The following is a 72,089-nucleotide window of genomic DNA, read 5'->3' as shown; positions in this document are numbered from 1 at the left end:
CATTTTAGACCTCAAGGATCCAATTATCTGGGAATATGAGCATAGACACTAAATTCATCTGAGGGTATGCACTGCAATGATTTGCGAGGTAAAAACAGCATTGAAACAAGTTCTGGGTCCTTAATAATGTCAAGAAGATATGTGCAATCATTTCCAGGCAAAAGCACTGGAAACCTGCCCTTTGAAACAGGCCTACAAAAATCAAGTAGGTATAGAATAAAGTGCTGTAAGCAAAAATGTGACATTTTTGAGTATCAAAAAAATTATTTTCAACATCTGCAAAATTTCTGACCAGTCAGTACTTCTTTAAACTATCAAGGAATGACTGAGAAAGTCATTAGAGGCAACCCAGGAAGCATGATGACTGAATGTAATGTAGGGTCCTGGATTGCAGATCCAGGGATCCTGAGACAGAAAAAGTGATATTATAAAAAGCAGGTGCAATCTGAATAAGGACTAGAATTTCATTAATAGTAATGTACAAATGAAAACTTCTTAGTTTTGATAATTGTACTATTACAACATGAGACACTAGTATTGGGGAAAAGGGGTGAAGGGTACACGGGAACTCCCTGTACCATCTTTGCAATTTTTCTCTAAGTTGACAATTACCTCAAAATCAAATGTTTATTTAAAAAATATTTTCACAAAAAATATTTTCACAATAGGCAAAATATGGAAAGAGCCCACATGTCCATCAACAGAGGAATGAATCAAGATATGGTACATGGATACAAAGGAATACTACTCAGCCATCAAAAAGAACAAAATCTTGCCATTTGCAATGATGTGGATAGAACTAGATGAGCAAAATAAGTCAGAGAAAGACAAATACCATATGATCTCACTCATATGTGGAATTTAAGAAACAAAACAGATGAACATAGGGGAAAGGAAGGAAAAATAAAACAAGATAAAAACAGAAAGGGAGGCAAACCCTACGACCCAGCAATTGCACTGTTGGGGATTTACCCCAAAGATTCAGATGCAATGAAACGCAGGGACACCTGCACCCCGATGTTTCTAGCAGCAATGTCCACAATAGCCAAACTGTGGAAGGAGCCTCGGTGTCCATCGAAAGATGAATGGATAAAGAAGATGTGGTTTATGTATACAATGGAATATTACTCAGCCATTAGAAACGACAAATACCCACCATTTGCTTCGACGTGGATGGAACTGGAGGGTATTATGCTGAGTGAAGTAAGTCAATCGGAGAAGGACAAACAGTGTATGTTCTCATTCATTTGGGGAATATAAATAATAGTGAAAGGGAATATAAGGGAAGGGAGAAGAAATGTTGGGAAATATCAGAAAGGGAGACAGAACATAAAGACTCCTAACTCTGGGAAACGAACTAGGGGTGGTGGAAGGGGAGGAGGGCGGGGGGTGGGGGTGAATGGGTGACGGGCACTGAGGGGGACACTTGACGAGATGAGCACTGGGTGTTATTCTGTATGTTGGTAAATTGAACACCAATAAAAAATTAATTTATTAAAAAAAAAAGGAAGGGAGGCAAACCATAAGAGACTACAGGGATTAAACCGGGGGTCACTGGAGGTGCGGGGGGTGATGGGCATCAAGGCGGGCATGTGATGAGTGCTGGACGTTACATGCAACTGATGAATCACTGAATTCCTCCCCTGAAACTAATAATACACTCTATGTTAACTAAACTGAATTTAAATAAAAAGATTAACAAAATGTTTTTTCAGATCCCTGAGAACCTGGGCACCACAAACAGCTTGGATATGAATATGAGAAGGTTGGATTTGAATCTTGCCTCCACCACCATCTCACAGGGTGACTTGAGGCACGTTGGGTGAATATTTTGAGCCTCATAAAATAGGCAGGAAAATTCCTACTTCACACAGTATTACTGCAAGAGCAAATGAAACCTCATAAACCCATATAAAAGGTGACCACAAATGCAAATATTTCACAAAGCCTCTTTGAATTGCAGCATCAGTCCAACCTTAAAACTATTTAGTGAATCCACACACGCCTTTTTCTTACTTTACTTTTACAAAATGACCCATAAGTGATCCGTGATGCCTTCAGTACAAAAAAAAATATTGAGTCAGATATTAATCTCATTAGAGAGCACATATTTTCACATATTTTTCTTTTCAAAAATGACATTTAGTCTGTTGGATTTGGGGAAAATCTGTTGCAGTGATTCTGGTGTGAGTATCCTTGAATGTGTATAGACTTGGACAAGAAAGAGGTCAATAAAAACCGGTGGATTTGACGTGTGATTTTGTGTTTATCCGATTCTAACTGATGATGAGCTGGAATCAGCTACAAGGAGAGCATCGGTGTGGAAGCTTTGAAGAAGCCCTTGGCAGAGAAAGCAGGCAGCCAGGGGAACCCTGGTGACATCCCCCTGCTTCTCGGGGAGGCCTGGCTGACTCGGGCTGAAGGGTTAAGAGGGAAGGTTTTTCACCCAGACTCCCTGGACTTGGAGTCAGGCTCTGACTCTTACCTTTGAGAACTTGAGCAAGTGATGTGACCTGTCTGTGTCTTATTTGGAGGGGATTAATAAGGACATGATCCTGTTTGTGTTTTGAAAACTCCTCTGGAAGCAGGATAAAGGGTCAAGGAGAGGGGAGCCAGACCCACGGCAGCAGTGGCAAGTCGGGAAACCAGTATGATGGTGAGAGGAGGTGATGAGCACCGGAGCTGCAACCAAGGGGACCAGGAGGCTGGCGGGTGAAACATGAGGGAGGCAGACAGTAGGGGAGCTGGGTACTGGGAAGAGAGAGGACCAGGGAGAGAAAGAAAGGTAGATGCCCTCTTAGGTTTGGTCCACTCACAAAGATTGGGAGCCACACAAGAGGGAGGGATGTAATACAAATCTGGGACACAGAATGGGTTTGCCTTAGGGGACACTCATGAAGACATGCCTAACTGGCACAGGGGCTTGTATTTTTATCTCGTGTACAACTCTGAGTGAACAGGGGCTACAGACAGAGAGCACGGGACGGTGCCTAAGAATGTGACGTCTCCCTCTCACTAGCTGTGTGGCTGAAGCAGTAAATTGCTTTCCTTCTCTCTGCCTCCATTTCTTCATTTTTTTTATACATCCTCTCCCTCTTCCTCCTCCTCTTTCCCCTCCTCCTCCCCCTCCTCCTCCTCACTATCTTACAGAGTTGCTGTAAGAATTAATACCCAGAAAAGAATTAGTCCTGCCCCTGCCCGCTCAGTGTGAATCCTGGTTGTGACCCCACTAGCAGCTCGCCGGCCGTGTAGCTGTAATAGTTTGTCGCTAAAACCGTGATAAGGAACCTCCCTAAAGATGCCTCCCCAAAGTATCACCATAGTGTGAGGCGGTACTTGAACCCCGACCTGCCTGCTTGGGTTTAGCGGGGATTTGCAGGGCGAGCTAGCCGTACCCACCCTGATCTCAGTGGGGCTGCAGTTTCAAAAGCCACACAACGTCAGGCAAGCCACAACCTTCCAGCCCTCCCCACCCCCCAATTCTTGCCATTTGAAACCTCCAGGGTCAATGATGATCTTTCCCCAGAGGGTCTCTCGGGAGGGTCAGAAGCACAGCGCAGACTTTCAAGAGTGCTTGGGAGTTGAGGCAGCTTGGGCAGCAGGTGTAAGCTGCCCAACCAAGGGAAGGAGGCGCGGACATGGGCACAGGTGAGGCCTGGGCCATAAGTCGGGCAAGAGGGGAGTAGGATGCAAGGGAGGAGCGGTCACAGAGGGAGGCCCCAGGCCCACAGGAAGCAGGCAGGGGGGTGACCAGAGTGGAGAAGGGTCACCTCTTCCCCAGAGGGCGGGACAGGAGGAGAGGACAGGCTTTGGCACCAGGAGGCCAGGGCAGGGCTCCAAGAAGGGGACCATCTATGAAGCCCCAGTTTCTCAGCCATGTCCAAGGTGAGGTTAAATGGTTCAGTGGCCGGGTGGAAACTTCGAGTGCGCTGCTCAAGGTCTGAAATAACCACAGGGAGGGACCCAGAGGAGGTTGACGGAACCGGTGCAGGAGGTGAAGACCCGGAGAGCAGGTGTAGAGGCCTAGGGCCCGACGCCCTGCAGTTGCCCCTGCGGCCGAGCGCCTCTGAGAAGTGCGCAGAGACGGCTGCACCCTCATGGCCTTTTGTGATATTTCTAAAACGGATCCGTGATCTAAAAAGCTTTAAGATCCTTAAACTCAAATCTCCGCACTTGATGAGAAGATCCCCCCCACCCGTGCACAGTTTAGAGCCGTCCGCTGACCCGACGGCAGCATCCGCACAAATTCCCTACAGGAGCGAAATCTAGAAGATTCTGTCATGCATCTCTGAGCTCTCACAACCCTCCCTCTTCCTCCAAATTAAAATGCAGCCGAATCCATAATTACAGCCCCCTCCAAAAACATGGGTTCCTTTATTAAGAGAATTAATTGAGTTATCTCAGAAGAGAATATCGATTACATTGAGATTTGACTCATAAAAAGAATTCCTGCCCGAACTTGTGTAGAGTGAAGTCCGGAACTAGGTGAACTAGGTCACTGTCACTCAGGGGAAAGCCCCTCAGGAAGCAAGATAAGAACGAAGGGGGATGGGGGTTCAGCTGGAAGGTCAAGAGGCCTGGCCCAGGGCCTCCTGCAGGGGAAGAGATCAGCCCCTAGAGAAGGTGGCGGGGTGCAGGGCTCAGAGTATTGGGTAGACTAGGGGGAAATGGTCTGTGGGGGGGAAAATTGCAACAAAGTCTGTGCCACAGTCTGGGGCTGTGAAACAGATGCCTGATGGGAAAAATTAGGGACTGGGGGGCAGAGCGTGCGCTTGTAGCTTTGTTCTCTTCGCCTCTGCGTGGCTCCCTGCGTGGACCTTGCGGCCACTGACCAGGGTGCTGAGCCTCTTCCGTTGATTCCCCATTCACGCCAGTACCTCTCATTTTCACTTCATTTTAGCCAGAATGTTAGGCATCTCCCTTAATCCACACAGCACCAGGGAGGAGGGAAGCACCTTTGAGGTGTTTGCATTTAAATGGGCTGCACGCAGGCAGGGCTCCTCCAGTCCGATCCCAGGGGACTGAAAGAAGAAGAGGGCCCCTCAGCGTGTTCCCCTTCTTTTTTCATTTAGCGAAGCCGCTTGGCTTCCAGCAAGGCCTGACGGATTGCATACTGTCATCCTTTCCTTGGAGGACCAAAATTCAAGTTTCCTTTCTCAGGATGGGAACTGGGAGCAGGGGGGAACAACCCCCCCCCCACCCTCAAGACACAAGGTGACCCGTCTCAGCAGGGTCACCTGGTGCACAAGCCGGCTAATGATGCCTGGCCGTCTGCTGGGCCCCGGAGCCGGAGCCCGGGGGCGAAGGCAGCAGCCTCAGCAGATGGTGGCGGCTCTGCTGATCAGAAGGCTCAGCGGGACCCAGGCTCTGGGGGGGCCCCCCGGCCCCGAGGTCCCGGCTGAACCTGACAAAAGAGTCTTTGCTGCATCTGCTCATCGGCTGCCCGGGGTGCAGGTGGACACGCGTAGCTGTTGGGCTTTTGCACCTAACCAGCCAGTTCTGCTTTGCACGAAGGAGACTCACGGCCCACTTCACCCCCTAATGCCTCCGCATGAGGCAGAAATCAAAGCAATTCCGCTACTTGCAGTAGGGACTGGACGCCAGGGCGGCCGGATTCCCATAGGCTACTTCCCCTCCTGGGACACTCGGACTCTGGATCCTGCACCGAACCAGGCAGCAGCCCCCACTTCGGCGAGCTGCTGCTTCCACGCATGCAGGACTGTCAGGCCAGGAGCTTGGCTCTTGGCTTTGCTGCTGCCCCAGAGGTCCCGGTGTTCCTTCTAGGAGCCTCAACAGTGCTCCAGGACGTCCCGGCCCCCCAGGGCCACTGCACTTCACAGCCGGTCACTCTGAAGACTGGAGGGTGCAGATGCCCCGGGGAAGCAAAGAAAGGCTTGGAGAAAGACCGCAGCCCTCCGACACCCTAAAACCTCAGGGAGGACAAACTCCAGGCAGCAGCTGTGAATTATAACATGCCCGAGAAACTTCCACGGGCCCCTCCAGGCCAGGTCTCATGCTATTTGGAAAAGTGACAGGGGTTATATTTTTACACCCAGCTGTTGCTTTATGACTTTGTAGGCAAGAAGCTCTAGAGCTTTCTCTGGCTGCCCAGCGCTGACTTATTTCGAACTCCTCTGGGAAGGAGACCAGGGCTCTACATGGTGGCTGATGGAGGGAGGGCCATGGGGCAGGTGTTCTTAGCAGACACACATTCTGGAACAAGTTGTGTGAGGTATGGTATGAGACAGCGTCTCATTATCCAAGGCGAGGCTGGGTAATCCTGTTGGCCAGCTGTCTCGGGAGCCTCACAAGGCTGCTCCTCTTTGGCAGAGCCTTAGGAAAACAGCAGCTCCATTTTTAATAAATGTAGCAGGAAAGACTTGGGCAGAGAGAGGAGGACATTGCTCTCTGACTCCCTTCCCTGACCATCCTCCAGGACAGGCTTTGGTAGATGACAAATGCTCAATAAAATAGTGGGGCTGAGGAAGGAGAGCCTGCACAGAGGATCTGGAAGTGAAATAAATAAAATTCATGTTTTGTTCTCGAGTCTGCTAACAACCAGGTGACTTTGAAAGGGTGACTTGGTCACTACAGACTTCAATTTTTGCAAGGGGAGAATTGCAATGGGTAATGTCCACGGTGTCCTGAGGTCAGCTTGCCTTTTCGGGATTCTTTGACTTATCAATAAAAAGGTTTGCAACTAGCAGATCAGGAGGTAATAATCCACCTCCCAGCACTCTGGATTCATTCAGGAATTAATGGGTCAGGAATCTGTCATTCTGATGATCTGTCCCATTAGGGGAACAATGAACTAGCTGTCCACTATGATGGGATGGTTCCAGATCTCCCGGGAACAAGTGTACACCCTCACCAGTGCAAATGCAGCTGGAAAGCCAGGATAGTGGAAGTTCTACTCTTCTCTCAGCACCAACAGTCTGACAGAGACCTAGGCAGCACCGTCCAATTGAACATCTGCCCAATGATGGAAATACTCAACATCTGCTCTGTCTGGTACAGTAGCCACTTCCCAGATATGTTTACTGATCACGTAAATTGCAGCTGATGTGACCAAAGAACTGAATTTTCAATTGTGTTTTATTTTAATTAATTTAAATGTACATAGTCACACGTGGCTGGTAGTTATCAGAACAGATAGCACAAATCCCGCCACATTCTACTGTAGTAGACTCACAATCAGTGTGCTGTGGAGGGATGACAAAACAGCCTTATTCTACTCCCATGTCCACGTTTCTGGGTAGGATGGAGCAAGGGACAAGGCTCTGTGACTCCACTTCCTTTTCTCTCCATTTAGGATGGTGACATCTATTTCACAGTATTGCTCGGAAGGCTTGGTTCCATTGGATATGCGAACGGGCTTCCAGAACCATGAAATGCGTATAAATACAAGTCATAATGGGGATAGTTCATTGCTGAAGGAGGACCTTGTTTCAGTGCAAAACACAATAATGTTCGGAGAACACGTGACTAAAGTTGAGAAGGTTGAAACTAAATTTCCAACCTCTCACATCATTTGGTGATATCAGATGTAAGAGGTTGAAAATAAAGTGGAAAACCAAAAAGTAAGGGGTGAAGAAGGCAGAGTGGAAGGAAGGAGGTGGGGATGATGGATTTGGGAAAGGCAAGACTTGGGATGTAAGGGCAGTAGTGAGAAGGGAGTGGTGGCCTGGCTTTTGGGAAGACGCTTCGAGGTTGAGAACTACTCCTGATGACAGGAGCATAGACGGAGCTCTGCCCACTCTGAGCAGCAGGGAACTGGAAAATCATTGCTTTGAATTAAGATGGCTTTTCTCCACTTACACAACTGGTTTTTTTTTGTGGGGGGGGGGGAGGAGTCCGATGGGAAGGGATGCATTTGAGGAGCAACCACATAGGCCAAGAGAGTTTATGCAGAAGAATATGTTCAACAGTAATGTTTGGTGCAGAAGGGAGTTGACAACACTGGATTATTTGGGATGAACCCATAAACGTCTTTACATTTAAAGCAAAGCTCTACTAGAGTGTGAGGCCAAGAAAGAATTGTTTGATAAAGAGTTGCTGCAATCCTATCCGAATCATAAAATGTGTAGCAACGTTGCCATGAAGGCAGTTTGGTTGGAAAAGTGATGCTGGGCTTGGCTTGGCACCGTGGCCCACCTGCTCAGGATGGAAAGGGCAATGGGTGGGAGACAATAGGAGTGACACGAGCATCCTAGAGTCCCCTAGCACTCACAGAAGTGCCCAAAGTGGCCATTTGGTGTCCATCTCATTGACTTTTTCTTTTTATCAAAGTCCCTAGTAAGCCTTACTTCCAGAGAATGCCTGGGTTCAAATCCAAGCACCACTATATGTGATCACTGTGACCTTTGGGCTGGAAACAAACTCTCTAAACCACACCACCCTCATCTCAAGAGTGTCCTAATACTGACCTTAGAGGAGTACATAAAGTACCTGTGGCAAACTAGCACAGTCTCTGAGCACCCAGAATGCACTCAAATATATGAGTAATTTTTACTAATTACTAGATTATAATATCTCAAACTTCCAAGCACATCATTGAAAAGAAAAATAGCCTTCACCAGATGAAACTAAACATCAGAACCAGAAACACAGCTTGCTATGAATCAATGCTTTTCACTTTATTTTTGTAAACACAGTCAATGAAGTATTGCTTTCATTCATTCATTCAATCGAATTACTCCCCCTCCCCCCATTTTGGAAATGAGGAGTCTTTTTTTTAAAAAGATGTATTTATGGGTTTTGGTGAGGGAGGGGTCGAGGGAGAGGGAGAGAATCTCACACCGACTCCACACTGAGCACAGAGCTGGACATGGGGCTAGATGGATGGATAGATCTCACACCCCAGAGATCCTGACCTGAGCCAACACCAAGAGCCTGAAGCTTAAGTGACCTTACCATGCAGGCGCCCAGAGGAGGTAATATTTGAATGAAGTGAGGAAGTGAGCCATATGAGCGCCCTGGGGCCGACACACTCGCTCTGCCTCTGGGAGGGCAATGCCACTGCAGAAGAGCATGCCGGGGAAGCAATCTAGACGTGGAAAAGCCAAGAGCCAGCTCATACAAAAAAATATTGGCTTCCAAAGGAAGGCCTGTGAGTTTTGTGCTCGGTGCAATGAGCAGCTGTTGGAGGGATTTCAGCAAGGAAATGGCATCACCAGATTTACATTTTAGAAGTGGTTCTCCAGCAGTTGTTTGGAGAATAGACTCCAAGAGGTGGAGAGGGTGGGAACCTGGAGACCAGCGAGAAGGTCAGTGAACTGGCCCAGGTGAGAGGCAGTAGAGGCTCAGACGTGCAGGGGAGCTGGTGGGAAGGGATGAGGGCACGGGTCAATTTGGTGACAAGATTTCCTAATAACGGGATATGGGGCTTGAGAGGGAGAAGGATCAAGGAGGACTCCTAGGATATTGGCCTGGGCAATCTCTGGAAGGAGGGTGGTTGGTGTGGGAGGAAGAGCAGGCTTGTTGGGGGTGAGGACAAGCAAGAGCTCCGCATTTAACATTTTCATCTTAGCTGCTTATTAAAAGTTCAAGTGGACATGGCAAGGCCTGTCCATTGTAGGGACTCTCTGGGAAAGGGAACACTTTGTCGTGCAGGATTCAAAGGGGAGGCAGAAAAAGTTCCTATTAGCCTGCATCTTCAGAGCTGAGGGCTCTGCACCGTCCTGGGCAGCCGAGCCCTTAAGACTCTTTGTCGAAAAACAAGCTTGACAACGAATAAGGCAGAGAATGTATGTGGCAAAAATTAGTTTGTCCTCTCTCTTTAATGTGGGAATTAGGGAGCGTTCTGATGACCTGATAAATTGATGGGGAAATAAACCAAGCATCAGATATCCTGAAGGCAAGAAGGGAGAGAGATCTGTTTGAAAACAAATCCCCCCCTTGCTGTTTTATTGCAAGAAAACAAACGAGACATTCACAGCGTGCAGGCTGTGGGATTATTTTTCATTTAACACCAAGAAGCACCTCTTGAATTTTTTTAAAGGTTTCTTGCTACAAGATCCAAAGATGGCTGTTGAAACCGGGTGTCTTTTGAGAAGGATTAAGTGTATTTGAGTATTTGTTCATTTCTCAACCCAGCAGTTAAGTCTTCCAGACAGATCTGTATTTCGGGGTACAAATTCAGTGGTTTTCAACGGCTAGGAGCTTATTTATCTGGAATGCCAGAGCTACAATTTTTCTTACTCCTTCCCTTTCAAGGATCAGCTTCCCGAACCTTACCCGGCAGAGCTGACAAATGCCTCCGCTGAGTGAATGTGTTTAATAGTGAGATCTATACAACATATAAATATTCAACAGGACATCTGAAGTTCCTAACTGTGTTTATCACTATATATAGCAGGCCCCATTATTCAAGTAGGAGAACTCTACAGGATCAGCATTTCTCTGATGTACGCCTGTGGGGGTTGGGGGGGGGTGGGTTCAAGCTCCTTTTTACTAATTACGTAGATGGAGAGATAATTCCTGAATCTTAACTCTTGAAGTTAACCTAAAGACGTCGTTCCAGTCAATCAAAAAAATGTTCTGACCGCATGCATTGGGTGAAGCATTAGTTGACACTTTGGGGGGAACAAAAGAGGGTTTCTATAACCACTCTGCATACTTTTGTGAACCACCTAAACAGTATACTTGTGTGTACTTGTGTGATCCCATCTTTAGATGGAAACTGGCATTTCTTTCTAAACATCAGAGTAATATACGTCCTATTACCATAGGGAAATAGATTGTGAATGATTATACCAAAGCAATCTATGGTCCTTTCAGGAATATGATTAAATGCTTAGACTTTCTTCTTCTCCCTTGTATTTGTATTTCCAAAATATTCAGCCATAAAGTAATGGAAAATGAGTGGATTTTAGCCTCCGTGACTCATTTCATTCATTGGTCCTCAATGTCTTGACCTTCTAATTTCCAAAAGTTCTTCTGAGAGTGATAAGTTCCACTCCTCTCTTTATGCTGCTTGGGAAATGTAAGAACAAACAATATAGCCTCCTTTTGTAATAGTTGATGCACAAAGTAATTTTCTGCCAGCCAGCCTTGAAAACCTTGATCAGTACACTCCCCAAAGGAAAGAAAACATTGTAGTTGATTATCAATTATTTATACATATAAAATATATATTAATAAATATTAAAACAATCATATAATATATATTAAAACATTTACTTGCTTCCTATGGATGTGTATGGATATATAATAAATTGATTTATATAAATTATAGAACATTAAGCATTTTCTTCCTTTTTTTTTCCATTAAGCATTTTGTACAGCTTGTGCTTCACTCTCATTATGTGGTGCCTTTTATTCCCAAGTGATTTCTTCATTCCATAACTGGAAGCCAGTAGCTTCCACTCCTCTTCACCCATTTTGCCCATCTCCCACCCCCTTTCTCTCTGGCAAGCATCAGTTAATTCTCTGTATTTATGGATCTGATTCTGCTTTTTAAAAAATTCATTTGTTTTCTTTTTTTTTTTTTTTTTAGATTCCACTTTTGAGTGAGATCATATGGTATTTGTCTTTCTCAGTCTGACATATTTCGCTTAGCATACTACCTTCTAGGTCCATCCATGTTTATCTCAATTGGCATGAATCTCATCCTTTTTATGGCCGTGTAATAATCTAAATATATATGGAATAATATATGTATTTATATACATATATATATATCATATCTTCCTTATCTATTTATTTATTAATTGTTACTTAGATTGCTTCCATATCTTGGATATTGTAAATATTACTGCAATAAGTGTAGAGGTAGCTATATATTTTTAAATTAATGTTTTCATTTGCTTTGGGTACTCAATAGTGGAATTATTGGATCATATGGTATTTCTTTTTTAATTTTTTGAGGAACTGCCATACTGTTTTCCACAGTGGTTGCTGCACCAAGTTACATTCCCAACAACCACAGATGACCCCAAATAGCGAAAGCAATCTTGAGAAAGAGGAACAGAACTGGAGGTGACACAATTCCAGTTTTCAAGATATACTACAAAGCCATAGTAATCAAAATAGTATGGTACTGGCACAAAAACAGACACATAGATCAATGAGATGGAATAGAGAGCCCAAAAATAAAGCAGTGATTATGTGGTCAATTAATCTATGACAAAAGAGACAAGAATATACAATGAGGAAAAGATAGTCTCTCCAATAAATGCTGCTGGGAAAACTGGACAGCTACATGTAAAAAAATGAAAGTGAACCACCTTTTAACACCATAGACAAAAATAAAATGGATTATAGATCTAAATGTGAAACCTGAAATCATTAAAGTTTATAGCAGCAATGTCCACAATAGCCAAACTGTGGAAGGAGCCTCGGTGTCCATCGAAAGATGAATGAATAAAGATGTGGTTTATGTATACAATGGAATATTACTCAGCCATTAGAAACGACAAATACCCACCATTTGCTTCGACGTGGAGGGACCTGGAGGGTATTATGCTGAATGAAGTAAGTCAATCAGAGAAGGACAAACATTATATGGTCTCATTCATTTGGGGAATATAAATAATAGTGAAAGGGAATCGAAGGGAAGGGAGAAGAAATGGGTAGGAAATATCAGAAAGGGAGACAGAACATGAAGACTCCTAACTCTGGGAAACGAAGGGGAGGAGGGCAGGGGGTGTGGGTGACAGGGTGATGGGCACTGAGGGGGACACTTGATGAGATGAGCACTGGGTGTTATTCTGTATGTTGGCAAATTGAACACCAATAAAAAATAAATTTATTATTTAAAAAAAAAGTCCTAGAAGAGCACACAGGCAGTAATTTCTCTGACTCTGAGATCTTTCAATGTGATTACATATGAGTGCACTTCATTCTTTTATATATTGCATGGCATTCCATGTTTGGGTGTGCCATAGTTTGTTTCATGATTCTAGAAATAATTTTATTATTAAAATGATCATATAATGAGTCTCCTTTTACAAGCCTCCCTGTACACACGTTTAAATACTTTGGAGGGTAAATGTGTGTAGCTCACATGCGCACAGCCACATACACATATAAACAGATAGTTCCTCAGCCTATCAAGAATTTATTTTTGTGAATGCATGATCAGTTATCCCAACACCATTACTGAGCTGTTCATCTCTTCCACAGAGAGTTGAAACTCTATTGTTTTCCTAACAAAATAATGTGTATACACACACACACACACACACACACACACACCTGGGCCCTCTAGTCTGTTACATGGTTCTATTTATCCAATTATAAATATAATTTATAATTATAAATATCACATTATTCTCATTATAATACTTGATAATACCTCATAATATCCATAAAATCGTCTTCACAATTTTTGCACATATACTCTTCTATGACAGATGTCATGGGAATTTTGATTGGAAATGCATTGTTTTTGAAGACACATTTGAGAACTTTTATCCTTATAATATTGAGTTCTTACATTTGTAATTCTTTTCCCATTTATCCATCCTCTCACTTCCTTCAGCATACCTTTATGGTTTTTTTCTATAAAGTTCCTGTATATTTTAGTTGATTCTTGAGTACTTTATAATTGTATGGCTCTTGTGCATTGGAGGGTTTGTGTGTGTGTGTGTGTGTGTGTGTGTGTGTGTGTGTGTGTGTGTGTTTTAATTGCATTTTATAATGGTTTTTGCTGGTGGATAGAAAAGCCAACACCGCTATGTTTACTGCAGCACTTGCCACAAGAGCCAACACATAAAATGAGAATATCATGCCTCCATGACACAATCCCTATAATGATTAGAAAGACAACATATTTTAATATAAATTTCAATGGCTGGGATATAGGAAAGAATCATTAAGGTTAGTTTCTTAAACTCATCCCTTTCTTTTAAGATTGTAATAATAAGACAGAAGGGAATAGAGAAGAGTGCCTAGGAACATGCTGTGTGCAATTAAACACATATTCTGGTACAGAATTGCCATATGCGATTAGGCACAGCACTCTGGTCACATCCCTAGATGTTCCTTTGAAACAGCTTTATTTTGGGGGCGGGGGTGGAGAAGAACATTTTTACATCGAAACTCCCGGCATTCAGTATCTGATTCTTAATTCTTCTACCAAAGAATATGCTTTTGCAGAGGCCCCTTCTCTTAAGGTACTTGCTAAAGTGTAGGCTAGTTCATAAGCATTTATTCTAACTCTTACTTTAAAGACTGAATCACAAAGGAGTAGATGGAACTCTGAAATAACTTAATGGGTGACTTCAAAATTTTGCACTTTAACATACAAATCAAAACAATGCGATTTAAGATTATGATTGATAACCCAAGTTGCTCTGTGCATCTATTCAGAAGGCAATTATATCTCTCTAGATTTTGAAGAACCAACTTCAAAGTTGTCTCAGGGGTCTGAGCATACCCAGGTTGCCAAGATGCAGATGTTTTGATCCTGGTTTCCCTGTTTTTCTCCTTCCCATCCACCTGCTGAGCTCAAGGCTATATATATACATATATGGCACTAACCTGCACCTGGCGGGCAACTTACCCTATAATTACAGCAAATTACCTAAAAGTAAATAAGAGCCCTGGAGTATTTGAATTTTAAAAGTGCGGCTCCATAAAGTGATGCTGCCATCACACATTTTTGGATTTGGGCCTGGGTGTCACTGATCCTCATTGCTTGAAATTCTCAAATGTGTGTTTTTCAGTTGACCAAATAGACATAAAAACATTTTTAGGTGTCCTCTTACTCTCCCATGGTATAGCTATGCCTTATCTGATTATAGTGAATATTCAATCTGCCGGACTTCAGCAAAATGTGCAAAAAATAAAATGAGATGATCCCATTAGACTTTCTCTAAGTTTAATAATTTTGATAGTGCTAAGCTTCTCATATAAATCATATTTCAAAAGCATAAATTGCATTCTCTCAATTCAAAAGAGATGAACCTGGTACTAAAACCCCAAATGGCCCTGAAAGGAGGCCTCTTTAAATAGAAAATCCACCAGCTAATATAGGTCAAGAAACCAGTTTGCTCAGGCAATGAAACATTTATAGCATTTCTCCCCTGTACAAAGTCTTGCATCTTGGAAAAGGTGATGATTCTGGCTGAAGGCTTTCCCACATTCATTACTTTTATAAGGTTTCTCTCCAGTATGAATTTGAATTACATCATGGGAAAGCTAGTTTCATGATTCCTTTGGAATATTTGTGGTCTTGAATATGAAAAGTCAATTAATCTGTAGCTTAAAGCATAATGATCAAGAAATCACATGTGCAAATTCTTTGCGAACACTAAAGTGTTGTGCAAATAGAAGATATGCTTATTTGAGAATGTTACCTTAGACTGAGTTTATTCAAGGAAAGAACTGTGTGTTATTATTTTTTTGGTACCTGCTTCAGTTCCTGGCACAAAATAGAAATCATTCATGTTTTTGGCTGAATAAATAAACGCTGAAAGTAGTAAGGTGATATCTAAAGCTAAAAGAATATTTAGGAATAATAATTACAACAAAGGAAGTATTTGTGTCCTACAGTCTTGGTCTTTGAAAGTGAGGCTTGGTGGATGGAGGGGTTTGACCAGACAGACCAGTAGGCCCTACAAGCTTGGAAGAGAATCAGAGGAGACCAAAGTATTAGATCACAGATGGAGATCCTAGAGAGACCTAACAGGAGGTTGTGGGCTTCCGTCAGGCAACCTGAGTTTTGGGGAAGTTCCCCTATATCTAAAATGAGTAGGAGGAAAAAACTAAATCTCAGTCCCAAAAGAAGTCATTAGTGACCAGCCAACCACCGACACAGTGACCCAAGCAGGGAGGAACAAGATAGGAAACCAGTTGCTGGAATTCCCATACATCAGGGCTAATTTAATATGTTAATAAACGTGTTACATGAGCTATAGGATGGAGGTTTATTATGAACACCTCCCTGACCTAGAAGAGTCAGCAATAACAGCAACCAAGAAGTGCTCATTCACAATAAGAAAGCCACGAGAACGCTGGCTGGAACCCTGGGCTATTTCAAGGGTCCACACGGGGAGAACAGGGACAATTTGGTCCTTAGTTTTCTAATCTGTGGATCTTATCTGAATGATCTGAGTAATCCAGAAAATAGAAAACAGAGAGTGTGATTCTCCCACGTTTGTATTTACTAAGTAAAGTGCCAGTAGGTTCTTTACATCTTCTTCACGTATTACTCAAAATGCCTTATTTTTCTAGAACTCTAACTCTCAGCCCTCACATCCAAGTGCCACACCTTTTCCTAACACCACATGCAAGGCAGCGATGGCATTGTCTCTCTCTTTTTTTTTTTTTTTTAATTGAAATGAACACTTGGCCTCTGGAGACGAATGAACTTATTCATTACCATGCAGAGACTATTTTTAAAATGACTTTCCCATGTCATCTGGCTTATGACACATAAAAAAGAAAGCCGTTCTCCAAGCCCATTGGATAGGGATTACGTCTGGTGAATGTAGCAACTGCTCCTCTTCTGCTGTTCTGTGCATGCATCCAATAGAGGAAGAGCAGCTGCATCATTTGTCATCTGGTGTTATACAAGCAGGGGCCTTGTCTGGGAACAACGACACGAAATAGACATTTCCCACTTTGGAAATGACTTTCTCACGTTGGCTTGGATGTGTGCATGGGGATTGCCTCAGGATTTTCCCTGCTGATGGGAGACCGTTGCTTGTTGACAACAGTTTGTACACTGATAGCATCCCTCGAAGCCAATGCATTTATGCTCGGGGGCAGTCATGGGGCCTGGCCGGTGCGGGCCAGATGAGCGTGCGGCCAGTCACGCTTGCAATGCCAGTGCCTGGGTAACCTCTGCAGAGCTCTGCTTTCCCAGAATGCTTCCAGTCTTCGCCGTCATCAGAACTTCATTACCGGTGGGCACTGCACCCTAAAAGTTGCAACCAGCAGCTAATTTTAAGAATAGGAGAAGCCCCAGCATTACCCAGGAAGGCCAACTCACCCAACGTCCCTAAAATAGCTGCCAGGGTCTCACGTGGGTATTCAGAGTGCAGGGTGCCACGTGGGAAGGGGGGTGGCAAAGCCAGCCTCGGGTTCTCGGAAAATGAAAGGAACACAGCAGGCCCTTGGCGGACAGCACCGGGGAGGGACTGGACAGCTCCTTCTCGCCGGCGGGAGACGTAGGACCCTAACCATCCACCCCGTTCAGGCTCCCAGTTAGAACCGCTGGGGAGAGAAGTGAAAGCATCACTGCCTGACACGAGGCACATGGATGGGACAGACTTCCCTCCGTCTCACTTGTCACCTTCTCCCGGGTTGTCTGCATCTCCTGTGGAACGACCTTGTGCTCTCTGATTTCCAAATGCCAAATTAGACAACATCCTACCTTGTCCCCCAACCTCCACCTTTCTAGATTGAATCGGTCCTTTGCTTTGAATCCTCATTGTCCCTGGTGCCTTCCAGATGCCATGGCCCAAAGCGTTCTCCACCTTTGTATGAAAGTTCTTGTCATGCAACAGTTCTCATGTCATGGTGTGGATGGCAGTTTGTTCACATGGACAAGTGGGGATGGAGATGGCTAGCCCAGGAAGTGAAAAGGGCACTGGGTAGCTCAGCAGTCACCTCCGCCTTTGGCACCGGGCATCATCCTGCAGCACGATGGGATGGCGCGGAGGGGCAGAGGCTAGGAAGGGAGGCTGCAGGGACAGAGGCCAGGAGAGCATCGCTCAACGACGCCCTTCACTGATGCAGGGGTATCGACAGATGTGTTACTGAATGAACACACCACCATGGCCCCAAACAACAAAAAGTTAGGGGGCAAGCAACTGTGGTAAAACAAGTTTGAGAAACAGCAGTCTAACTGCAAACACACTTGTTTTCTGCAGGACTGTCCAGATGTATGTCATGATTCTCCAAAATGTGGACACGTTTGAGCTGAGACTCCTCCTCCCCTTTCCCCCACAGCATCTCTCAGAACTGGGGTTCTGGAGCTCGCGGGTTCTAAAATGAGTTTCTCAGAAAAAAAGGGAGAACTCAAGCAAATTACAGAAATGCAAGAAAAGAACTCCAAGGCCCAGGATGTCTGAATACATGTAGATCGTCTGTAGGTAGACAGACTAGATACATAAATCAAAAGTTTGGGTAAAGGACAGATGAAAAGAAGATACAAGAGGGATTTTTTTTTTAAGGTAGGTTTTGTGTCTGGAGAACGTGCGATGTCCTGGGGCCCTGGGACCTCACTCTGTAACAAGGAGTCTAACCCTGACAGGCTATGCTAGGTTCCATCAAAGGACTCAGGGGTCGCCCCTCTTTATTATGTCCTTGAAGAGCCATGGTCCTTCAACTGTTTCTAAAAGTGTGCTGTTGGAGTGAGGACGCCGTGTAGATACAGGTGACACATTGACCAAATCATCCATCCACTAACGTGTAAGCCCTGCAAGCCCAAGGATCTGTCTTCCCTCAGTTTGCTGCTGGGTCGCCAGCATTTAGATGTATTCTCAGCTCGTGGGAGGTGCTGGGGTATAGGGGTGATGGGGTGTGCAGCCCGGATTCCCCACCACCCTTCAGAATCTTCAGGATTGAGTGTTGGTGGCTCACAGCTGAGGCTCACCCCGGGAATTGCCCTGACTGAAGAGACCTCAGGGGCCCAAGGTTCTGTTCCCCTTCCAGAGGAAGAGAGAACCATCGCTCTTACCTCAAGGTGGGCCAACCCTGAGCGACTATCCTGACTCCAGTTTCCTATGGTATTGACTGAAGCTTTGCTCTGACTGCTTCCCAGGCCAGCAGTGCCCTGTCTCCAATCCTACGTCCTTCCCTGCTCTCACGTGTTGATCCCAAAGGTTCCTGTCAAGAAACTATCCATTTGAAAGTCTGCTTCATGGGGGTACCAGGCCCAAGACACTAATGAATGAGTAAACGAAGGAATTAACAAAAATATTTGTTGAGAGCCTTCTATATGCCTAGCACTCTTGGGTGCTGAGCACAGAGATGTGAATGAGACTAACAACATCTCTAATCTCAGGTAGCTTTCATTCTAAAGAGGGGACAACCAAGGATGATTTTTGTGATGAGGACAATGAATAAAATAAGGTGATGTGATAGAGAGTGAGTGAAGGTACCAGGGCTTCTTCAGATGGGTTGGTCTGTAAAGGTCTCGCTCGCTACGTGTTGTTTGAGCCAAAACTTAAATAATAGCAAAGAGCCAGAAATATAAAGAGATGGTGAGAGTGTTTCAGGTAGAAGGCACAGCTAGTGCAAAGGCCCTGAGGCAGGGATGAGGTTGGTACAATTGAGGAACATAAAGGCAGCGAATAAGCAGAAGAGAGGCAGGTTGATGCTGGAGAGATAGACTAAAAATCAATCACACAGGGCCTTGTGGATCAGTAAGGATTTGTATAAAGTATTAGGACAAAACTCTGCTATACCACTGAGCCTTTAATTCAAGGTTTTATAACTGTCACTTTTCTCACTTCATAATTCTTTCCCACTTGTTTCACTAGGTCTAGAGAGAGTTTTTTCTTTGAAGGCTAGAGTATATTTAGACTCCCCTTAATACATTATATCTTTACTCAGGCTGGCTTCTGATGTCACCCTACATATCCCATCAGAAAAAATCAATACACAGCAAAACCCCGACTGAGGACAGCATGAAAGCTTTCCCTGGGATCATGTGCACTTGGACTAGGGGTAGAGGGTGAGTGGGGATGAGTTCTCATGCCGGGGTAACTGAACACAAACCCCAGCCCTGCAAGAGCCACCACTATAATTATGTACCTAGCATATTTCGAATAAAAGAAAAAAAAGAGCAAGAGGAAGCTAGAGAAAGATAATTTTGTCAAGAACCAGAATTAAACTATTACCACAATTAAGCACTAATTGATTCTGAGCTTATGATTACCCAAGGTAAAACAGCAGTGTCCTGGGACCTCTTTACCTAGTAGAAGGAAAGATGAGTTTTTAAGGTGAGAACAACTTTTCTATTTTGCTCCTTTAAAATCGAGCAGCAAATTATTCCTACGGATTCTAACTGCAGAGATTCTGACATGGACAATATCTGTTCTACAAAATCATTCCGCATGTATCTCACATGGCCATTTCTTATACCACGTCTTGCATAGAAGAACCGAGATCACAGTACTTAACTGGGGTTAAATGAGGACATTTGGATGGGGCGGGGAGCTTATGTGATGCAAACGCATTACAGTTGTTGGTCAGAATGTTATCGGATGGACGGGTAGCATTTTCTTTGTCAGTGTGCAAAAATCATTCATTTTTATCAAGATTTTGACAGTAGGTTAAGATTGAGATTTCTGAGAAGTACCTCAACTACAGATGGTCCATCTTACCTGAATAGAGATCTGTAGGATTTTCAGACACCAGAGGGTGAATTCACACCTGCAAAGGCAACATCCCACAACACCAGTTCGCAATAATCTTTCTTAATAACAGTCCCTCCCTTCCAGAGATACATTCAGAAGTTCAGGACAATTCACATACTCGGTGTTCTCTGCTCCCATGGGCTCCCTAAACAAAATTCTTTGACTTTTAGTGCCTGAACTTCTAACTTATGTCATGTTCTATAGTCAACGTATATGGCATTGCTGCATGGCCTTATTACTTCTTTTCGTTGAGCAATCATTACACTACTGTGTGAAAAAGAAATGAGGGTTTACAGTAGAACCTATAGCAGAAGAACGAGAAAGATGTTTGGTACAATAATAAAATCACATTAAAGCTACATGGTAAATCCTCCTCCCTTTAAAGATGTTTGTGCTCTACTACCCAATAGAAATGTTATGAACCATATTAAACTTCTCTAACAACCATATTTTTAAAAAGATTAAAAGAAACCAGTGACAATAATTTTTTTCAGTGACAATAATTTTAATAATATATTCAACTTAACATATCCGAAGTACTATCACTTCAATATGAAACCAAAATTTAAAACATTCTTAATAAGATCACTCAAAATCCAGTGCATATTTTACATTTACAGCATGTTAATGCATTCTACTCACATTTCAACGTGACCACTACCTACCATATTGGAGAGCATAAATCTATAATACAGGATGTGTCTCCCAAGAAGCTTTTCTGGTGAGCCTCAGTCGGAAAAATACTAAGGATGAATGGTTATTACTAAGAAATCAATATTTAAGTTCTAAATAAATATCTGCCATGTAGAGAGAAGTAGATAATGAATATATTGATTGATTACATTCTTCGTTCAACAAATATTTACCGAATCCTTAAAATATGCTGTGTGAGTTAAGATGTTTCGAGATCCGTTGAAGGCACAGTCAACAGATACTTCCTGACTGTTCTACAAATTAACAATCAGCTTTGCCTCTTCTGAGTATGCAGGTATGGTCCTTTAGTCTTCCTCGTTCTTCTGTATAGACAGAGGCTAGGAGGGCTCAGAAGGAGCTGGAGCTTGCTGGGTATCAGGTTAGAGGCAGGACCCAGGAGCAGGCAAAGGGATGATTCCTATAATGGAATAATAGGAGCGATTCCATGTACTGCGACACAAGGGGAAGCTGCAATGTCATCGAGATTGAACAGGGCCTAGGACGCCAAGACCAAATGTAATGATAACTTTTGTAACACGCTGCCATTTTGATAGTGGAAGAAAGTATACAGGACTTGGAAATTACAGAAAAAAAAAAAAGAAAAGGAAAAAGAAATTGCTCATAATTCAACAACTTACATGTATATCTAGTCTACATTTTTATGCATTTCCTTTCATCCTTTTTTTTTTTTTTTTCATGAGAGACCCAGAGAGAGAGAGGCAGAGACACAGGCAGAAGGAGAAGCAGGCTCCCTTCAGGGAGCCTGATGTGGGACTTGATCCCTGGACCCCAGGAACATGACCCGAGCCAAAGGCAGATGCTCAACTCCTGAGCCACCCAGCACCCCCTTAGCCTGTCTTTTTATCCACTTTTATTCCCCACCACTTAATGTCCCAGGTGGCACAAGTCTGAAGCATGACAAAATGTTATGCTTGCTTTTTACGTAATGTGAGGCCCCCCCCTCACCCTCGCCAGCTTAAGGCCCAGGAACTAGCTGCCTGCAAGGGTCTCCTGGCAGGTTTTCCTGGCAAGCCTCCTGCAGTCCCAGGAACAGGCCACCTCCCGTCCCCTCCAGGATCCCCCCGCTGGCTCCCACCTTGCCTCTTCGCTACATCTCAAAGCCCACCATCCTTGTGGCATCACTGCTCTTTGGAGACACCAGCCTGTAGCAGGTATATCCTCAATCTAGCCCAGGTGAGGGGCTTCTACAGGTTCCAGACTTCAGTTGCTACTAGATGTGGTGACTCCATAGAGACCAATTCACAGCCAGCCTCCTTCCTTCGGTGGTAGGGACCACCTCAACCATGAGCCATCAGAACTCTCTAGGCATTTCCACATCTTAGAGTTTAGACTCAACCCCTTGTTCAGATCCAGAATTAGCCTCTTCCCATGATGGCTGAGAGTGGGAGCATGTGTTCCTTTACGGAAACGTGACTTTAATACAAGGGTGTGGTCTGGTCCTGTGGTCTTAGCAAGATAATCGTAGTCACCCAACAAGATACTTCTCAAGGCCTGGGCTAGAGTCTTTTTCATGTTTTCTTTCTTTTCTTCTCTTTTCTCCTTTCTTTCTCTCTCTCTCTTCCTTCTTTCTTTCCTTCCCTTATTCCTTCTTTTCTTCATTCCTACCTTTCCTTCTTTTTTGTCTTTCTTTTCCCCTCATCTTTCTTTTTTCCTTCCTTCCTTTTTCCTTTTTATAATTTCACTTATCCAGAATGGTATCGAAACTATCTTCCTGTCATAAAAGTACAATATGTTCCCGTTGTGAAAAAATGAGAAAGTCCAAATGAACAACAAAAGGAAAACAGACTCATAAACTTACCATGTCAGAGTTTTGCTGATCTAACACGTTGATGTATCTTAAGAATCTCAAAGCTAAAGTAACCTCAGGTAAAAGAGACCTAGGCTACCCTAGGAAGGATAATGATCCATTTGAATCAATAATACATTAAGAGGGTGTGCCTGAGTAGCTCAGTTGGTTAGGCGTCTGACACTTGTGTTCAACTCAGGTTGAACTCAGGGTCCTGAGATTGAGGCTTGTGTTTGGCTCCTCACTCAGCATGGAGTCTGCTTCAGATTCTCTCTCCTCCTCTGGCCCTCTCTCCACTTGCTCTCTCTCTCAAATAAATAACTAAATCTTTTTTAAAAATAGACTAATGGGTGCCTGGTTGGCTCAGTGGTTGAGCGTCTGCCTTTGGCTCAGGTTGTGATCCCAGGGTCCTGGGATTGAGTCCCACATTGGGCTCCCTGCAGGGAACCTGCTTCTCCCTCTGCCTATGGCTCTGCCTCTCTCTGTATCTCTCGTGAATAAATAAATTAAATCTTTAAAAAAAAATAGACTGAGAGGGAAAATTCTAAGAAAAATCTGGAAAAAATTTGAAGGCTAAATTAAGCTTTGATTAGTAATAACTTATGATTATCAATTAGTATTATCCAATAAGTCCCAAAGTGTAGCTGGCATTTATTTATGTAAAAATTTATTTTGTTAAAATTTCTTTTACCAGTTTATCAAAGGTATTTTATTTATTTTTATTTATTTATTTATTTAAATTAAATTAGCCAACATACAGTATGTGATTAGTTTCAGAGGTAGTGTTCAATAATTTATCAGGTGCGTATAACACCCAGTGCTCATCACACCATGTGCCCTCCTTAACGCCTGCCACCCAGTTACCCCAGCCCCCCTCCTTCTCTCCAGCAACCCTCCCTTTGTTTCTTGTAGTTAAGAGTCTCTCATGGTTTGTCTCCCTCTCAGATTTCTTCCCATTCAGTTTTTTCTCCCTTTCCCTATGATCTTCTACACTGTTTCTTATGCTCCACATATGAGTGAGATCATAGGATGACTGTCTTTCTCTGATTGACTTATTCTGCTTAGCATAATACCCTCTAGTTGCATTCAGGTCAATGTAAATGGTAAGTATTAAAGGACTTTTTTTTTATAAATTTATTTTTTATTGGTGTTCAATTTGCCAACATATAGAATAACACCCAGTGCTCATCCCGTTAAATTTAAAAACGTTATTTACCACCATGCTAGACTACCAAAACTATCACCAGAAAATGATCTAGGGACACCTGGGTGGCTCAGCAGTTGAGCATCTGCCTTCAGCCCAGGGTATGATCCCGGGTACCAGGATCGAGTCCCATGTCAGGCTCCCTGCATGGAGCCTGCTTCTCCCTCTGCCTGTGTCTCTGCATCTCTCTGGGTCTCTCATGAATAAATAAATAAAATCTTTAAAAAAAAAAGAAAATGATCTAAAAGAAGAGAAAGAATTTGAACTTGAACCCCTACATTACACATTAAAACCAGTAGCATCGTACCAACACTTGGGAAACGTGGACCTCCGCCAGGACTTTTCAGCTGTTACTGTTTCTTTTTCCTTTCTTTTATGAGCTAGCAAAAATAACACAAAACGGGGAATCAAAACATCTAGAATCTAGCCCTACCTTTCTTACTACCTGGCATCTGTTACCTTGATGTCAAATGGGGATGAGAAAATCTGTCTTAGACAATTTTGTAAGGACAAAATGAGATATTTGATATGTAATGATTCCAAAAGTCTAGAGCAATTGTATACAATATGATACTTTTTAGAAAAATATATTTTTCTTTAGAAAGAGCTTAATTTTTTTTTAGAACATAGTTGTTAGCCTCATTGCAAATCCTTTTTTGGGGAAAATGATACCTAAAGAGAAGAATCACTTTGCATCCCTCTGTCCTTATATTTTAAAATGTTGGAATCTCTTGAGACAGAAAAGATCTGAGTGATAAGCTCTGTCTTTCCCATATGCATCTTTAATTCCAGCCTTCTAATTTTAAGCTAACACCATTAGCTTAGTTATAGCTATCGTGTTCTTAAAATGTACAAAACTCTCTTTTGTAAATAACTTAGACAGAATGCCACACTCACACCTCCATCACTGCCACCAATTAATCTTAGAGATGTTTCTCAAGACTTCAGTTATAAAACTTCATGCAAAACTAGCAAACAAAAGAAATTGCTTCATGTCATTTGAAATGAAATAGATTTAGTGTTTTCTAAACTTTGCAGGGAACTTGACCAAAGAGCCGATGGCTTCCTCGTATAAGGCAGGGACATATTCACCATTTAGGTGAGCGTACGTGACAAAGATCCTTTGCAACTCTACTAAATTTTGGACAACGCTAATTCTTTCATGCAGCATTCAGGACACACCTACAACCAGGCAGCAGAGGAACAGGCTTTTAGCAGAATCGCAATTGCCCTTTCTGCTACTGCCCCAGCGTTAGGGCCACCTCATGAGCAGATGTGTAGCTGGAGGGACTTGGTGTGGGACTGGGCGTGGGCACCTCAGACTGTCAACCCACTGCAAGCATCCCCAACCATTTTCGTATTCCTTCACTGTGTTCACTCCTCAGAGCTCACCACCAGGTTAAAATAACCTCCACCTAGTGCCTTCCCATGACAGATTCTAAAGTTAGGCGGCATGATGGTGGACATGGTCCAATTTAAAGGATGCCAAATGCCCTCTGTTTTCTCGTTTTCTCTCTGTTTTCCCCCCTCTCTTTTACACACACACACACACACACACACGTGCACGCATACCTACATGCACATGCACACACAGGTGCACACATACACCGAGACACAGATGCATAACGCAGAACCCAGGGTGCTTGCTTCAGTTTGCTGCTCTTGTTAGCCAGCTTTCTCCTTGGAAACCTAGCTGTTCACAGAATGGAATACAAACTAAATGAGGCCCCCTTTTCGGCCAAAATCATGAAGTCCCAAATAGGAGTAGGTTTCTGGAACCTAGGACACCATGGAGCCAGGAGCTACCGCCAAATGCATTTCAGCAGAGCTTCCAGAAAACAAGATCGTCGATAGCAATTTGTTTATCAAGACCAAGGCAAAATTCAAGCAATGAACTTGAAGCAACAGCAGGACAAGTCAGACGGAAAAAACACTGCTCACCTCCCTCCCTCCTCCACACACTCGTCTTGCTTTCCGAGTAAAGTTTTATTACCATGGGGACTGTGCTAAGAATATATGAGAGAAAGCAAAAGACGGCTGTCACAGGGGGGTAAATTATCCAGCAGATCTGCATGGAAGTGTGGCTTATAAAAGTGTGGTTGAAGTTGTACCCGGCTAGACAATACGCAATGACGATTTTTGAGGTTTTCGCTTCATTTATTAGCTGCAAGGCTGAATTCATATGAAAGTAATTTGCTCTCTAAACTCCTGTTTCCATATTAATTTCAGCTGAGTCAACTCAGCAGCCACCATATGTAAAAATTTGCTGAGATGCTGGAAGAGTCTGTTGTGAGTCTTCCTTGCCCCCCATGTCTATCCTGCTGCCTGGCTCCCCGACATTCATAAGGTGCTTGCCATGTGTGTCAGAAGCTGTGTCTGATACTCTGGGGGCACGAGTCAGACACATCTGTATTTTCGGGAAGTTCACAGTCTAGAAAGGAACTGAGCAGATACACAAGTAAACACAATATTAAACAGAAAGGAATATGAGGCCTCAGAAAGGCAGAGAGATGGGGCTACAGGAATCCATTGGGGGCACCCCTTCAGAGTAAGTGTCATGAAAGCCTTCATGGAGGAGGTAAGCCAAGCCTGAGGGTGAGAGGGATCTGCATTCCACTCAGAGACGAGAGAATGAGTAAAACACAGGCCATGGTACAGGCGCCTATGGAGGAGCAATTCCATCCAGCTAAAGCAAATGGTACATGGAAGATTGTCAAGGAACGAGAGCATCGGATTGTGGTTTGGGGACAGATTGGAAGGACCTTGAGAGACATGTAAGGATGTGCGGACTTTATTCTGAGAGCCACGGAGACCAGTGAGGGTCCAGAAACCCAAGAGAAGGGCTGGCCCTTGAGAGCGTAAGTTAATGACGATGTTGACATGGAGGAGAGATCATCCCAAGGCCATTACAAGAAACCAGATGAGAGGGATGAGGGCCTCACTGAGGAGGAGTCATGGGAGAGGAACAGAGCAAGACAAAGGAGAAACAGGTAAATGCTGACTGATGCATTTCCTTGGCCTGATGCTCCATGACTCAGAAGGCCACAGCCCTGAAGAAGCCGACATGAAAGATTCTCCTCATGCATCTTGGTCTTCTCCAGCATGTTACAGAGAGCAGAGTCATGTGGCTAATGGGGGATGATTGGCAGCACCTGGGAACATTCCTTGTGTTCCAAAGAAGCTGCTTGTAAACATGCCTGGAGTGGTTGAGGATGAGCAAAGCAGAAGGATGGTTCTACTCTCCCAACAAAAAAGGATAAGAGCCCGCAGAAAATACAGGGAGAGGTTGTTTTGAAAGAAAAATTAGTATACAGAGCGCCGTATCTCACAAATGTTTCGATAATGGACATGCTCAAAAATTTATGTCTTTCAGAAATAATTCTCGAATGAATTTCATCAGAGTGAATAAGGCTCCTTTTCATGGCTTTGAACAGAGCAAAATATCAGTAGCGCAAGGGAGGCCTAGAGCCCAGAAGACATTGAGAGCCAGACACAGGCCTGGGAAACTAAGCTGCTTTAACACCCTCAGTCATGATATAGATGCTCCTTTGAAGCATCATCTGAATGTGCCACAAATATAGAAAATATGCTCTCAAGAGAGCGTTTGTGGCATCTAAGCTCATTCTCGACTGTATCCGAGAAAGAAAAAAAAAACAAAGCAGACACTACGCCAGATGAAGGGTCTTGGTCTCTCTTCGGTGGTAGGCATGGTTGAGGAAGTAGAGCTGACCTGGAGCTGCCGGTGGGCTGCACGCACAGAGCAAGGCCATTTTTTTTTTTTTTTTTTTTTTTGGTTTCGCTCCCCTGGCCAGATCAGTCACCATGTAAAATCCAAACTAAACAACCTGGAGAGAAAGATTCATGAGGTGTCAAATCAGATGTTTAATTTCCATAGAAAGCACAAGAGGGGAATATTTTGAAATCCTGTTTCGCGGCCGTAATTCATACTCTGTGTGCCTGTATGTTCCCACAGGTTTGTGGCCACATGAAGGAGATATGGAATGGCATGAGCTCTACACATCGGGGGAGACAAGAGCAGCCCCCCAACGGATCAGCTTTTAAAGGATGTAGTGTCTCTGGGGAGTAAATTGATAACAGTCTAGAACCCCTTTGGCATTAGGTAGCCTGTGCACATTCATGATGCCACCGTGGTGTCACTAACTCCACTCCTCATACTACTATTTAGGCACGCACGTGTGTGTGCCCACTGTGTGCGTGGAGTTTATACATAATCACATTTAATCTTCACAGCAACCCTGTGGCGAAGACATATTACCACGACCCTGCAACGAGATACATGAGAAGCACATAAGTGAAGTGCAAAAGGCAGAGCTGGGATTTGGTGCGTCCACTTATTTGCCCTAAAGGAGCCATTGGCTTTGCAGACACCCCCACCTCCTGCCCTTCTCTTCCAAGTTTCCTGGTTGATCCTCCTGCAGTTCTTTCTCTTCCGTCGTCTTTTAAATGCAGGCTGTTACGGGTTGAATTGTGTCTTCCTCCAAAATCCCTATGTCCAACCCTCAGAACGTGGCCTTCTTTGGAGAGAAGGCCTTTACGGAGATAAGCAAGGAAGGGCACAACGTAGGCCCCAATTCAACATGGCGGAATTGGTGTCATGGAAGAATTGTGGACACAGGTATACACAGGGAGCACGTGGACTGGACATGAAGACAAAGGCAGAGATCAGGGTGGTCCTTCTATGAGCCAAGGAAATCGCCTCAGACTGCCAACAGACTACCAGACGCAAGGAGAGAGGCCTGGAACACCTGGTCGCTCGTGGCCCTCAGAAGTAACCAACCCTGCTGACGCCTCGCTCCTGGACTTCTAGCCTCCACAGCTGTGAGGTAATAAATTTCTGGTGAGCCACCTCACTTGTGGTGCTTTGTCAGAGCAGGCCTAGGGAACTACTAGCCCAGTGTTCCTTGTGAAAAGGCCTCTCATGGCAAAAACGACTGCCTACCTCTTCAGGTCCGCCCCACTCCTTCCTCTCCTCTGCCCCCCACACCCTCATCCCACCAAATAGCTAACTCGTTACAGTTTCTCAGACACCTCATGCCACGTTATGCCTTTGTCCTTAGCTATGGCATTTCCCCTTTCCGGAACACCTCGATCACTGTTCCAGCTCAATTATCGCCTCCTGTAGGAAGCCTTCCCTCATTTCCTCTCACGCTCATGGACCAAGAAGAGTTAATCATGCTTTCCTGCCGTGCTGCAGCTGGTTCTTGCACCTGCTCCTCTGGCTGTGCTTACACTCCAGGATAGCCTCGGTGTCTACGTGCTGGCCTGGCCGTGTCCCTTCTTGGTCTTCCAGGCCCTGCGGGGCAAGTGCCCATCTTATTCCTCTCTGTACCCCAGTACTAAGATGGCGCCAGGTGTTGGTCCTCCCTAGAAGCCTTGAAAGGGTTTCTCCAACTGCCCCTCCCCAGCTGCAATCTAGGGGACTTTAAGTGAACACACAGTAAGAGGAGACTGAATGGTGCCCCGAGTAAACACGTGGGCACAGCCAGTGAGGGAAGATGTCCTTCCAGTGGGGTTGGAGCTGGAAAAAAAGCATCCATGAAAGCATAAAAAGGGGAAATAAGAAGTGGTGAGACCTATCTAAGAACTGCCTAATAAGGAATCTTAGTTATCAGGCTCAAAATCTTTGTAGTCACAGTGGGACAGTGATCTTATGAGATGGATGCCTCAGCATACCCTAGCTCTTTGCCATGAAGCCTTGTGTCATCTCATTGCTCTTGATCTGCTTTCGTGCAGAACAACGTTCTCATTCCTCTCTGACCCTCATACAGACCAAGAACGCGTCTTGCGTGGACTCCATGTGTTTCCAGGCCTTGAGCAGCGATTGCTCATGGCAAGCAGGTAAAGTGAGTCTGGATGACGATTGGCTCCCAGCAAGCCTGACAGGGAGAGGCCTGAATCATGCCAGTGGGAGCGTTTCTACTCTGCCTGACAGATACACTTGTCAATATGAATGAATAAAGTGGCATTCTGCGAGCTACCCCAGTCCTTCATGGGTTTTGGTTGGTGGGAGCTAGGGTGTCTAATCAATCTTGCTTTGAATTTATTAGCTAAATGATAACATTCTTTGCCAAAGCAGAAACACCCTACACATGGGTGATTTAATAAGAAAAGTGTTACTTCTCCCTCATGGCCTCCTGTTGGCTGCAAGTTGGGGTGGGTGTGACCTCTGCGCCACACAGTCACTTAGATCCAGTTCTGAGGGCACCTTGAGGTGTGTCTTCCTTATTAAACTCACAATTGTGGAAAGAAAGCAATTTTGCTTTCATGAGGAAGATAGAAGGAGCCTGAGGGACAAATGTAGGTCTAGACTGAAATGATTTGAGTATCATGGTGTATAAGAGAGGAAATGAAAAACACATTTAAAAATCTTTTTGAAACGTAACAAACATTTATTAAACTATTCTAAGAGCTTTTCAAATATGAATTCATTTCATCCTATGACATCCTGAGTATCCTGAGGTGGGTACTATTATCATTCCAATTTTACTGACAAGGAAGCTGAAGCATAGAGCAGATAAACAACTTGCTCCAAGGGCACAGAGTTTGGCTTCAAACTCAGGCAGATTGGCTCTGGAATACACCTCCCTCTTTCTCTCTTTTTAAGATTTTATTTTTAGGTAATCTCTACACCCAACATGGGGCTCAAATTTACAACCCCAAGGTCAAGAGCTGTGTGCTATACTGACTGAGACAGCCAGATGCCCCTAGAATACATATTCCTTTTTTTAAGATTTTATTTATTTATTCATGAGAGACACACAGAGAGAGAGAGGCAGAGACACAGGCAGAGAGAGAAGCAGGCTCCATGTAGGGAGCCCGATGTGGGACTCGATCCCGGGACCCCAGGACCACGCCCTGGGCTGAAGGCAGGCACTAAACTGCTGAGCCATCCAGGGATCCTCAGAATACATATTCTTAATCACTGTGCTTAGCTGCCTCTCACACACATTTTATATTTTCAAAATATTAGTCCTGGTTGACCTTGTAACCCAAAGGACATTTAATGGCTTGTCACACTTTTCCAAATGCAATAAATCCAAGATATCAGGTGAAGACTTCTCAATCACACAAGGCAAACATCCACAAGACCAAATCCTAGTGTCTATGATCTATGACAATTTGAAAGCCCAAAATCCATAAAATGTGACAGAGGGAACTTCAAAAAAATTGCGGTCTCTGAGATTTTCACTAGCTCTGAAGACTTTGGAGAAGTGTGGTTTTTTGTTTTGTTTTGTTTTTTTCCTTTCTTTGATTTGTCCTCTCAGTTCTCCAGTCGAGCATTCGGGTGCATGCGTGTGAACTTGGCCATGCACACACATGCATCACGTGCTCGTCAGCAGCAAATCCACCGCAGGACCCTCTAGACCATTGATATCACTGATGTGGCTGTTTTGGAGCATGATGCTCAGTTATAAGATGTTCAGACAGCAAAGCACAACCTTTTTGAATATTATTTCACATCTTAGAAACAATAGAGTTCTAGCTCTGAAATCACATCTCTCCTGCCCATTTGCATTTTTTTTCTTAAAGAGAGGAGAAGGAAGTAGAATTCCCACCAGGGAGGCAGGGATTGTGCAAATCCCACAGCCCATCTCTGCCACGGGTCGGTGAGCAACCTTTACTGCTATGCTCTTCACAGTCCCAAGAATCAAATTATTTCTCTGCTAAAACATCATTAGGCCTAACCTCCTGACCAAAAATGTGGACTTTGGTCAGTGCACCAGGTTACTGGGCATTTTCTGAACACTTTTCTGTTTTTGGTTGGTATGTGCTCCTTAGACATGAAAGCTGATGATTAGCTGATTCCATTAGCCTTTTCCAAAAAATCAATGTTTCATGCAACTATGTAGGCCCATAGCAAAGATTTCTTGGACGACATAAACTCAGGAAACTATTTTCTGTTTCCTTTGAAATTCCACAATATGTATCATCTTATTAAAGTTTCCAGAAACAAAAAAAGAAACTTGCTTTCATTTTACATAAACTGCTATTCTTCAAACTAAGATTTGATCAAGAAACCCTAAAGGTTTTCACTACACTTATCATCATACTGTAGAACCCATGGAGTATTGAGGAATCTGGCTATTAGTTTCTTTTTTTTTAAGATTTTATTTATTTTTTCATGAGAGACGCAGAGAGAGGCAGAGACACAGGCAGAGGGAGAAGCAGGCTCCACGCAGGGAGCCCAATGCGGGACTCGATCCTGGGACTCTGGGGCCACCCCCTGGGCCGAAGGCAGATGCTCAACCACTGAGCCCCCCAGGGATCCCCTGACTATTAGTTTCTGAAGGAGACTCTTGTTTCTGTGGAGAATTTCTCCACACAAGTCACCTTCTCATCGAATAGACCTGGAGATATAATTTGTACTTGTTTGGGGGGTTGTTAGGCAGCTAATGACCCAGCCCAGAGGAGAGAATGAGGAAACTGTGCATGAAGATTGGTTGTCTTATGTGATCAACATACAGAGAAGACATGGAAGCTTCTCCCTACGTCTCCAGAGTTCAGAACTCCTACCACTCAAGTATTCAAGTCCAGTTGGAGGAAGTAATAGGAGGTGTCTACCTAAAGACTGTGGCTTACACAGTGCGCTATTTACTGGGCCCCTCTTTGCTCCAAGGTGATCTATCACTGCTGTTACTAATGAAGATATCATGAAGGACAAAACTCTTGGCTGCCACTTGTCACTGCGGAGCTGTGCAGTGTCCAATGAAACAAAAAGCTTCTGGAGGCTGGAGAGAAACCTGTCACCACAGTCACGGCGTCACGTGTGGCATGACACCTCTGTGTGCGTTTCCCCCACACCTAAAAACTCCTTTGCCAGTATGGACCAAAATAATGAAAGGAAACCGAGTTTTGCTGGTCCAGAGGATCAGCTGTATTGTTGAGAAGACCGTAGAGGTATTGGGCATGGGATTGTGATCAGAAAATGTTTCCCCCAAGGATTCTGTGCAATGTATTCTTCTATAGAGTTACTTTTCCTCCCATTGGTCATGGAAGAGAGTCAGCATGTTAACGGTTGATCCAACTTACACTGCCATTTGATCCCATGAGTGCTATGTGGGACTCGGTCACTCATGGAAAAGGCCACCTGCCAGGCCAAACATGCCTGAGGCCAGAGCCACGGGATCCTGACTTGACATGCACTGCCCTGCCTCCATTCACTCTGCCTCTCGGGGGGTCATGAGTCCCCTGAGCAAGGGGGTCATCCACCATGCAGTCTAACCTCGTGCCATGAGGATTAGTATTCGTGCTATGTAGGTTTTTTGTTTTTTTTTTTTTAATTTTTTTTTTTATTTATTTACGATAGTCACAGAGAGAGAGAGAGGCAGAGACACAGGCAGAGGGAGAAGCAGGCTCCATGCACCGGGAGCCCGACGTGGGATTCGATCCCGGGTCTCCAGGATCACGCCCTGGGCCAAAGGCAGGCGCCAAACCGCTGCGCCACCCAGGGATCCCCGTGCTATGTAGGTTTATGCAAGAACTTGCTTCGTGAAGATCTTCCAAGTGTCATCAGACCTGTGCCTTATATCCTCTTCCATTCTTGTCCTATTCATTCATTCCTTGGAACAAACCTGAAAGCCTAAGCCTGTGCAGAGGAAGATCGGTATTGCATGGTACTTGCTGTATCTCCAGTTGCTGAGGGGGCAACGTGTGCACACCCATGTGTTTATTTGGTTCTGTCTCAAACAAACATCCTTCTTTGTGAAATGCCTTGTGGGCTGTTGATACTTGGATGTCATCTCAGATTTAAAATCTCTACAGGGCAGGATAGATGCTGTTAAGTCCAATAGGCACTGGATCACATTTCCCCGTGTTCTCTAGAACATTCATAGCCATGGATGCTAAAGTTTTATGATGAAAGGGCTCATTTTCAAATAAGCTTGAGGAATATTGTATTTTCAGCCCTCTCTTTTAAAGAGGCATAAAATTCTCTAATGCTGAAAACACCTGTCATACCTATCACAAAGAATCATATTTAACTCTAACTCAGTGTGTCTCTAATTTATTTGTCTATGGAATTCAAAGTTCTTGTAAAAATCCATAGGCTAGGCAAGACTTGCCAACATTCAAAATCTTTGAAAAAGAAACACATAACTGGGTAGCTGGGTGGTCTCTCCCTCCTTCCAATTTCCTTCCTGTATTCTCTCCTCTCCGTCATCACCAGCAGGATCTTTCTAGCTATCACTCTGTCCTCACCCCTCCACTAATTAGGGTACAAGTTCTTTGCTCTTATGGAGGTACCAGATGGCAGTGGCTCAAACAAAACAGAAATGTATTTTTCTTCCACTTAACAGTCTGTACATTAGCAGTCCAGGATGCGAATGGTTTCTCCAGAAAGATAGAGACCCAGGCTCCCTCTATCTTATTCCTCTGCTGTATGCAGGGTGTTTTCCCATCCACGTGGACCAAAAGGTCTCATCTCTATGTCTACATTCCAGGCAATGGGAACGAGTGAAGGAGCAGAGGAGGGACCTCTTCCTTTCAAGAACATCATCTGAAAGTTGCACTTATAACTTTTGCCCCCATCCCATTGCTCAGAACTTCACTGTTTGATCACACCTACATGCAAGGGAGGCTGGACTATATAGTTTTCCTTACTCTGGTGACTATAGCTACACTGCAAAGTTTCTACGGTGTCAGAGAAAGAAAGAAGAGCCAACAGTCTCTGCCACTTACATGACATCCCATCTGAGCCTTGCAATGATTTTTTTGAGGTAAAGATTTTTGTCTTGAACTTACAAATGAGAGAATTAAAACTCAGAAAGCATAGTGTTATAGGATAGATGAAAAGGTTGGAAAAAAAAAAAAAACAAAACAAAAAAAAGAAAAAAAAGAAAAGGTTGGAAAACATAGATAATTTGCATATTGCCACCATGTCAAGAACTAACTTTACTCATTTTCAAGTTAACCAGGTAGCCTGCCACAGTTGCATCAATTTTTGCAGAAGAGGCAAGACTCCAAAGTCAAAGACAAAGGGCTTTATGACTCGTGGCAGAGTGGGCAGCATGAGCTCCATGTTCTTTTGGTTTTTCTTGGCCTCCAAATCCTAGAGGATGATACAGAATGGTCCAGGGAGGTGCTGCACACGCAGTGGGTCTGCATCACAAGGAAGGAAGCTCCAGCTCAGGAAATATCAATCTTTAAAAAAAAAACAAAAAACAAAACAAAACAAAAAACAGCAAGGAAACCTGCCCAACCTTTGCTTTGGAAGGAAACATTTTCTTTAATATCCTACGAAAGAAACAAATCTTTCTTACCCTGGAGGTAAGAAACTGTCTCTAACCTCCAAGGTATTTGCTAGCTATGCAACATCCTTGAAGGATAATTCAAGGTAGTTCAATCAAAGGCTCAATATCACTCATCATCAGGGAAAGGCAAATCAAAACTACAATAAGCTATTACCCCACACCTGTCAGAATGACTAAAATCAAACGCACACACACACACACACACACACACACACACAAAACAACTGTAGGAGAGGATGTGGACAAAAAGGAACCCATGTGCACCATTGGTGGGAATGCAAACTGGTGTAGCCACTGTGGAAAACAGTATGGAGGTTCCTCAGAAAGTTAAAAATAGAGCTACCCTAGATCCAGTAATCACACTAGTGGGAATTTACCCAAAGAATACAAAAACACTAAATCAAAGGGACACACGCACTCCTGTTTACTGCTACATTATTTACCACAACCAAACGAAGGAAGGAGCCCAAGGGTCCATTGACAGATGAATGGATATAGAAGATGTGGTATATATATATCACATAATAATAATAATATTCCATTGTGTATATATATATATATGGTACACTATATATATACACACACACATACTATATATATATATATATATATATACATATATATATATATAATAATAATAAAAGGCAAAGGTGATTAGTTTCTCTGCTGACAAAGCTTGTAGAAAATGAGAGACCCATGGGGAATTTTCCCCCAACTCCCAGCTAGCCTTGCTATTTCAATTATAGTAAAGGCACTTCTTCAACACGTCCCCCATGGAATACTAACCATGACTCCACCGTGGCAACTCCCACTGTTGTAGTTGTTCATACCTCTGGCTCCCCACACTAGAATGTCAGGTCTCTGAAGGCAGGCACCATGCTTTTACTTTTATGTCTCCAGCACCAATCACATTGTTTGAACTACAGAGCATGTTTAATAAGTGTTTTGAGGGACGCCTGGGTGGCTCAGTGGTTGAGCGTTTGCCTTTGGCTCAGATCATGATTCCGGGGTCCTGGGACTGAGTCCCACCTCTGGCTCCCCACAGGGAGGCTGCTTCTCTCCCTCTGCCTCTCTCTCTCTCTCTGTATCTCTCATGAATAGATAAATAAAATCTTTTAAAAAACTGCTTTACAGCATCTTAGTGACCATGAGGAATGTTGTTACTTTAGGTGGCAGAAATAATTCTATCCTAGAGTTAAGTAGCATCATCACTTTTGTCAAGGCAATGAGCTTTCAATCCTCACTACAGGCCTTCCACTGTCAGCTTGGGCTGAGCTACATGTGTTGCCTTCCCCCAGTCTTGTTGACTATAGTGACCCATGCCAGCAGGCAGGTCCAGCGCTGCCTCTTCCCAGGGCATCTTCTCACTCCTAGGGTGGCCATGCTTCTTAACAGGTACTCTCAGCTCTAGTCAAGAGCCCCCATAGATCCAAGGAAACTGGGTTCTCGCCATGGCAATTAGCCCCGTGTTCATGGCTCATTTTCACTGGGGCAGTAGCAGGTGGTTATTGGACTTCTGTGACCGTTCCTCAGCCCTTTTTCTACCTCTTGGTGATCTCCTGCAGCAGCTCTGCCCATACATCTTTCCTAGGGATCCTTTGCGAAACCCTGTTGAGTGTCCCAGCACTGTTTTCCCGAAACAAAGTGGCCAGTTTGTTTTGTAAGGATGTATCAATACTCATTTCATTCATTACTTACCCAATCCCAAAAATGATATGAAGCAGAAAATGTCAATGATGAACCATAAAAATAGTAAAAACCCTTGGCGAGGGAAAGATCATAATAATTTGTTTAAAGACTGATAAGTATTGATACCAATGGTGAATGTGGAGACAGGGCATGAAAGGAATGACCCCAGGGAAATTACTGGTATATTTAATTTTTCAGGTCACCATTGATTCTAAATGAATTATGATAGTACAGTTTTCTATAGAAAATTTGATTAAAAGCCTCATGGTAATAATAAACATCAAGCATTTCCCCACTTTTATAGATGAAGAAATTATCTCAGAGTAGTCAAATAATGTACCCGGACTCACAACAAAGGGTTAGAGCTGGGGTTCTCTAAGTTGGTGTTGATTGAATTTCCTGCCTCAGAGATACTGAAGCACTGACAAGGTGCAGACTGGAAGCTCTAGAAATACATCCAAGTAGGAGAAGCATGAGGAAAACACAGATCCTGGCTGGTGGGGCATTTTTTGTGTATTTTAATAAGAAACACAACAATAAAATATAAAATACAACATTTTAACAAATTGTTAAAATGTATTTTAACAACAATACAACAAATACAACAATAACAAATACGACAATACAATTTTGTATCTCAAAACTGAATATACGCCAAAGTGGCTCAATCATTAGTATGTTTGCTAACTTAATTTTTTAAAGAGAAAACAGTTCAGGTCCATTTTATTTTACAATTTATTTTAAAACTGTGCCAGTGATAAGAATCATCCAAATTCCAGTCATGGACAATTCGTGTCAGAGCATGAGCGCATCCAGAAAAAAATCTCCAGGAGATTCTTGCAACCCAGAAATATATTTCCTCTGAATGTTACCATGAACTAGAATTAAAGAGGAGCATTTTTTTTTTAAAGAAATAGAAGAAACCTGAATAAAACCCTGAGTTACATGATTTTTTTTATTTTTATTTTTTTTATTATGATAGTCACACAGAGAGAGAAAGAGAGGCAGAGACACAGGCAGAGGGAGAAGCAGGCTCCATGCACTGGGAGCCCGACGTGGGATTCGATCCCGGGTCTCCAGGATCGCGCCCTGGGCCAAAGGCAGGCGCCAAACCGCTGTGCCACCCAGGGATCCCTACATGATTTTTCTTTAACAAGATTCAATGGACTCCCTTATTTTGCAGTCGTGTTTGCCTATGTTAATAATCGAGTGTTATTTATGACAACATATAGGTAAATGGTTCTCAGAAGGGGGCTTTATTACTGTACGTTAATTAAAAGTGATTTGCTCTCATTCTCACAGTTACTCTTTAGTCTTTTCCTGAAGATTTTCAAACACACACACACACACACACACACACACACATATATACAAATCTCACACACTCCCCTTCCAGGGAAAAAGTGTAAAAAACATTTTATCCTCATATCCCATCACTGAGAAGAGGATTGACGTCCAGTCTTGCAGGTAGGAAGGATCCAAAGATGAGAAGGAAAAGCACCATGGTTCTCAATGGAAAATATGTGGTCAAGGTCCACCCATGCATAAAGGTAATGTCTATGGTTTTCATATATTCGGTCCCTCCCTGGGTTTTTCATTTGAGTGCTTTAAACTAAAAAAAAAAAAAAAAAAAAAAATACTCCAAAGCTCAATATCCAAAGACAGATACTAGAGATACTAGTTAATTTAAATAGAGCCTCAAAAATAGAGGTTCCTCTGCTTCTATTTCTGATGGAATGTTGAGATTTGCATTCTCTTTTTCCATCTAATGGTTGCCTGGCATCAAAAAGTCAGAGTCCACTCTAGCATTGTTGCTAGATGTATTCTGATAATACCATTTACAAACCAACCAAAGCATAGAGTGTGTATGTGTTTGGGGTTTGGGGGTGTTATTTTGTTTCAGCAAGAGCCATCCTTCACCTGGTGTGAAGGGGCAATGCTGGTTTCTGTTTCATAAGCGAGGAAAGTTATGATACTTGGACTTTCTGTATGGAGTTAGCCTTGATTATTCTCATCTGCCAAGCTAAGAAATTACCCCAAACTTAATCTGGCCCAATTGATAGGACCTTGCTTAAAATCCTGAAGAAAATAGTTATAAATTTATTTTCTAATTATCAGAAAATATCTGAGAAGGAGAAGTGACTCCAGAGACATAAGTGGCCTAATGGAATAATTAAAATTATAATTAAATAAAACTAAGTCATCCCAAGCCTACTTAGCTTTATAATTCCCTCCAGGTTTACTGTGGCATTTGAGAGAGGAGAAAAGAAGAAATCACTTTTTAGGATTTTCCAGTGTGAGGGAGCCTTCCAGATTTTCAGAAGAAATAAATCCCGGGGTAGATGAGGCTGACATCGGATCCCTCCCTAGTCAGTCCTATTCTATCACCACTGGTTGTGTGCCAAGGAAATTGACCTTCTACTCTTCATCTTCAATTTTCTCATGTCCAAAACCTCTAGGACAATAACAACATACACCACAGGATTGTTATGAGAAATAAATAATACTATGTATAATAAGCACTATGGGTATATGTGGTTTTTAGCGTCACTATTATTATAAGTAACACATCAAATGGGGAAGTAAAGAATATTCCAGAACACTTGAAGAAGAATATGATAGTAAATATGTTAAATTGGGTATTAACAGTAGAAGAGTTTCTGTGGAGAGTTGGAAGTTAAAATTGGAGAAGCCTCCATGTACTGGGAAGAGAGAATGGAAGTGAGGCCTCCAGCAGCTTCCTCTCTCTTCTATTAAGTGCAGATGCTAGATGAAAGATAGAAGTCTAGAGAAGAAAGGAGTTTCCATTCCACGGGCCACATAACCCACTCTCTTGGATTAGAAAGTGACCCATTGTCTCTGGCTGCATATCTTTTTGTTATTGTTTAAAAAGTCAATAGCTGGGGAACCTGAGTGGCTCAGTGGTTGAGCATCTGCCTTCAGCTCAGGTCGTGATCCCAGGGTCCTGGGATCGAGTCCCACATCAGGCTCCCCACAGGGAGTCTGCTTCTCCCTCTGCCTGTGTCTCTGCCTCTCTCTGTGGGTCTCTCATGAATAATTAAATTAATTAATTAAATCTTTAAAAAAGAAAAGTCAATAGCTACCACACCAACTATGGTGGCTATAATCACAATGAGAGATAATACCAAGTGTTGGCAAAGATGCAGAGAAATCAGAGCCCTCATACAATGTTGTGGGAGTGTCAAATGGTGCAGCCTCTCTGCAAAAACAGTTTGAGAATTCCTCAAAAAGTTAAGCACAGAATTACCATATGACTCAATAATTTTGTTCCCAGGTATATACTCAAGAGAATCGAAAATAATGTATACACAAAAACTTACACATGCATGTTCACAGAGGCACTACTCAAAATGGCCCCAAAGTGGAAACAACCCAAATGTCCATCAACTAATGAATGGGGAAAACAGAGTGTGGTACATCCAACCAATGGTATATTATTCACCTATAATACTTTCCCAAAAGATAATGAATTATTCACTTCAAAAATAGTTTGCTAAATGAAAGAAACCAGGCACAAAAGGCCACATGTTGCGTGATTTAATTTCATGAAATGTTCAGAATAGGCAGATCCACAGAGACATAAAGAAGATCAGTGGTTGCTGGGGACTGAAGGAGAAGTGGGGGAAGGGATTGGCCACTAATGAGGATGGGGTTTCTTTTTTTTTTTTTTTTTTTTTTTTTAATTTTTTATTCATTTATGATAGTCACAGAGAGAGAGAGAGAGGCAGAGACACAGGCGGAGGGAGAAGCAGGCTCCATGCACCGGGAGCCTGAGGTGGGATTCGATCCCGGGTCTCCAGGATCGCGCCCTGGGCCAAAGGCAGGCGCCAAACCGTTGCGCCACCCAGGGATCCCCTCTTTTTGAAGTTGACAACAGTGTTCTGGAATTAGATAGTCAGCTTTGTAACTATGTTAAAAACTAAATTGTGTACTTAAAAGACTGATTTTATGATATGGGAGTTAGATTTCAATAAAAAAGTTATCTGAAAGAAAAACTAATTGCTGATTTAACACATTATACCATATTACACTGAAAGTAAATGGGGGTGAAGTTTTACAAGACTTTAGTTAACCTGCATGAGTCATGTAACTCCTCTCTGCTTCTGCACTTACCTCCTCTGGAAGAAGAAAGAAACAACACCTGCCGCCCACACTTGTGATAAGACTGGAGTATTTTTTTTTTTTTTGATAAGCCTGTGTTTTCCAGCAAAAGGTGACATGCAAATACAAGGCAACACATACAGGCATCACTGAACCCTGGGTAGCTTTAAATAGAGTCACGATGTGGGAACTGAATCTCAAACATACGGGCAGGTATTCACTTCTCACAGCCAGGGAGTGGCCCATGTGATGTGTCTTGGTTCTACGTGGGTCACTGATGAGAGCAAAGCCTGAGACACCCACTCCCCCATACACACATACACACACGTGCACACACATGTGTACACACGTGTATGCATTCATGCACACCCACACTCCTGCAAGCACACATGAAGATGCATACACACGTGTGCACACGCACACCCACAAACTGCTCTGAGAGTCAAGCTCTAAGTTATTACTCATCATGGTGTTCTGAATGTTGAAATGTTTTCAAAATAGATAATCTCAACAAAATGGTCAACTCTGATGACCCTTCTAGAAAATAACGCAGGACATTTTTCAACCGACCGGGAAAGAAAATGAAGCTTATGAGGTACTGTTCGAATCACTTTTGGTGCAATCAAAAGGATCTCAATCTTCTTTCAGATTTAAGACACGAGGCAGAGAGAATAAGAAACTGCAATAAGGGAAGGGTAACTTATCCCATTCTAGATAGCAAACACTGTTAGCTTAACCTTCTACAAAAGGGTGAGCAGTCTGGGAAAAGCCATGCCTTGAATCACGAGTTCCAAACAGCCATCACAGACCATGACTGCCTTTCCTTGATTCACTATAAAATAAACACATTTCTAACAAAAGAATCCCTCTTCTCCTTATTCCTGATTATACAAATGGGTCCAGGAATCACACAGTGTAAAACCCAAGCAAGGAGACAGGACCACAGTCCATTGTCCCCACACCGCCCCTGTGCACCCCCGCCCCCTCACTGCTACCCAGATTTGCCCCTTTACAGAGTAGAGGAACCCATGCCTGCTTCCTGCATCCCCTCACTTATCCTCAGAGCCACCAGCCACAGGAGAAGTGAAGTGGGATGGCACGTTGGGCTGAAAGGCACGGGATCCAATGACCCATCTCTTCACTCCAGTCCTTTCCTCCCTTTAAAAACCTGGAGAAGTAGAAATGACAGACAGACCAAGACTGATGTGGAAATCTAAACATACATGATAAAGCTGAGGATTTATGTCTTTGGGGATATTTTCTCTTCCCCTTTCATTCCCCTCTTATCCCACAGAAGAATTTCCACCAATATTACAACCTTAGAAATGATATAAAGGAAATATTCTCCTTTCTCAATCTCCCTTGAAATGTTCTTCCTTATGGAAATGGAAGTGATTATCAAGAGATAAGCTCCTGCTGCCATCTTGGGTACCTAAAAGCAAATGGCACTCCAGGTTTTACAAAACCTAAATAACCCACCAGAGGTTGGGGGGCATCTTCTGCGCTTCCATTTCTCATGTGTTAAGCAGATCAAGCATAGGGTTTATCAGTTGGAGATGAGAAGCCAGAGACAGAGCAAAAATGAGGGGTTGAGAGGTATGAGGTGGGAGGGAAAACTTGGAGAAAAAGAGGCAAGGTGGAGCTATTTCAGATATGGGACATATATTTTTTGCAACAGATTTGGTTTTGCGCTGAACAAAAATCCAAATAACAGTGTCTAAAAAGATACAAGTTTACTTTCCTTCTCCTCAAATAAGTGTGAAGGTAGGTAAGCCAGTACTGGTGATGTGCTCCACAACCATTGGGGAGTGAGGATCTTTCTATTTTCAGCTCCACATCCACAGCTTATAGCTTCCATTTTCAAGGTCACCTTGAGCTTGTAAGATAACAGCTCTAAACATCTCATCAACGTTCCAGGCAAGAGGAAGGGAAGAGGGGCCAAAACAAAGAATCTTCCTCCCAGCTGAACCTAGGGAGCTCCACACAAGTTCTGCTTGTATCTCATTGGCCACTTCTGGCTGCAAGGGAAGTTGGGATGTGCAGTCTACTATCTAACACAGGCTGGCCCGAATAAAATCATACTGGTCATAGCATATTAGTAGGGAACAAGTGGAGAATGACTGGTTAGTCCCAGAGACCTATCAGACCAACCACACCTCATGCCATGGGGGCATAAGAGTAGAAGGTGGAAAGACAAGGCTCAGTCCCCAGTATACCCATGAGAAACCAAAAGGATTGGCAAACTTTCCTTACCCTGTGACTTAGATAAGTAGAAAACAGAAGAATTTCTTTGAATAAAATAGGACCATCACCCTGTTACACACACACACACACACACACACACATGCACACACATATATGTGCAAAAATGGACCCATTTTTCAAGGCATACACAAAGAAAGGAACATGATTAGGGAGGACATGTGTGTGTGTGTGTGTGTGTGTGAGAGAGAGAGAGAGAGAGAGAGAGAGAGAATGCATTCCCACTCTCCTGAGCTCCCTCTGTAAAAATCAATAACCCAAGTTTGTTCCTATGCAAGGACATTTCCTAAAGAACAGATGAGGTACAACATTTCCTCTGGGCCCTATCACTACCTTAACTCTCAGATTTTGTACTTATGGTGTGAACCGCCCATCACATGTGAGACATTGGTGTGGAGGTTAAGCTTCAGAAAACAATGGGATAGAGACAGACCAGACAGGCCAGGCCATCCGGAATGCTGCCCAGAAAAATTCCCACCGTCTGTGCCAGCTCTTGAACTGCTCGTGTAGGGGGATTTCTTGTTGTTACACAATCAGCTGGTTTATTCTGCCCGGCACGGCACGTTGAGAGGAGGCTGCTTAGGTGTCAGCTAAATCAGCTTCTCTGGCTACTCAAATAGCAGCTTCCATAAATAAAAAGCTGAAAACCACTGTTAAAGCCAGAGCTATTGGTTATCCTTTTCAGGAAAATGATGAATCATATTATAAACCGGAAAAACAAATGTTTCTGGGAAGGAATGTAGCAAAGAAGTGCTCCTGGCATCCTCTAGAGAAGGCAGTGGGACCCCCTCATGACCACTGTCCCAGAAGCAAGGGGACATTGCCCTGCAGCTCTTCTAAGATAGACACGTTAAACTGTTCCTGGAAGTGGGGCATAGACATACACTTATGAACGTGCAAAAATTGGCCCATTGTAAAATGGGCACTTGATGGGATGAGCACTGGGGGTTATACTATATGTTGGCAAATCAAATTTCAATAAAAATAAAATAAATAAAATAAAATGGGCAAAAACCAAGGCAAAAAAAAGTTTCTGATCCATAATGGGTGATATTTATCTCCTTTTTCAAAATGACACAAACACTTAAATCTGTCTGACAAGAATTTCATTTGAAGAAAACTCAGTTGCCAAATGTTAAAGTTGTGTTAATTACTCCTGTTGGTTTTCCATAACTATGAACTTGGGTGTTCTTAAGAATATCAGCTTTTGAACTGAATTCCTTTAACAAAGGATGACAGTGAAAGCCCTGCTTTTAGGTACCTCAGGGTCCTCAGGAACCACAACTGCCAATTTAATAAAAAGCAAACAAAATAAAACAGAACTGACAGTGCCACCCATCTCTGGAAAGACCCTCAACACCCCTTGTAGCTTAAGGATCAGAAATTTTGTGCCTTGAGTCCCTGGGATCATCTTGGGGGTTGGTCTAGGCTGACCTATCTCAGCCCGAGGCTTCACTCTCCAGAAGTCAGAAAGAATTAGCGCTCCCAAGCCTCATCCTGGTTACATCCAAGAATGCCCTCAGGTATGAGTTAACTAACCAAAGAAAAGGATCCAGTTTGTCACTTGTCATTTTTGCATTTGGTTGAATCCCAGTTGTCCATTTGCAAAAAGAGTGATTTGTACAAATGTAATCGACATGTTATATCAGCAAATTGATTATTTTTAAGTGATATCCCACCTCTAAGGTGCATGCAGAAGTGAACCCTGTAGCACTAACTACAAGACATGGTGAGTGCTAAGCTTAGATTTTTCTACAACTGACTTAGATTTCTCCATATTTAATTTCTGATTCAGGAATGTTTGGAACAGCCTGAGGTCTGGATGGGGGTGGAAGAGACTGTCAGTTACAGAAGTTGGGACTCTCCTTCTTCTCTGGAAATTGAGTTGTCAGCAGCCAGGTCAGAGCACATGAGGGAGAAAATCATTATCTTTTCTCTTTAATGGAAATGACTTAAATAGTTATCTTGCAGGGAATGTGTTTCTAAAAATTTATCCCTCAAAAATAAAATAAAATAAATTTTTAAAAAATAAAAATTGATCCCTCTGGGGCTGAGATAAACTGGATATATTCAAGGGGGCAAAGAATAGGGGTTCCCACATTTGTTAACTGGTTTCACCACTTACGAGATGCGTGGCCCTAATCCACTTTAACTTCCCTAAACATTAAGTTTCCTCATCTCTAAAAAAGGAGTCTTGGTGATCTTACAATTTTTTAAAAAGATTTTATTTATTTATTCATGAGAGACCCAGAGATAGAGGAAAAGACACAGGAAGAGGGAGAAGCAGGCTCCCTGGGGGGAGCCTGATGCGGGACTCGATCCCAGGACTCCGGGGTCATGCCCTGGGCCGAAGGCGGATACTCAACCACTACTGGGCCACCCAGGTGCCCCGGTGGTATTATAATTTGTGAAAAAATATTCAAGATGCAGCCCTGGAACAAAGAGTAGTGTATTAAATTGCTATTAAATTTCCTTATCTCTCCTTCAGAAGAACATTCATTAGTAAACCAGAACGTATTAGCAGCCACAGCCTGCCTCATGAAGCCAAGTTTCCCTCCAGCTTACCGAATTGCTTGTGTAGTAGCACTTAGAACAGCATCACAAGGAGGCCTTGTTAAAAACACATTGCCTCCACACACCAGGAGGTTTGGGTTCAGGAAGTCTGGGAGGAGCCTGGATTTTAACGGCCTCGCAGATGAGTTCGAAGTATGCCAAAGCTTGAAACTCAGTAGCCCTGGGTGATGTCCATATAATGACAGCAAACAGTCATTTTGATTTACTATAATAACTTTTATCATTAGATTAAAGATACATCCAACCAGTTAATAAAAGTTTACAGTTCTGGGCTCTTAAACACTCTCTGTGAATATTGCCCAAATCCCTTAGTGCTTGCTTCAGTTTAACTAAGCCACGAAGTACAAACTGTAAAGCTTCCTGACTTCACGGATGGGAACATTGGAGTTCAAATGTCGTGCCACCATCTGAAACCTCCCTGACAATCTCACCCTCCCTTAGGGGATGAATCACAATCTCTTGGTTCTTGGCTCTTAGCAAATTATATTTAGACCCATTGTCTATGCGGCCCCACCAAGTGTAAGCTTCTGGGGGTGGAGACACCAATTAGGCAGAAATGTACTCCTCCTTAGCATAGAACCAGGCACATAATAAAGCATTAAATAAATGTGTACTGCATTTCACTACACAGTTCTTAATTTATGCTAATTTTATAAAATCAAAAATATTACAGAAAAATTAAGCATAAGGACTTGTAACATTTTAACATATTTGTTGGGATTTGCAAGTCCATTGACCTCTTTAAGGAAAATGTTTCCTAATCTCATTACTTCTCTTAGGCAAAGTGAAGTAATTTGCTTAAAAACATCCCTTCAAGTTAAATATTGACTTAGCATCTCTTAGAACACAATCCCCTCTTCTCTGCTGTGTAACTGTTTGTTAATGGATTGGTAATGGATGAATAATAAGCAACTCCTTTGACAAATATTTGAAGACATCATCCAAAAAAAAAAAAAAACACCACAAACCCAAAGCAACACAAAAACCTCTTTTCCAATTAATCTAGTGAGCCCTTAATTATTCTTTCGAAGCACTTAGTATTAAAACACAGAACACATACAATCGGTTTTATCTCTTGCTGAAATGATGTTGGAGAAAATTCTAGGGGGTGCTCAGAGGAATCAGTAATTGCCTCCTGATTTGTTCTGCACCGCATGAAGGCCACAGAGGGTCTCTACAGCAGAGCTGGAAGCCAAGTGGCAGGGCAGCAGCATCGAGTTTTTGTGGAGATGGTCCTCCGTCCTTAGGGAGCTCACAGTCTGTGCAGAAGACAGGTACATAAACACACAATGACCGGGCCAGGAGAAAAATGCCTCATGGAAAAATATGCAGCTGTCCTGTGGCAAAAATGAAGTGAACGGAAGGTCTCCGTGGGGACCAGGTTTGACAAACCTGAAAACATTTCATTTGAATCTTGAAGGATAAATAGGATATTCCCAAGGACAGGTATTAACACTGATCAAGTTTGCTTTTTAGGTAGTTCAGGTCAGCACCCTCAAAGATAGTAACAAAGTTTAACACTAAAATATCTGAATAAAGGATCAAAGGAAGTACAGTTGCCTTAGCAGATGCTGACGGCCCAGCCAAAACGTTTGGATCACATAAAATCTAATTATGCTCATGAAAATGGAGGCAGCAGGATGTCCAATTTAATAGGAGAGAAAAAAGGAAGAGTACATAAACTATAAAGAATTTATTCATTTTCCCCCATAAAGACTAAGCTCTCTCACGTGGTCTTGTTAATTCGTGAACTTTCCAATTCATATTCCAGGGACTCATCCCGCTGTTTTGAAATAGCTGTTGTAGATAAGCTACAGGATTTTATTTAGGCCACATGACCTTAATTTTTATTTCTGCCTCATTTCGTTCCGTGTCTTCTCATTTGCTGGAGTCATAAATTGGTATTTAATTAGATTACTTAGTGACACCTAGTGGCAGGGAACTGGAACCAGAGGCTAATGTAACCGAAGTTGCTCCTCTTCATACTTGGGACCAAAGAACGCCCTTGTATTCCAACTCCTCTCTTTAACTCATCTCTCTCTAATGAAATGTGATGGTTAATTTTATGTGTCAACTTGACTGGACCAGTAGATGCCCATATGAAACAGGATTTCTGAGTGTGTCCATGAGGCTGTTTCAGAGGATTAGCGGTTGAATCAGTGGACTCAGTAAGGTAAGCTTGCCTTCTCCCTGGTGAATGGGCATCATTCCTTGAGGAACTGAATAGAACAAAAAGGCAGAGGAAGGATAAATGAGCCCTTTTGCTTCCTGCCTGTCTGCTGGAGCTGGAACATTGCCCTTGGACTAGAATGTACACCTTTGGCTCTCCTGGTTCTCCGGCATTCAGACTCAAACTGGAATTATACCACTGGCTTTCCTGGGCCTCCAGCTTGCAGCCAGCAGGCCGTGGGACTTCTCAGCTCCCATAATTGTGTGAGCCAATTCTCCACAATAAATCTTTTCATGTATATGGGTATTGAAACATATATTATAAGCTGGTTTTGTTTTTTCTGGAGAGCCCTAATATATGACGCTAAAGCCAATCTACGTAAGCAATTTGACCTGAAAAGCAAATGCTTGGGGAGAGAAAAGGAGAAAGAGAAAGACAAGACAAGAGGGAGGGAGAAAGAGAAAGAGATGGTTGGTTGAAGAGGCGTTTTGGAATTGCAGAGAGCCAAGAGCAGCCGGAAGGGTATGTATTCGACTGCATTCAGATCAAGAAATAGAAAGAACGGTAAGCCCACCCCTTGATGCAGAAGATGTAATGAGAATCTGTGGCAGTCTGAGGAGAAAGGGCCAATTAATACTTTGTTTCTATCTTTTCTACTCAGATTTGAAAGCACAAGATAAATATAGTTATGATTTTGAAGTCCATAGGCATCCAAATTTAAATATCTTTAAACAAAAGAGTTCTTATTTTCATAAAGTATAACCTTTTTTATAATTTTCTAATTCTCAATTTCTGTTCCCTTTATCCCTTCTTTGTTCACCTTATTGTGTCACTTTGGTTTTTTTCCACTAAATGATCCATTGAGATGTGAACATTAATACAATTTAGAGGGTTTCTCTAACCTATAAAGCAGAGATCTACTACCTTAGCATATATTATCAGAAAGCCGGCCCACCCAAGTGATAAAAATGCAAAACGAGTATGATAATAAAATCAATTTAAAAAATGACAATATAACAAAGCTACTAGAAGGAAGTGTGAGTGCACGTGACAGCTCTGAGTTGATGATGCCAATCCTAGACAAATTTCATCCAAGGGTTCTCAAGGAAATCACATGACAAACCAGTGCCATAATTCTTTGAGAGAACACAGAGAACAGAAATAAAGCTAAAGGACTTGACTCAATCTTAAAAACAGATTTTTAAGAATGCAAACCATGGAGCCTTCAACCCTCACCATGATTTTAGAGCAGCTAATTGGGCAGTGGTCTCCCCCCACTTTTTATGGCCCAGCTCCCTTTCCAGCCTGCAAGCTAAGTTCTATAAGAAATGACACTATGGGCCTACAAGAAATTTGTTTGAAACCTGAAGAACTACTTGGCCCTCGAAGGTGGAAGCCAGCGATGGTGTGCTGCAGAGCATGCCTCCCTTGCTCCCCACTTCCAGGCAGGACACTGGCCAGTCTTCACTCCTCTGTGCCTTGTCTGCACTCTTTCTTCTGTCTGAAGTCTTATACCGCACCATTCACCTTCAAGATGCAAGGAGTCTATCACCTCCTTTGGGAATCCTTCCCTAATTTCTCCTACCCCGCTATTCATTCTTATTCATATAATAACTCAGTTACTGTACTTATAATATTTATCGTTTATTGTCTGTCTCTTCTATACATCATGACCTCTACCTGTAGAGCCATTCAGTGTAGCCTTCACCCACCAGTCTAGCCTACTCAGCTATTGGTTGAATATTGATTGAGCATCTAGTATGCACTGTGTACTAAGATGGGCCTTGGGGATACAATGAGGAATAAAGATACAGATCCTACCCTCTGGTGGGAAAATCAAACAGGAAAATAGATCATTTTAGTATATTCTAGTAAATGCTAAGTTTGGGGTAAGCATAGAGTTCTGGAGTACACAGATCAGGACCTCTTGGCTTATGAAAGAGTCTTGAGAGGCTCCCTGGAGGAGGGCAGAGTGGGAAAGGACCATGAGAAGTGATCAAGTTTCTTCAATGGCTCTCTGTCATCTTCAGGAAAAACCCTGCTCCTTAACATAACCTGTGAGTCTCATCATGCCTCACCTTGGCTTTCCTGCCTATCCTGGCACACTGCCCAGCACGAAATATTTTTGGACAAACTGATAAATGGCTAAAGAATTGAGCAAATGGTTAGTGTACTGTAGGAGGAAGAGAACAGGAAGGAATAAAAGAACCTTATTCTACTTTTATAGTCCATAACTCTCCCATGTATTATCCTCACAGACTTTGTCAGGTGTCTGAATAATGTTTGTGTAGCAAAGTGTCAAAAATAGTAATGAATAAAAATACATTTTAAAGTTATTTATGTATCTATTTATTTAGAACTCACTTTATTTTGGAAATGGCTTTAAGTGTCTGGAATAATATTGATACTTTTAACTTTTGCTTTAAGCTTCCATTTCTTAAACTCACTGTGTACCATAACATATGAGGTATTTTTCAAACATTTTAGTAAAAAGTCATCAACATGCAATGAGGAAGGTGCTGTGGTAACCTCATTTTCCACATGAAGAAACTGAAGTTTAAGGAGATTAAGACACTGGCAAAATGCCACAGTTTAAGTGACAGAGCCAAAATCTGAACGCAGCACTGCTTGACTGCAGCATCCATGTTCTCACACCCTGGGTGTGCCAAACAGATTAAGTTGGTCTAGATCTTCATATGTATCAAAACAGAATGGAGGAACCAGGACCATTTAGGTTATGACATGGGGCTTGGCTCTCAAAGGGGCAGCAACCAGAAGCTTAATCTCTACTATCCCAGACACAGGCCCCATTCAAGCTAGTGTCAGCATGTATACACAGGGGAATCTAATCCAATGGCTGGGGGTACAGGATGGCAGGCAGTTCAAACATAAGCTGACCTCAGGTTCATACTAGTACTTGGGTCACAATTTGAGTGATATATCTGTGTAAAGTGGCATCTCCAAAGTGAACTGAGATGATGAAACCAAGGGTTTGGCCAATAGTTAGAGAGGTACAAGTGAAGGATAGACAAGAATCAGTCCTGCCCTCCCTCACATTATCAAGCCAACTTGGGATTTAAGAAGCTGGAAAAATGGGGCACCTGGGTAGCTCAGTAGTTGAGCATCTGCCTTTGGCTCAGGGCATGATCCTGGGGTCCTGGGATCGAGTCCCACATCAGGCTCCTTGCAAGGAGCCTGCTTCTCCCTCTGCCTGTGTCTCTGCCTCTCTCTGTGTCTCTCATGAATAAATAAAAATTTAATAAAGAAAGAAAGAAACTGTGAAAATAGGTATGAAATGAGTGTGAGAATCCAGTCCATATGGACACCAAGTACACAAGAGCTAGCAAAAGCCCGATTTAGCGGGCACTTACGTGAACTATTTCCAAGACACCAAAATACCAGGCAACAAGATTAACTCTACCTTCCACCTGTTGGTGGCATGTGGCATCTGTTGGTCTTCCTATACTGGTCAGATTGTCCAGAAGGACTGAGGAAAGCAGAGAATTTCTAAGCATTGAAGAGTATCAGCATTTTTATAGGATCTCCCCCAAAGCCATGACAGTGGATTTCAGGCAGGTGTGGAAGATATCTCGGCGAGAAGAAAACTATTGCCTGGTGTCCTTAAATAAAACCAATACCAGGACACCTGGGTGGCTCCGGGGTTGAGCGTCTGCCTTCGGCTCAGGGTGTGACCCCGGGGTCCTGGGATCGAGTCCCGCATTGGGTTCCCACAGGGTGCCTTCTTCTCCCTCTGCCTATGTGTCTGTCTCTCTCCCTGTGTCTCTCATGAATAAATAAAATATTTTTTTTAAATACCAAAGGTCCTTATTTAATGAGAACCATTTGTTACTTAGATTTCCAACATTTAAGGGCAGAAGAACAAAAATCAGATTCATGCTAATACTTACCAGTCCTAGTTCCAACTGATGCCTTATCCTAAATGATACTGGCCAAGTAAGCAGTCATCATTTATTAATATTTTTTGTCAAAAGGTTAACATTTTCAAATAGTTACAAAAGTAATTGTTAAAATAAAAATACACATTACTTTAGAGCTTTAATGCCAATCCTTAAATTTCCTTGCCAGCAAAAAAGATATGGTAATATTGTCGTATTTTCCTCAGAAGGGGATCTGACCTGTGGTTTCTTTTCCTATAGGGTAATTTTGAATGAAGACTTGCTTAACCAAATGACAATATTCAGCTAAAATATTTTGTTGTCATTAACATTAGTAATAGCAATAGCATTTATTAAAGTCAATGTGTAAATATACCATGAAATGCATCAAAAATAAGGTGGATTAGGAAATCATGGGGGGAATGACAGATGAATAGATATAAAATGTTGCCAGTAGAGTAAAATGTCTAGAATAGAATCTAGGTGATGGGTACCTGTATGTCTTCTTTAAAATTCTTCCAACTATGTTGTATGCTTTAAAATGTTCATAGTGGTGTGGGGAAAAGCATCAGTGGGAAACAAAATAGTTTTATTGTTAAAAAAATATTAACAGATCTATTCAAAATTGTTTTACCAGATACTTAAATAAAAATCAAAGACAACTTCAAGAGGTCTCTGCGTGTGTGTATATATATGTGCCTATATATAAAATTATATATGTAAAAATGTATTCACCTGGATTGTCTCTATATATGTATATTCATATATGCATACATCCTCCCATTTTGTTCAGTTCTGTTCCATGAGATGAAAGGATGTTATTTCACCAAAGCTCCAATAAACCATCATTTCACACATACGCATATATACATGTGTGTATGTACATACATATTAGAAGATGCAAAGAATGAAGAGGGTTGGAAAATAAAAGAAAGGAATCACGCAAGATTGCACACACTTCTTAAATGGATTTGAAAGACAAGGTCTGACCATTTTAGACTGGAAAAACAACCCAAAAAATTCTGTCTAAAACATGTTGAAGAAAAATAGTAAGTAGAAAGGTGATAGATGATAGATTAGATAGATAGATGATAGAATAGATAGATGATAGATAGATAGATAGATAGATGATAGATGATTGATAGATGTTAGATAGATAGATAGATGATTGATAGATAGACAGACAGACAGACAGACAGACATGTTGAAGAAAACCCAGGGTGAATCATTCGGTGAGTCTAACGGTGCAAGATGCGTGTGAATACGTCCGCTCCATGTTTCTATAAGAAAGGCCTGTGGTGTCAGGGGGATCCAATAGGGCTTTGGCCTTCCTGGCCAGGAATCTGGTGCCCTGTGGAGGCTCTATAAAGGGACAGACACTAGCCAGGTCACCCTCTAAAACGGATCTGGGATGAGACTTGAGCAAGTGCCTTGCTGCTGGCATGGAGCAGAGCCCCATCTCCCCTGGATTTGAGCGCGTTTCCTTGCCCCCGAAGCTGCAGACAGCGAATGGCTTCTTAGTCACGAGATCAGCAGACCTATAAATTTCTCTTTAAATTATTAGTCCTCGCAGTGTTCTCCTCCCATCTTGCTCAGCTCTATTCAGTTAGTTGAAAGATTGTTATTTTCCCCAAATCTTAAAAAAAATCGTCATTTCGCACTTGAGGAAAATACATTTATAAAACCTCATTGTGGTCTTTTTTTTTTTTTCTCGAAAGACTTGAAGTTAAGGAAGAGGAAGTCGTTAGAGCGGGGTTTCCAAAGAGGATATGAACTTAGAGAGAGGGGAGGGCGAGGGGGACACCAGTGCTCAAAACCCCAGGGAAAGTAACAGTTCTCTCTCTCTCTGTTTCTGTCTCTTTGTCTCTCTCTGTCTCTGTCTCTCTGTCTCCATCTCTCTATCTCTGTCTCTGTATCTCTGTCTCTCTGTCTCTGTCTCCCTGTCTGTCTCTGTCTCTCTGTCTGTCTCTCTGTCTCTGTCTCTCTCTGTGTCTCTCTGTCTCTGTCTCTCTGTCTCTCTGTCTCTGTCTCTCCATCTCTCTGTCTATGTCTCTCTCTGTCTCTCTGTCTCTGTCTTTGTCTCTCCATCCTGAAGACGTCTTCCAGGGCTCCAGGTAGACTGTCGCCCGCTGGGCAGGGGGCAGGGGGTAGGAGGCAGCGCGGCCCTGCGGCGCCCAGAGCCTGCGGAGTCCTGGCCTGTGCCCACTGTGCCAGCGTCACCTCTAATAATGTCCTTCTTTGCCCGAAGGGTGCCCTGGACTTTCCACAATAAATTCTATGTTCACTTTAAGGTTAAGGAAGAGTGTGTGGGGATCAGAGGATAAACGCAGACATGGCAGGTTTCGGGACCTCTGAGCCTCTGTACCTCCCCCTAAATTGACAGGAGGGCCACCTGGGGACTGTCGTGAGGGTGAAACCAGGGTGACGGGCCAGCTCCCAGCCCCGGGGCTGTGTGGGCTCAACAGGCCGGACTGGCAAATCCCAGACTGAACCCCAAGGCCCAGCAGCCAGCCCATCTCAGTTTAAACCAAGACCCGCCCCCCCCAAGCAGTGTGACTTGGAACCATTTTCTTGTGCTCTCAATTCCTCAGTTTCTCATCGATAAAACAGATACAAGCAGAGTCCTCGCCTAACAGAATATGTTGGGAGGATAAAATGCGTTCGGATATACGTGGTGCTCTGAACAATACCTGGCATGTAGCAAATACGCAACCAATGGAATATAGTTTTATTAATCCGAAGACATTCAGATGTTTAATCTCACCTTGTAGACAAAATGACATCACACTTAATTTGAAGGTGGCTTTTTGCGATACAAGAGTATTTAGGGTAAAACTAAGGCTGAAACTGTTGGCTTCCATTTTGGACTTTGCAATTGTTATTTTGCATTCATGGACCATAGCTATTTTTTTTCTTTCTTTCTTCTTTCTTCTTTCTTTCTTTCTTTCTTTCTTTCTTTCTTTCTTTCTTTCTTTTTTTTTTTTTGTACCATGAGCACCGAGAACCTGTTCCACTTTGCCCTCTTGCTGCCACTTGCTGTCTTAATTCCCTTGACAGGAAAGTGGGACCCCACAGGGCCACATCTGGGCATGACCTCAGGGTCCCTGCCTTAATGAGATGAAGGGTTGGGGAAGGAACAAAAAAACCATGGACCATGTGTTAAACAGGAGACTGTGCCCAGAAGATAAAGGGAGGTTGACAGCAAAGCACTTGTTTCAACCAAAGCTTTCAGCCCAAAGAAGCTAGAAACACAGCATCTAGGTACCAGGCTTGGGGGTGGGGGAGGGGGTGGGGAGGAAATAGGCTTAGAATTTTTTTTCCAAACTCAAAGTTCAAAACTAATATTTCTTTCTCTCCATATAAGTAAAATAAGATAATAGGCTAATATCCAGATGCGGTAAAGTTTATTTATTTATGGGTATGTACATATATCCTTCAAGGAATGGCCAAATGGACACCTAACACGACTAAACATGGCAATGTTCCACTCGCCAAGCAAAAATACCTTTCTATTGTTTGTTAGCTCACACTGAGCTATCAGTATAGCTATTTCCACTGAATCAAATAAACATACGTGACTTATAGCCAGTTTATTGAAAGAGCTGAACTTAGTGAGATGCAAGCAGAGAGCAACTTTATTTTTTTTTAATCTTTTCTCTCAATTTGTTCTTCCCCAATCCCGGATGAAACCTTGGCCACTCTCAGGTAATAAATATTAAGTTTAATTTTCAACACAATGAAAAAAAAATCCAGCCAGAGTAATATGAAAATTTCAAACTCTCTTCCAACTTAAAACTGCCTCCTTTCCCAGATCTGGATCTGCTTTATGTTAGGAAACCTGCCAAAGGGGAAGTGGGGCATACGTAGCGTGTTGGTTGAGATCCTGTAACAGATAGATCCTGAAACATCAGTGGCTTAACAGAATGAGCATTTAGGTTTTGCTCATAAGAAGTAGAGTCAGCTGTGGTGGGGAGGGGCACCGTGGTGTTGGTGAGGCGAGGGGGGTCTGCTCCTCCCAGTTATTCAAGGATCCGAGGCCTCTGAGGCTCAGCTAGCTTGGGTAATGGGGACTCCAAAGTTGCCCTGGTCTTAGTTTGGGTTTCCCCAGAAGCAGATCCTGAAATAAGGATTTGATTGAAATAGAAGTGGTTTTATTTGAGAGGCAACCACAGCCAATACAACAGGGTAGGGAAGTGAGATACGGAAAGGAAACAAAACAACAAGGGTTGCATAAGTTACAACTGGGGGCAACCAGAGCTGAATCCTGCTGGAAAACGGTGGAGAGTATTTGCCTCGGTGTTACTTCAGCCAAGGAGAAGGGAGCTGGGGTATTTATCCACCAACTCCAAACTGTCCTTGGTTTCAGATTGTTGGAGGAAGGGGGTGCCGATTCCCTGGCATTTCCAGGCTTCAATATACATATGGGCAAAGAAGTTTCCAGGAGCTAGAGACCTTCAGGCTGAGAGATTAGCCACAGACCACTGGAATACAGGTCAGTAAACACTTAGATAGTAAAGGCTAAGGGCATCTGAGTAAGGCATTGTCGGCTGTATCCTGGTTATCAGTATCCAGCTAATAGAAAGGGGGAGAGGGAACAAGAAAGACTCTACAGAAGGTTAAGGTGGGACAGGATAGCACGTAACATACCATTTTTATACATTTTCCACTGGGGAGAACTCATTCACATGCCCCCACCTACATGCAAAGGGCATTGGCTCTGGAAAAGCTAACCCCACGGTGGTTGGTCACTTCCCGCCTGCCATGCTGATGGCAGGGGACCGCTAGCTGCCTCTACCACACCTGGTTGCTTCCTCTCCAGGTCTTCATCTTGTTCCCCCCTCCCTTTTTATCCTCCACTCACTCATCTGTACTCATCTTCTCCAGAGTTAGCCTTGAAGCAAGGAGAGGAGGTATGAGGCAAAAACTTGGTACGTGATTGCTTCCCGTGAAATTTGTCATTGGTGCTCTCTGGATGTGGCGATGTCAAATGCTGACTTTCTCTCCATAGGGTAATTCTGCGGGTACTTTAGGGCTCACATTGCCAGGAGTCTCTCGCCTACAGCTTCCCTGATGTGGGCTACAACTCCTCTGCTAGATCTTATAACTCCTCTAAGCCCTTAGTTGCTGGTGGTCCTTTTTTGAGGTCACCTTGCAGCAATCAGAGGTGTCTTGAGAAAAGGTCCTTTTCAAGACAAACCATCCAAACCCTTCCATATGCTCCATGGCAGGGTCACCAGCATCGTGACATGTGGGCCATTCTCGACACTGCCCCATCCTCAACTCTAAAAAGCAGCTTGCTAGAGATGCCAAGCATTAAAAGGTATTTTCTTCTGTTTCAGTGTGGTTTGGCTTTTTTGTAGGCACTGTCTGGTTTAGGGAGGGAAAGCTCACCTGTCCCCGCACTGCTTCAGCACTCGGATTCCTCTCACCAGGAAACCTCTCTACAAGTGCTTCAACATCTCAATGATGTTTTTCATCTTGTCTTCTACAAGCTTTACACAAGGTGGGAGGGGGGGAGCTTGTGTGGCATAACTCGCTTTGGACTATGTTCTTTGCATGTTCAGCATAAGTGCCTGGCTCTTTCTTTGGAAGGTAGGAGAACATGGCATCATGTCACCAGGGATTTGCAGGCTTTGGGACCTCTATGAAACTCCAAGATAGGAGGAAACCTTGTACTCCATGCCCTGCTTACCCATGCTAAGCAATTTCTCCCAGGGTCTATATTTCAAGGATATCTTGGTGGCTGCAATAATCAGTGAAGAGAATTCTGGGAGTTATTAGGCCTGCCGCTTAGGGCTTAGGAAGGTAAGTTTGAAAATCATACATATAATCTCATAGCCAGACATCTTAAAGGAAGACATGGCTCAAGGGACATGTTAAGCTCTTAAATAAATGACATTTTGAATCTCAAGTCTCAATGATGACTAAAGTGAAGACAATTGGGAAGAGCATTTAAAGAGAGCAGTATGGTCATCCAGGGAGACTTACCTGATGGACTCATGTTTGTAAAGAACATCCTTACTCATATAAATACACAACAGAGGGAGGGGATGAGCAAACATGAGAGCAAATGAGAAAAACCAACCTATCAAAGTAGCTTTCAGGGGCCTGGGTGGCTCAGTAGGTTAGTCCAACTGTTGGTTTCAGCTCAGGTCATGATCTCATGGGTGGTGAGATCAAGCCCGTGTCAGGTCCACACTCAGTGCAGAGTCCACTTGAGATTCTCTACCTCTGCCCTTCCCTTCCTCTCTCTCATAAATAAATAAATAAATAAATAAATAAATAAATAAATAAATCTTTTTTAAAAAGTAGCTTTCAGAAAAATGAGGCACATCATGAATCAAGGTTTAAGAAAAATGCTGGAAAAAAAGAGGGTTGATTTTTAAAGGCTATATTTAGAAAATAAAAGAAACAAAAGAAGAATAAGTCCACTGCTTAGGCAAGAGAGAATCCTGTTAACCAATAACCAAGTAAAAGTGAAAGGACTATACTGCTTATTTTATTTTATTTTATTTTATTCAGAAGAATGCTTTTTCAACTGAAAAACTGTAGTAAAAGTATTTTTAGGAGCAAATGAAAGACCAGAATAGATGACAAGCTTGTAAGGGAACACTCAGTTGCCTTAGAGGAATGAAAGTTTCCAAGTCTAAGGGAATTATATCCTCAAATACACAAGAACATACAGATATGGCCACAGAACTATTCATAGGTGCTGTTGAGAAATCTCCAGGAAGCTAACCCATTTCGGGACTTTTGAGGGTGGTTTGCTCCCTCTTTTTGGAGTACCTAGGCCCCCAAGCATCCCCATTCATCGGAATAATTAATGCTCACAGTTGGGGGCTCAGCTGAGGGACTATCTTCTCCAGGAAGCCTTCCTTGGTTCCCAAGACTAGTTTGGACATTCCTGGTATGAGTTCCCTGACCTCATTCTCATTGTACTGTCCTCAAGAGACCCAACACCTGACCTTTCCTGTAGACTATCTGTAAGATGTTACCTTTTCTCCTGTTGCATTACTTGGACTTGACAGAGAGCCAAGGACTCTGCTAAGTACTCAATAAGTATTTCTACAATGAAGGCATCAATTGTATCTTTCTTGATCCTTTTTTTCTCTTTTTTTTATTTAGCTTTTTTTCTTTTCTCTCTCTCTCTCTCTTTTTTTCTTGATCCTTTCATATGGAAATTGTACCTGTTCTGGGGCCAAAGATAAATAGATCGCATTGTCCGTGCAAGGAGCTCCTGTCGTCTGAATGATAAAACACAGAGCTATCTGGATATACAAATACATGCTGTGCAGAAAAAAATTCTTTGTTAGCTTCAGAGTTGCAGCAGTGGTATCTAGAAGAATGTCCAAATACTAAGGCCAACCAAGATGCCGTCAAACATGCCAACAAACAACAATAACTTCTCCTTAACTCAGAATTCAGTGCATCAGGACTAATACAAAAGATTTTTAAGACTCTCCTAACAGTTCTGAGAGGCAGATATCATTCTCCCCCATGTTATAGTTGAGAGAATCATCTCTGAGAGGTAAAACATCTTGCCCAGAACCAGGGAGATGGCAAGTGAGAAAAGTGTTATTCAACCCCAAATCTGCTTAACCTGCACCCTGGTGCCTGCACCAGTTCTCCAGGGCTGCCTCAACAAGACACCACAGTGGAGGCTCGCAAAGACAGAAACCTATCCTCTCACAGGGCTGGATGCTACAATTCCCAAATGAAGGTGTCAGCAGGGCCATGTTGGCCATGTTCCCACTGAGACTTTGGGGGGAATCCTTCCTTCCCTCTTCCTAGCTTCTGGAGATTCCTGGGCTTGCAGTGGCCTCGCTCCAACATCACTCGGCTGTTACCTTGTCTGTCTTCACATTATGAAGAGAAAAAGCTCTTTTGGTAAAGCTCTTAAAAGAGAAATCTCTTTTGGTAAAGACACAAAATTGGAGTAGGGCCTGCCCGAATGATCTCTTCTTGACTACTTCCATCTGAGATGACCTTACTTCTAAATAAGGTCACATTTTGAGAAGATGGTGTTAGGACTTCAACGTATCTTTTTGGTGAATCCAGTCCAACCTATAACGTGCCTACTCACCATTACATCACCAACGTTTCTCACCTCTCTGAGAAACGGGGGAATGTCTTAAGGCTTGAGAGCACAGAGAGCAAATTATTCTGAAGAGGCACAACAGAACAACACAACAAAATGGAAAAATAATCCTAAAGAGCGCAGCTAATTACCAATTGCCTTATCTCTACTTTCTGTCATGGAGTTTTATCCAATAAAATATATTCCCGAAACCATTTCCTTCTTAATAGAGATGCTGCTGCCACGATGAAGTTTAACAGAAGCACGCCTTTACACTTGAAAATGTTGAGTTTTTTACCTTCAAGATTTGACTTCAGTATACAAAAAACAAGGATAATTTGACCAACGTTGGAAGTAAAAGCAGAGAAGCAAGTCAGGATTTGTGCAGCTGATTGTCTAAATTTAACCAAAGGGTTTGTTATATTTATTGTAAACTACAATAAATGTTATTTATTTATTGGTAGAGAAAGCTAGCTCTCCACACACAATCTGTGATGCTTCTTTCAGAGTGTGGAGTTGTTGCTCACCCAGGGATTATGGATTATGTGACCTCTTCTCTTCAATGGAATGTGAACTGCGTGAGGTGTGTCACTTCTAGGTTTCGTGATCTCATTTCCCTTGCATTGGTTGGAGGTGAGGACACCAAGGCTCTCCAGGCATAAGATGGAAGGAATCTGAGGCCCTGAATTACTATGTAAAGGAACACTGCCTACCAACCGGGCGCTCACTGAACCATTGTTAGGCAGGTCTAACTAACAGGCTAAGGTCTACGTGCCACAGTAAGTAGTGCTATTCTAATTAATCCCGAAAGTTGCACCTTGACATAGAATGTCTACTACTACAACAACAACAAAAACAAGTTACATTAGCTCAGAGGTCAAGTGTAGGCAGTGAGGAAATAGATAAACACAGGCTGGCAAAAAAGTGGAACCCAATTCTATACAGAGGGTAAATATTTGGTGACATTGCCACCTGTCATAACTGTGTGCTTCCTAGGCCTGTGTCATTAGGAGGATGGTTGTTCTGGGGATGGTATTCACGTGTGTTAGCTTTTCTTGCTACTTTGAGCAGGGCATCACAGAACAAGCAAGAAACAACCTGACGTGAAAATTGACTGACCTGAAATCACAGTTGGAAGTCACAAAGATGAAAAGGTGAACTCCTCTAGAATCTAAAGAGTGAAACCTGAAAAACAAAATCTTTGAGAAACAGGAGCTATTCAGATTCCTCAGTTAGATACAGAGGATTCAGTCCCATGGAAAAAGCAAGCAAAAGCTACTGAAAGCCACCCACGCCTACTCTTTCGAATACCACCAAAGCTGACACCATCAAGTTGAAGGGTAGGGACTCGGGGAGAGGAAACAGATTCAGCAGTCATGTGACCCTGCCTTTAGACAATGAGTTTGGGATGTGATTCTTGATCCATAAACTGACTAGAAACAAAGGGATCCATAGACTACTCTATTACCGGGGGGGGTCTTTACTGCCAAGGAAACCACATACTCCACTGATTGTTTAATGGACTTGGAATCCCAAACTTCCGTGGGCAAAATTATAAGCAGCAAAACCTCTACAGACCCCTTGAACAATTCCTAATGCCCGTTTCAGATGGGCCATGGAGAGTATCATTTCATACAAAGAATTTTTTGGGAAAATGAAGCCAGGCTTCACAGAGAACTGAGAATTTCTCCCAGAGAGCAGAATTAAGGATATAATGTATATATAATCCCCTCCCTGTGCAGCTGGGTCCTAGATCCTTTTGACACTGTCCCCATTATTTTTTTTTAATGACGTTCTACTTTCTGTGGCTCCTCTTATACTTTTCCCTAGGACCAGGTATTGTTTCAAGGAGCTCAACTCTCTCTTCACGGGGAAAGGCATTTCATCACCAAAATCTTTGGTGTGCTTGTGGCTATTGTGTTGCCTTTATTTCTTGGCCCTTTCTGCCAACAAGGTGGAATGCCAAGATGGTGGGACATACACATATAGCTATTTATCTCTATGTTTCTATCATCTAAATGTCATTTATCCAAAGTTTATGCTGATACCTACAACACAGTCCAACTCCAGATGGTTTGGTCATTCCTCTATCCATATTGTAGCTCTTATTCAAAAGTGCAAAAACTGGCTTCCATTTCCTTAATATATATGTTCAATCTCTATTTTACACCAAAAGTTTCAAATTGCTAACTCATACTACTTGGGAAAACAAACTAACTAGAACTCATATTTTTTAAAACAGTTCTTTTTATCTTCAAATCGAAGGTATAATGTCAATGTGCTGTATTCAAATTTATTGGTCATTCATTTTCTCCCTTCAGTGTGGTTTTGTTATTAATTTGAAGTAGAGTCAAATTCATATGCTGCTGTTTATATTCCATTTTGAATAAAAGGTAGCATGTTCCCCTAATAATAGGAGGTAGTACGCTGGCTTTTATGTAAGGGAAATAAAAATACACATAAAATACACATAAAAAAGATGCATACATACTATCTTTTATTATCTTATTAAGAACTCTTATAGTTTTGCACTTTGCATCTTCATTTCAGAATATGCCATGGAGGTTTCCATTTCAGCTCTTAGAAATAGTCCTCATTATTTCTTAACATCCATAGTCCTCAGCTGCATGCATATACCATAGTTTATTCAACACGTATCAGAAAAAACTGATGGTTTCCAGAGGGGAGAGGTGAGAGGAAGGGCAAAATGGGTGAAGGGGAGCAGAAGATCTCAGGCTTCCCATTAGGGGATGAACAAGCCACAGGAATGACAGGTAGAGCATAGGAAATATAGTTAATGGCATTCTGATAGCAACGTATGGTGACAGATGGTAACTGCACTTGTGGTGGGCACAGCATGACATATAGACTTGTAGGATCATTACGTTACCCCTGAAACTAATGTCACAGTGTAACACTGTACGTCAACTACACTGACATTTTTTTTAACCTATAGCAGCATTAAATGCAAGAAGCAGGGGCACCTGGGTGGCTCAGTGGTTGAGAGTCTGCCTTTGGCCCAGCTCGTAATCCTAGGGTCCTGGGATTGAGTCCCACATCGGGCTCCCTGCAGGGTGCCTGCTTCTCTTTCTGCCTATGTCTCTCATAAATAAATAAATAAAATCTTTTTTTAAAAATGCAGGAAGCAAAGCTCAACATTTAATAGTGTAGGTGTAGGAAAATTTACTGCTCTTAAAAATAAATATTTTATTCTTTTTTTTTTACTTCAGAAAGCTAGAAGATTTCTTACTATCCTCTCTTTTGTTTTCACAGTCTTCCGCTTAAAATGTTGCTCAAATTGTGGTATCTGTAGATCATAAACTAATGTCTTTTGCGAGGGTGCTAGACAGATAAGTATATCTCATTTTTCTCATGGATTAATCATAGAAAATTTACACCAGTACCTATCATTTTCTTTTCTGTAATTTTCTGATCCCTATTGCTCTAACAACATAAACCTGTAATACTTTGCTTGAGGATACAAAAATGATTAATCAATCTTGTCTGTAAAAAATAAAATATTAGTTGCCATATCGAAAAGCACAGATACAGTAATCGGCAAAGAGAAATATAGGAAGGGTAAGGTAAGCAAGAAAAGTAATGAGACTGATTAAGTTTCATAAAGATCGTCTTTTGTCTTAAAGTCTATTTTTTTTTATTCTTAAGATAGATACCTCACCTCATTTTTGTTGTTAGTCTTAGCTCTGTGTATCTTTTCCCAACATTCTAGTCTCACATTTTTGTATAAGGCAACCACGATGGTGCTCTGCTCACTCTCCCTACAGGAGAGCTCCGCTTGCCAGACTGTCAGACCCACTACAGCATTCCCACAGGGGACAGGCTTCACCAGCGATGCCCTCAGCCCGTGATGAGAACAGCAGGGGGTGCAGAGATTGGCCATTGAGGCCCAATGGGCTCATTCCAACGGTCCCTCTTTGCCATGCCCTGCCTTGGTCCGGTTGAAGTTTTCTAAGAGCTGTGCTGTTGTCTGAGGCTCTTCCTACCCAACTCTCCTCTTTCCCCCTCTTCTCTGTGACATGTGTCAAACCTGCCTCGCTCTCTGAAGGCTCTCTCCTCATGTTTCTACTCCTTCTCTCTAAATCTTTCATAGGCATTTCCCCCCAGTAAATCTCTGCACATCTTATCCCTTCCTCATATGCGCTCCTCAGGAAATTCAATTGACACTGTAAGAACATGCTGTGTCCCTTATAATTTGCAGCTGAATTTTTAAATCCAATGTAGCTTTTCTTAAAACAGACCATCACGTTTTATAATACTTTATCATAATTCATGCAGTTGGACTTGTTTCTATCCTTTTGCAATTGATTTCTATGCATCCTGGTTTTTGTAGGATTTGCGTTCCCACCCTGTGCTACTCTCCTCCTACCTGTTTTTGCCCCCATTCTCTGTGTATGATCAGGAAATTGTACAGTCTATTTTTATTTGTTTCACTTTATGGTTCCAGTGGGTCACCAAATGCATATTTAATCTCAGGTCTAAAATTAAGCACTACTTTATTCTGCTTCCTAAGTAAGGCAAGAATCTTGAAACACTTCAATCTTCACCCTCCACTTTACTGTTCCTGTCCAGTACTTGAGGTTTGCATGTTAGCCTGTCAAAATAGCATGCAATTCTATTGTAGATTTATACCTATATTTATCATGTTCTTTGTTCATCCTTTTTCCTTCCATTGCAGACATTCCCTCTGAGATCATTTTCTTTCTAGAGTATATATTTTATAGGAGGTTTTCATAAAGGTCTGTTGATGATAAAACTCAGTTTTGTTATCTAATCATACATTTATTTCACCTTTATTCCTTGAGATTTCATTTTTAAGTAATCTCAACAGCCAATACGGGGCTCAAACTCATGACCCCAAGGTGAAGAGTTGCATATTCCACTGACTGAGCCAGCAGTGAGTGAGTTTTGATGAGTATACTATTCTAGGTTGACAGTTATTTCCTCTCAACATTTTAAAGACATGATTCAACTGGCTCCCGGCTGTTGGTCTAATTCTTGTTCTTTAGTTTTTCTCTCTGTTCTCTAGTTTTGATAATAATCTGTCTCATTATGATATGTCTGGATGTACACTTCTTACTTATCCTGAGTAAATCTCTGAATAGCCATGTTCTCTTTAAATATTCCTCTTCTCTATTTTAGTCTTTTCCTCTGAGACTGTGATTAGGTATGTTAGAACTTATCATTCTATATCCCATAGCTCTTACCTTTTTTTATTATGTTTCATATCTTTGTCTCATTCTGTTGTATTCTGGATAATTTATTCTGACTTTTTAGTTCAATTTTTCAATTGTATCTCATTTGTAGGTTAACTTTTTCCCTGTGGTTTTTTATTTTAACAAATAATTCATTTGTTAAATTATTTGTTTAACAAATAATTCATTTATACCCTACTATTTTGCTACAAAAAAGTTTTCTGGCTGCTTGTTTTTGTGATTCTAATTTTATTTTCTTAAGTATTCCATAAGCTTCAAAATGTGACGTTGTCAGAGGCCTAAATCTGTTATTTGCAGTTTCCATTAAATACCTTTTACGGTGCCTTGCTACCTGTGAGCTTGGAGATCCTTTATTGCCATCTTCTATTTGTCTTATGTAAGAACCCTGCAGGCCTAAAGTGGATATTTTTTCCACCAGAGAGTGTGTTTATTTCTGCTAGGAGCCAGAAAGTATCGTAAATCTGGAATCATTTTAATGATTCTGCCATCTACATTCTTAGGTTATTATAGAATCCATTTTTGTTTTTTGTTTTTTTTTTTTACTAATTGCTATATATATAGACTTTAACTTTATTTTTGACTTCTTTTATATGAAGGTTATCCAGGAATATGCTTATGTCCAAATACTAGAGATTTTTTGGGTAACCTTTTAAATCTTTATTTCCAACCTAATCAAAACTGTGGCCAATAACACATACGTTCAAACTTACAATAAGATTTTCTTAATGGTCAAGTGAATGTACAATTTTAAGTGAAGTTTTATGAACACAGTAACAAATATCACATATCTGAGTTTCTTGGTAAATCAATATATTGTTACTTATTTGGTTGGAGCTATTAGAGCTAGTTCCCAATAAGATATGTTGAAGATTGCTGTTATAATTGTGTCTTTGCCATGTGCACCTTGCATTTGTAATTTTTCTTCTGTATATATTTAACATAAAATTTGATGAACAGTTCATGTTCTTCACAGGTGTGCTTTTTAAAATGCTCTCCCTTGTGTGTGTGTGTGTTTGCATAAATTCTATCTTTAATTATATAAATATTTCCATCCCATCTTTCATAATCAGATTCAAATTTCCCTACATGTTTGAAAATAAGATACCGAATACTATTCCTTGCTTGTCCTTCAACACTCTTATAATGTCAAACCTTTCATAGGATAATTTTATTTTTTCTTTCTTCCCCAGTGACCAACTTCTGGGTTTGTTATAGGTCTATGCTCTAATTGGAACTTTCCTTGAAGCTTTCCCTTCTAAATTTAAGAGTTCATGCCACTAACATTACACTCGCAGGTAGTCTATCATCGATGTAGATTTAACTGAGTTTCATTGTTCACTACTAGGCTTATTCTAAATATTTTGGGACATCAGGACAAGAGGACAAATGGATGCCCAATACATCTTATGAATAAATATGTGAAAGTTATAAATCAAGTCAACAAATTGTTGAATAAAATATGCCGTTTGTTCCAGTGTTGGAAATATATGCCTGCAAAATGACAAAATCAAAAGTATGGGTAAATCTATGGTTTTTTAAATGATAAAAGTTAACATACTTTCTATAAAAAGCAACTGAATCCAATTATTGCATCTAAGTGTTTTGTTGATGAATCAGTAATGTTATGAAATAAAAATTACCATGCTCATAAAATTATATTTATTCTATAAAATTTATTTTCTTGCCTTCATTTAAGCAGAATTCTTATGTTTTTATAATAATGCAGGAACCTAAGTGACCAAAAATCAGATGTACTTTAATCATAAAGATTGAATTACATTAAAAATTAAAATAAATGAAAAATAATCTAAAATATATTTTTAAATTTTTCAAATATATTTATCTATTAAAATGAAAATAAAATACAATTTATAATAATAAATGGAAATTTTGAATCAACTTTTTGTTTAAAGGGCTGAATTTTGGGCAGCCTGGGTGGCTCAGTAGTTTAGCACCACCTTCAGCCCAGGGTGTGATCCTGGGGACCCAGGACTGAGTCCCATGTCAGGATCCATGCATGGAGCCCACTTCTCCCTCTGCCTGTATCTCTGCCTCTCTCTCTCTCTCTCTGTGTCTCTCATGAATAAATAAATAAAATCTTTAAAAAAATAAAGGACTGAATTTTGATATAATTTTAAACATTTAACAAATCTTATTCTATCTTTTTACAAAAATAAAACTATTCCCAATTTTAGTATTCGGAATCCATCTAGTATCAATGATTTTATATATATATATACACACACACATATATATATATGCTTCCTTCATGTTATGTCTAATCTACATATGTGTAAATTAAGAAGTAATTTGCATTGTTAATAATGAAAAATAAATCTCTGCTGCGATGTACAAATGTTGCAAATAGCATGCTAATTTTTTAGTATTTCTTGTGCCAAGATTTGGAACAGGAAGAGAAACAAGAAAAAACAGACCCTCAGTGTTAGTTGGAAAATGACGCTTAAGTATGGAAGAACTATTTCATTCATGTTATCTGAGAGGAAGGTGCTGAGAAATTAATTAAATTTTCTTTCCTGAAATAAGTACTTGCGTTGCTTCTATCCTCCATGCACTGGAAACGCTCTGGAGAAGCATTTCCCTGGACAAGGATCACCTCATGAGTGAATATTTACAGTGATGCTTTATGCTGTGCCAGCTATGAGCACTAGTTCTCGACATCCAGGGCTATCTAGATTTAGGCGTATCCAAATGTTCTTCACTAAATTTATTTTTGATATGTGTGTGTGATCTAAGGGATGCAGTAAAGCTTGGGGCCAGGGGAGGTCCCTCTCACCTAGGTGTAAGTGAAGGAGGTCTCTATTTCCTCTCTTCGTCATGTTCCTTTAAGATAAGAAACACGCATTTCTCAAAATCCCTCAGCTCTTACATAGTCACAGATATCTGGTCACTAGGACAGAGAACCAACTGGGTTAAGGACCTCTGAAATCTGTTCTTTTTGCCGCAGATGATTTTCTTCTGTTTCTGACTTGCTGCCTTGACGTAATCTAGCAAGAGCAGCAATCACATGCATTGCTACTCTGTGCCAGGCACAGTACCAAGCACTGTGTGTCAATTAACTATTAGTTAATTTAATTCTCATAAGAATCTCATGGATGTAGTCCGCTCACTATCGTTATTCTACATGTGAGCAAACAGAAATACAGCTCAGCAATTTACTCGAGGTCAACTCAGGCAATAAATGGAAGAAACAGAAATCAAAACTGGACTGGACTTTGTGTCTTAACGATGTGCTCTTTCACTAAAAACTGTCTTTTTAAAAGATTTTATTTATGTATTCATGAGAGACACACAGAGAGAGGCAGAGACACAGGCAGAGGGAGGAGCAGACTCCCTGTGGGGAGCCCGATGTGGGACTCGATCCAGGATCACGACCGGAGCCGAGGGCAGATGCTCAACCACTGGGCCACCCAGGTGCCCCTACAAACTGTTTATTTTTATTTGGGGGAGTGTTTTGTTTTCTTCGCTCTGGAAGCATGAAAATTTTTCTTTTCATGCTTACAGTTCAAGAATTTTACTATGATATGCCCAGGTATACTGTTTTGTCTTTTTTTCTTACCAGCCTGTTTGGAATTAAGTATCTTCTTTCAAACTAAAAACTCAGGTTTGCTTTTACTCTAGGAAAGTTTTTATTTATTATCTATGAAATTATTGCCTCTCACCTATCTTTTACACATCTGTCTCTTTGGGAAAAACCTATTATTCAAACACTAAATCTCTGGACCCATTCGTGTCTTCCCATCATTTTTCCACCTCTTTATTTTTGTTCTGTTCTTTGGGTGATTTCTTTTACTTGGCATCTCTTGTCATTCATGCAGGTATCAACAGAATTCATTTTTTCTGCAACCCACCTATTGGGCTTGTTTTTGTGTTTGTTTGAAAATCATGTTCGTTTTTTTCAATTCCAGAAAATCCCTGGAGTGGGCTCACAGTTGTCTCCTCAGAAGCACTCAGGAGTGCTATTTCTCTTCAGTTTGGTCTTTCTCAGAATGATGGCACCACACAGCTGTATTCTTGTCTTTTCCGTTGTTGGCTCATTGAGACTCAGGTCTGATGTCTCTAGTACCATAAGTAGTGGTGGTCCACCAAGAAGAAGGCAAAGCATTTTCTAATTCTGGGGGCCCTGGGGGCAGAGGAAAAAGCTAGAAGGAAGCCTCCCTATTCTATTGTTTCCTTATACAGTACAGATCCAGCCCAACTGCTCAGTGTTCTTCCTACCTTTTACGGATTCTTGACAACAGATGTACTCATAGGGAGCCAATGCTAGTGGGGTACACTCATTCCTCAGGGATCCTGGCTCTCTTCCTGCCTTGGAGCTCCCTAGTAGGGATTTAGAGGGGCAAGCTTGAATCTCAGGGAGAAAGTCCCACACCAGCTTCCTGAGGGGCATCTCACTAGAGTCCAAGACCTCCCAGATCCTACAGTTAGATAGGACTAGGAACAAAGAGATGAGAGAGTTATTTAGGTTGGTCATCATGTTTCCAGAACCTGCCCTTATTTTCAAAACAAGTTATATAAGACTCTGTAGTCATAGCCAAATTCACATTATATTTTCCTTCTAAGATCATCACATTTCCATTCCTCTATTATTCAAATGACTCATGACATCCCACTGCTTTTTTACATGTTTGAAAATTTTAATCAATTGGATTGTTTTAATTATGAAAACCTAAATATACATATACATATCCAGGCATATACAATTTAAGTGAAGATAGTTTTAAGGGACAAGTTAAAAATAAAGAAAGCAGTAAATAAAAAAATTAAATCCCAACAAAGCTCCTATAAAATTGCTTTATGCTTTCAGGGGGTATTTGCTCCATTCAGTTCCTTGATAACCTTACACCTTTGGTGTAGATATCTCTTGATATGTAAAAATGGAAAAATTTTCCAGATGCTGGTAGACTGAGGCCTTAAAATTCTTGGAACAGAGGGCACCTGGGTGGCTCAGTGGTTGAGCATCTGCCTTTGGCTCGGGGCGTGACCCCAGAGTCCCGGGATCAAGTCCCCATCGGGCTCCATGCAGGGAGCCTGCTTATCCCTCTGCCTGTGTCTCTGCCTCCCTCTCTGCATCACTCATGAATAGATGAGTAAAACCTTAAAAAAAAAATTCTTGAACAGAAAGTCAGAGACTGTCACTATCTTCACCAAAAGCTGGACAACTCTGAACTGCTATCAGGGTTCACCAAGAGTTACTCCAGAAAAATAGGCTGGAGCTGGCATAAAGAATAGGGCAGGTATATGCAGCAGGCAGAAGGGTGGGAGGCGGGGATCAGAAGGAGTTGGGAAAGGGACACTAGACAAGGCAACAGATTATTATTAGAGGAATATTCCAACCACAGACCAAGAAGTCTCCCAGACAACATATAAGAAAAACCTGTAGAATGACATTTTATTTATTTATTCTCTACCTTAGCCAAAGAAAAGTTGAGGAGAACTCTATAAGGATCACATAATTAGATGTAAATAGGAAGGAAGAGAAATGTGCACCGGGAGTAGACACAGGTAGGCTCGGGTCTGGGTCCCTGGCAGCTACTAGCTGGCTGTCTCACCTTCAGAAATTGGCACTGCCTCTCCGCACCTCCATCTCTTCATCTGCAGAGGCTGCTAAAAGGACCTCACAGAGTGGCTGGAATAACGCAATGGAAGAAACAGACACAAAATTTGTAACATATCACCTTACCCATAAGTATTCAACACCTTTAGTCCTTATCTTTATTTTATTATTATTATCGTCCTAAGTTTTATTCCTTGGCGAGTATCCAGAATGCAACTATTCCTGTTTGCCAACTACATCAGACTTACTAGAATATGGAGCTGGGGGCAAAACTGAGACTCTCTTGAAAATGCAGACGTGCGAACGAGGACAACCTCCAAGACAGGTGGTTCCTTAACTGTGGTGGGAGGTGAATCAGGTTACTGTCCACATGTCAGGCCCTAGAAAACATGTATTGAGTCCACTGTAAGCCAGAGAAGATGAGAAATCAAAGCCATAGAGATTTATATCATGTTCACAATTTTAGCCTGGAAAACTTTTAAGGGACATAGAGGTAGACAGCCACGTTGACTAGATAAGATCCCAATAAAGCACCCACGGTGTTGCCTAGCATCAAGTCGTGATACTTCCTGGTAGTGTCTCTGAGACTACTTACACCACAGAAACCAGATGACGTCATTTACTCCTCATCATCTTATCCGAAAAGTCCTTTCCCAAATATTCTACTTCCACTCTGCTCTTTCTTCCTTCCTAGCACGTAATCCCCACCAGGCACACACGTTTACTTTTCCATATGTGGACTGGCAATCCCCACCCTGCTGGACTACAAACTCTGTGACAGCAGGGAGACTTTGTTTCATCCTCTGCTACCTCCCTAGTGCCTAAAAGATTACCAGAGCTATGACAGATGATTAATGAATATTTGCTGAATCAGTGGCTGACTGGATGGTTATCTGTGCCACGAAAAAGCCATATGACACCTTCACAAATAATGATTTCAGTTTGGGGCTGTTTGATGTATAACATTTCCTTCTTTCACTGATTAAAGAGTAGGATTCTTCACTGATGAAGCCCACTGCTGGACTGAGATAAATACTCTGTCTTCTGTTTTTTAAGGGAAATGCTTATTTTTACCCTGATTGAGTTCAGTAGGGCCCAAAGACAGAGAAAATATGCATCAAACTATCCGAAAGGTGTTCACATTTAAGAAATAATATTTATTATTATTTTTAATGTAATTTTTAGGTTTTTCTTTAAATCC

Source organism: Vulpes vulpes, unplaced genomic scaffold, assembly GCF_048418805.1.
Source record: "Vulpes vulpes isolate BD-2025 unplaced genomic scaffold, VulVul3 u000000647, whole genome shotgun sequence".
NCBI classification, from domain to species: domain Eukaryota; kingdom Metazoa; phylum Chordata; class Mammalia; order Carnivora; family Canidae; genus Vulpes; species Vulpes vulpes.
Note: the sequence above shows the minus strand (reverse complement) of the source record.